Raw genomic sequence first — 66,728 nt, forward strand, 5'->3', positions numbered from 1 at the left:
GAAAAAGTTGCCCCTCAGGTCCCTTTTAAATCTTTCCCCTCCCACCTTAACCTATGCTCTTCTGCCTTAAACCTTTGCAGTGGACAATACTCTTAGGGCTGAGTACATCAAAGAGTATGGGTGTGACGAAAGCAGGAACTGCACTCCGTTTTTAGTTATTTGAAAAGCCTTTTGTTGCGGATTTGGTTGCACTTCAAGCGCAAGCTCCTGATCTTCGGCCACTTGCTGCAGGGGCCGGTGGTGTGGGTTAATGGGGGAACCACCTTGTGGGTCTGCTCCTGGGGAATCAGATCTGGGTGGCGCCTTTGAGAGGGGCTATTCTCTGCTGTCTGCCTGCCCCTCTTCCGCAGCTGCACAGCATGGAAACAGACCCTTCGGCCCAGCTCGTTCCGACATCCTAAATTAACCCAGTCCCATTTGGCGCCTATCCCTCTAAACCCCTCCCATTCATACCCCTGCAGCAATTCACCAAAGCACCTTCCAAGTTGTGCCCGGGTGCCCTTGGGGAGGGAGCATGCGGTGCCCATCGATGCTCTCAATGCCTTTGGGTGGAGGTGGGGACCGTGAGGGGGGGGTGGGGGTGGCACAGTCCTTCATTTCCCACCCAACATCTGTTTGTTTTAGGCCCTACCCCCTCTCCCCCACATGTTATGGCTCATATTGACCTTAATTTTCCTTGCATTGTAAATTTCTCATTGGCTGTAGGTGATTACTGGTGGTGGTTAATAATTTAAAGACCAAAGGAAAGATCACAGTGACTTGCCGGTGGGAAAGTCGTTTTCTTTCCCCTTCTTTATTCACTAATGGGATGAGGGCATCACTGGCTAGGGGCAGCATTTACTGCCCCAGAGGGCAGTTCAGAGTCAACCACGTTGCTGTGGGTCTGGAGTCACATGTAGGCTCAGACCAGGTAAGGATGGCAACTTCCTTCCTCAAAGGACATTTGTGAACCAGATGGGGTTTTTCCAACCATTGACAATGGATTCATGGTCACTGTGTTGTTCATTCATTGTGTCATGGTCATTCAGCTGTGTGTGGTAGCACTGCCAGGTGTTGGGACCTTTGTATTACAGGCTCAAGTCAGCCCTGCTGCAGAGAGTAGACCAAGTCTCTGGATAGCATCAAGAAAGAGATAGACAGAGCTCTTAAAGATAGTGGAATCAAGGGTTATGGGGATAAGGCAGGAACAGGATACTGATTGTGGATGATCAGCCATGATCATAATGAATGGTGGTGCTGTCTCGAAGGGCCAAATGGCCTACTCCAGCACCTATTGTCTATTGACTAGGAACTATCTACGTGTTCTCAGTCACTGGAAAATGATGTAGAGATGTTGGGGTGGACAAGGTCAGAAGTCACACGACACCAGGTTATGGTTCAGCAGGATTATTTGAAAGCACAAGCTTTCGGAGTCTCGCTCCTTCTTCAGGTGTTAGTGAGAGAGGTGGCTTCGGACGCAGAATTAAAAATTAAAAGATTAAAGGGCCACATTACTTTTGAGGATGTACTAGACAAACCTAAAATGCTGTTAAATCTTTAATCAGTTGGAAGATTTTAATTTATTAATATCTATACATAAATCCCCAAATTCCTTTGAAGTCACTGCCCTGAGAGAATTAAAGGTTTTATCAGTGTAAAGAAGTGACATTTTAGGTCAGACATTAGGTATGAGGCCTTGTTTAGAATTTGTTTGTGTTTTGGTTTGGAGTCAGACTGGTTTTATTTCTAAAGTAGGAATTGATAAAACATCACATTGCCAGACTGTCTATAAATTGTGCGCTCTTGGAACAAAATAGAAAGTATCTGCAAATACAAATTCACCCCATAGATTCACATATGTCTGTGTGTGCAGGCAAGTGTGTGTGTGTGCGGGTGTGTGTGTGTGCACGCCGCGAGCACACACTCTCTCTCTCAATCTTTCACTAACATCTGAAACAGAGGCTGAGGTTCCGAGAGCTTGTTTTCGAATAAACCTGTTGGACTGTAACCTTGGTGTGCTGTGATGTTCTGAACTGGAAAATGAGGTCAGTTTATTAGCAAACACAGACTATCATAGGGCCTGTAAGGTGCTTAAAGAAAGGCAGAGTAAACAAGGGGAGACAGAAGAGATAGTTCTCTAAATCTCACAGTGGGAAGGAGTTAGTCCCTTTACATAAAGCAGATACAATTACAAATGGCATTAGTAACAGGGGAGACATTTGAAACTGATGCATTGAACATTCTCGTGACTAAAGGGAGCAAAGTGTATGGGGGGGGAGAAAGTAGGAACAGAAAGACCGGGTTGGATGATCAGCAATGATCCTATTGAATGGCAGAGCAGGCTAGAAGGGCCGAATGGCCTAGTGATGCTCCTATTTTCTCTGTTAGGTTCGGGAGAACAGAATACTGCAAGCTCAGAGATGGAGAGGTTTTAAAAAATCTTCTCAAATCAACATGTTCCGGAATGTCATGGTACACCTCTGGACCAGGGGGCAGGGGTGTGGGCACTTGAACCTGGGACTCCTGGCTCAGAGGAAGGGTCGCTACCACTGGTGTCAGGCTGATTGGAGAGCACCAGAGAAACTGAGACAAGCAACGCGATCGTGTTCTCAGTGGCAAGGTCTAGAGAGAGCACGAGGAATCCTGAAGGTTGGAAATGGGTCACCCTATTGTCAAAGTGAGGGCCCCTGCTCCAAGGCGTAGGTTCAAAGGCACTGGGAGATAATACCCCCATTTGTGGCAACAGAAGGCTTGGAGCTGAGGCCTTCGCTGACTGTGACATGAGGACAGTCAGAGAGAGCCTGTTGTCCTTGGAGAGTGAACTCACTGGCAGTGTCTTGGTCAATCAGACAATCCTAATATTCCGATCAAGAGCCCCAGAACACGCAGGTTAAATTACAGTTGGGTGACACTTCGTTCATTGTGACAAAGGGTCAGGTGCGATTCAGTAGTTCCAGGTTTTTTAAAAAAATCATCCATGAGTTGTGGGAATCACTGATCTTGTTACTCATCCTGTCTTGCCTGTGGTGCAGGTAACAGTGAGTCACTGTCTTGAACCAATGCTATCCCATCTGGTGTACGCGCTGCTGAGCCAGGAGTTTGACCCAAGGGACGGGTGATATATTTAGTCGGCTTGGATACCATCGTGCATTCGGCACCCTAAAAATGTGACCCCTGGTCTTGAAATCCCCACACCCTACCTACATTGACCTTACCTACAGCCCTCATCACTTTATTAATCTCTAAAAGGTCACCCGTCAACCTCCTACACTCCAATGACCAAAGTCCAAGCCTATCCAGCCTCTGACTATAAGTCAAACCCTCCGAACCTGACAACATCCTGGTAAATCTCTTCTGAACCCTCTCCAGCTTAATAATATCCTTCCTATAACAGGGCGACCAGAACTGGACACAGTGCTTCAGAAGAGGCCTCACCAACATCCTGTACAACCTCAACACGACGTCCCAACTCCTATAAAAACCGAAAGAACTGCGGATGCTGGGAATCAGGAACAAAAACAGAAGTTGCTGGAAAAGCTCAGCAGGCCTGGCAGTTCTGAGGAAGGGTCACTTGACCCGAAACGTTAACTCTGATTTCTCTGCACAGACGCTGCCAGACCCGCTTAGATTTTCCAGCAACCGTGAAGGGAAAAAACAGAGTTAATGTTTCGGGCCCGGTGACCCTTCCTCAGAACTCAGTTTATATGCCAGTTCTGAGAAAGGGTCACCAGGCCTAAAACGTTAACTCTTGTTTGTTTTCCTTTCACAGATGCTGCCAGGCCCGCTGAGCTTTTCCAGCAACTTCTGTTTTTGTCCCAACTTCTACACTCACCGGACTGGGCAATGAAGGCAAGTGTGTTAAATGCCATTTCAACCAGCACAATAATTGAGCAGCTGATATTGTTGCAAATAAGGAAGAAACATTCAAACACTACAGATATGCCATGCACAATGGGCTGGATATCCCACCTTGGTGTTGAGAGACACCGAGAGTGCCTGGATATGAAGGGTGTTGGTATGAACCACTGGTTGAGTCCAGCCTCATTCAAAGGGAAAGGGGTAGGGCCATTTGGTCCCTCAAGCAGCTACACCATTCAATACAGTCATCCCAGCTTCCCTGATCAACTTTGACTTCCTTGTCCAACAAGAATCGAACTTCGCAAAAACTAATAAAAAAACTGCAGACGCTGTTAGTCGGAAACAAAGTCAGAAATTGCTGGAAAAGCTCAGCAGGTCTGGCAGCACCTGTGGAGAGAAATCAGAGTTAACATTTCGGGTGGAGTAACCGTTGCTCAGAGCTGCTGGGCTTTCTCAGGAATTTCTGTGTTTGTCTCTGATTGACTGCAACCACAGTTCTTTGGGTTTTTATGAAGATTGAATCCCTTGCCAGACGAGAATCTAAGGCGATCGGGCACAGCTGGGAATGCGAAATGTGAGATCAAAACAAAACCAAAAATTGCTGGAAAATCTAAGCAGGTCTGGCAGCGTCTGTGCAGAGAAATCAGAGTTAACGTTTCGGGTCAAGTGACCCTTCCTCAGAACTGCCAGGCCTGCTGAGTTTTTCCAGCAATTTCACTTTTTATGTTGGTTTCTGAAGAATCTGTCTTTGTCAGTCTGAAAAATATTCAATTGACTCAGCTACTGAAGCAAAGAGTTCCAACATCTCACCTTTCTCAAAGAAAAATATTCTCATCCCCATCTTAAAAAAAGCAACCTTTTTTTTTCAAGCACCCTGAGGAACTGGGCTAACCAACAGGAAAACGTCCCTTTCACATCCACTTTATCAAGACTGGATGTGAACATAGGAGGTTATGGTTAGTAAGTTCGAAGATGACACCAAACTTGATGGTGTAGTGGACAGCAAAGAAGGTAAAATGGACCTTGTTCAGATGGGCTGAGGAATGGCAGATGGAGTTTAATTTAGATAAGTGTGAGGCCATAAGACATAGGAGCAGAATGTAGGCTATTTGGCCCATCGAGTCCATTCTAACATAGAACATTACAGCGTAGCACAGGCCCTTTGGCCCTCGATGTTGCACCCACCTGTGAAACCAATCTGAAGCCCATCTAACTTACACTATTCCATTATCATCCATATGTTTCTGCCATTCAATCATGGCTGGTAAGTTCCTCAACCCCATTCTCCCGCTTTTTCCCTGTAACCCTTGATCCCCTTGACAATCAAGAACGTATCTATCCGTCTTAAATGTACTCAATTATCCGGCCTCCACAGCCTTCTGTGGCAGTGAATTCCATAGATTCACCCCGCTCTGGCTTAAGCTGTTTCTCCTTACCTCCGTTCTAAAAGGTCTTCCCTTTACTCTAAGGCTGTGCCCTCAGGTCCTGGTCTCTCCCACCAATGGAAGCATCTTCCCAACATCCACTCTGTCCATGCCATTCAGTATTCTGTAAATTTCAATTAGATCCCCCCATATCCTTCTAAACTCCAATGAGTATAGTCCCAGAGTCCTCAAACTTGCCTCATATGTTAAGCAAATATATGTTAAACATATGTTCCTGACATGTGATATGCTGCATTTTGGAAAGGCAAATCAGGGCAGGACTTATAGACTTAATAGTAGGAGTGTTGCTAAACAAAGAGACCTTGGAGTGCAGGTTCATAGCTCCTTGAAGGAGGAGTCACAGGTAGACAGGGCAGTGAAGAAGGTGTTTGCTATGCTTGCCTTTATTGGTCAGTGCATCGAGTGCAAGAGTTGGGAAGGTCATGTTGTGGCTGGACAGGACATTGGTTAGGGCCACTTTAGGAATACTGCGTTCAGTTCTGGTCTCCCTGCTATAGGTAGGATACTGTGAAACTTGAAAGGGTTCAGAAAAGATTTACAAGGATGTTGCTTGGTTGGGAGGGTTTGAGCTACAGGGTGAGGCTAAATAGGCTGGGGCTATTTTCCCTGGAGCATCAGAAGCGGAGGGGTGACCTTATAGAGGTTTATAAAATCATGAGGGGCATGGATAGGGTGATTAGCCAAGGTCTTTTCCCCAGGGTTGGGGGAGTCCAAAACAAGAGGGGCATAGGGTGAAGGTGAGAGGGGAAAGGTTTAAAAGGGACCTGAGGGTGGTGCGTGTATGGAATGAGCTGCCAGAGGAAGTGGTGGAGGCTGGTACAGTTACAACATTTAAAAGGCACCTGGATGGGGACATGAACAGGAGGGGTTTCGAGGGATATGGGCCAAATGCTGGCAAATGGGACTGGATTAATTTAGGATTTCTAATCAGCATGAATGGCTTGGACTGAAGAGTCTGTTTCTGAGCTGTACATCTCCCTGTGGTCTCACCAACGCCCAGTCTCACTGACACACAATGGTTTCAACAATAATATTCTTCCTCTTGTTAAGAAAGGGGAGCATTCCATTAGCCGTTGCTAACAGGCATTCCTGAAGATTAACATTGTGTAACTACAGGTATTTCTCCTAAAGTGTGATCGTGGTGTTCTTATGTGACCTTGCGCTATAGAATATTGCGTGATAGGGAAATCGTTACACTGTTCAAGAGAAAGCTTGCATTATCCAAACAGCATCCACTATCTATCAATTGCTTTACAGCCAATTTACATTAACAAAACACGCATTACAGCAGAATACCTGTATTGTGTTAGGTCTTCAAAATCTTTCAGAATTCTGCAGTCATTCTTATAAGGTAAAACTCTTTCGTTTATTCTTCCAGTTAAAGTGGTCACATTTTTCCACATTATACTCCAGTCAGTTGCCCACTCAGTCCATCTATCCACCTGTAACCACATTCCATCTTTACAACCCCATATCCTATCTTTCTGAAAAGTTTGTAAAGCATATTTGAGTGTTACACACTATGCAGCATGGAATTATGTTAAGTAATTTTGCCTTGGAGAGATAATCTTGTCTCGCAAGCCCTGATAAAACACTATTGTGTAAGTAACACTTTAATGTGATGAGTATGTATTTGGATGGAAAGCCTCTGATTATTAATCCACTTGAAAAGTGTCCTGCAGCGATTGTAACAAGGTCAGCCAGATGGATCTCTCAGAATATGAATTCCCTGATTGGGGCTGTTAACCTGGTCCAATCAGGGAGCCCTGGCTGACAGATATAAGCAGGAGTGCCTGGGGTTCTACTCACTCCTTGAGCTGACTCAGTGCATTGTACAGCACACATGTACATAAAGGGTGACTTGGTGATGGGATACTGGCCTTGGTGGAGTTATTTCAGGTCCCTTAATTAGAAACAGTTTTCTCTCATCCCACTTCATGTGAAATTAACAGTTGCTCCACTTTCTACAAGTAAAGCCACAAGATATAGTTAATTTCACAGCACAGACAGTGAATTCAAACTACACTCATTTCACTGAAATGAATACTATCCATCCCTTGGACTTGTCCCACCATATAATGGCTTCTCTGTACCTTAGGATCAGATCAATCTAAATTCCCTGGAGTGAACATACTGGCAGTAATTGCTGCCCCTGGTAAATTTCTTTTTAAGTTCCAGGTATCAGATTGGAGCTAACAGGATGACTGGAACTCATCGGGATGGGTGATCTGTCACTACTGTGTAACTCTAGTTAGCCCCATCATTTCTGAGAGACTGAGTTGCAGAATGGCTGTACAGGCAGTGCCAGAATGTTACCATGGCCCCAAGGCGGCATTCCACCCACCCCCTCCCAAAAAGAAAGACTCCATAACTGCCTCAAGGTTTCTTTGATTCAGTGTGCCAATAAGTTGACTTTGGATGTCAATGCCATTTAAGGTCACTGGAGGTAATGTGCTGAAAAGAAAAATTAGACTAAGTATTGCTCCCAGGGATAAATCAAGAGGATAGGTTGCTTGGTCTGCCTTACGATGGGCTGAATGAGCTCTTTCTGTGCCATACCTGTTCTGTGATTCTAGACTTTATTCCTACCAATAAGACCATTAAAAGATGATCCAATGTTTCTTCGTCGATTCTCAACACCGGATGTGGTCAGCGCTGGAGAAACCCAATCTTTATTGCCCAACCTTACTGACCCTTGAACTGAGGGGTTTGATCGACCCTGTCAGAGGGTAGTTAAACATCAACTCCACTGCAGTGGGTCTGGAGTCACTTAGAGGCCAGGCTGGGTAAGGATGACAGATTTCCTTCTCTAAAGGGTGACCTGGATGGGTTTTTTTTTAAAAACAAAACCAACGATAGATATCAAGGTCACTGTCACTGATTAGAAGTTCTCAATTCCAGATTTTATTCACTGAATTTAAGTTTCACCAGTTCCCATGTTAAAATTTGAAATCACATCCACGGGGTATGAGCCTACGCCCCTTGAGTCCAGCAACATTGCTACTATGACACTGTACCCTGCGACATTGAGATGTTTCAAATAAATCAAAAGTTTTGTACAGGTAAATGAAGAGAAATTATTTCTTTTGCTGGGAGCGAGAGGAAACCAAAGAAAGGGAAAGGAGTCTTAAAATCTGAGCTCCAAGCACTTGGATAAATGCAAGCTGATGCACTTTGGTAAAACAAACAAGGACAGAACTTATACAATTTAAAGTAGGGCCTTAGGTGCCACTGTGCTACAACACTACCCAAGGATTCAGGTACATAATCTGCATCACATGTACATGGGGTGATTAAGGCGGCACTTAGCATGCTTACCCAGAGGGCAGTTAAGCGTTAACCACATTGCTGTGTGCCTAGAGTCACATGTTGACCAGACTGGGTAAGAATGGCAGTTTCCTTCTCGAAACGATATCAGCAAACCAGGCAGGGTTAGGGTTTCAGGGTCTTAAATCCAGGTTTTTTAAAAAAAAGTTGCATTTGCCAATTTTTCCACCTGCAGCGATGGCATTCAAATCTGAAACATTTCCTGGGTCTCTGGATTAATAGTGCAGCAATAATGTCAGTAGGCCATTGCCGTCCGAGTACAGACTGACGTGGGAGAACCTGCTCCCACCCGTGAAATCTTTGAGACCAATAGACCACAGGTTGAAAGTAACCAATGTCATAGAATCCCGACAGTGTGGGAGCAGACCATTTGGCCCATCGAGTTTACATTGAGCAGCATATCATCCAGACCTACTCCCCTCCCCTTTCCCTGGAACCCTGCATTTCCCACGGCTAACCCACCCAGCCTATGGGGCAATTTAACATAGCCAATCCATCCTGACCTGCACATCTTTGGGCTGTGGTGGGAGTATTGCATTGGTCCCTGTTGGCCAATGTGTGTAACTTAATTTAAAAAATTTTTCTGATGAAGGGTCTGGGCCCGAAACATCAGCTTTCCTGCTCCTAAGATTAGCCTGCTGTGTTCATCCAGCTCCACACCTTGTTATCTCGGATTCTCCAGCATCTGCAGTTCCTACTATCTCTGGAGATGAAAACCCTTTTTTCACAGGCTGGGTGGTTCGGGCTTTGGGGTACACCACCTGAGAATATGGTGGAAGCAGGGTTCAATTGAGGGATTCTTAAAAGAATTAGACAACAATTCGAGAAGGAACTATTGCAGTGGGCTACAGGGAGACAGGCACGAACTGAAATGGTCCCACTTTGGAAACTACTGTAGACACAAGAGGCCCAATGGTCTCCTTTTCATGTTGTGCTACTTTGAGTCAGGAAGTGGAAATCTGGAACGCAGCTCTCCCCAAAATCAAAACTGTTAGGGTTTCAGGCTCAATGGAAACGTCTAAATTGAGTTTGTCCTGTTTTATTTTAGCCAAGGGTATTAAGATGTGGCGTTAAGATGCAGCTCCGAGCTGCCACCTGGTAAATCTGAGGGATGAAATTTACTGAGACTAACAATATATATCATCTCATACAAGTCTTAGCTCCAGGTAATCCTGCATTACCCCTCAACGTTGTGTTCCAGAATCTACCACAGTAAGAGTCATAATGAGCCGTGCACTGGCATCAAATGTGCAGAACATCGTCCTGAAAACTCACACAGTGATAACTCTGGTGTTTTCAAAGCAATTTGTTTGGTATTACATCAAACGTACAGCTCAGAAACAGGCCATTCAGCCCAACTGGATCGCCCTGATGGCTGCTCTTCACCTGAACCTCCATACCTTGTCTCATCCCATTCCCTCAATTCCATAAATCGGTCTGTTGCATCCCTGAATGCATCAATTTCATCGCCAGTTTCATATTTTCACCACTGAAGCAGTTTAAATGGTTTCTCAGCAATTCCCTTTTTATCGCTATGTTCCCAGGTACAAAACTTTTTTTTAAATGAAATTTCGAATTGTCGAGATAAACTCTGGGACTCACTGACAGATTATTTGAGGTCGGTAGTGCTGGATATTAATAAGGGGTTATAATCTCTGCCTCTCCCTCTGAAAAACACACAAGTTTCTACCAACAACCCAATGGCTGGAGGAATGTGCGAGAGCGGGTGTGTGAGTGCGAGGTGGGGGGGGTTGCCCACAGGATCAGACAAGAATTGAAATTTGGATAGCTCAGGTACAAATCAGTAGATAGGTTAAAAATTCACTATTAGTTTGCACATTTCACACAATCACCCTTAGCAACCATTGTGTGGGTGGTGGAAACCAGTGACCACTCCATGCACTGCAAGATCCCACAACAGCAATGAGGTAGACTTTTTGGCCACATTAGAACACAGTACATTGGCTAGTCAAGTGAGGAATTTTACCCAGGACCCCTTAATTCCTTTACTTGTTTGCCTTAGAGCAGATCGGCAGATTTCCTTCCCTAAAAAGGATATCAGTGAACCACATCGGGGATGTTTTCACAGCAATTGATCATAGTTTCACAGTCCTCATTACTGACAGCTTTCAATTCCAAATATTTTGTAAAAGACATTTTAATTGAAGTCTAAATTTCACCAGAAGCTACGATGGGATTTGAACCCAGGGTCGGACAAAATTGCCACGACACCTCCACTTCCTGACAATGGGGAAGGCTGCCCTTTGGGAGTGACATGGTTTGAATCCAATTCGCGTTTGTAACCAGTGTTTCATGTTGCTTCACATCGATTTGCAGAGCTACCATTCCAAGGGTGGCCCTGCCCCACCCCGCTCCCTCACCATCTACCACAGGTGCGGCCTCAACCCATAAACCAGCTGCAAAGAGGGCCAACTTTAATGCCACCTATCGTACCCACAGATATGGAAGAGCTAAGGAAGCTGTGTGAGGCTCCTTGATTGAATCCCGTGTTCTCCCACTCCCTCCGACCTCCTCTCCTCTCTCTCAAACTGGTGTGACTTCAGGCATGGTATGTTTCATATTTTCATGGATATATCCCTCCCACTTTGGGAGAGGGACTGTTGAAAGAGATTGCTGAAGACAGCGAGAGCGAGAGCGACAGACAGACAAGTTGCCAAAAGGAAAATCACATCAGGACAAACAGGAGAGCATCGAATTTCAAACAACCTCCTCAGGAATAAATTGTTTTGCTCATCTAATATTTGGCATTCTGTCCTAATGTGTGACAAGTTGAGGTGATATGTGTGTGTCTCTCTCTCTCACTCTCCCCTGCAACAACTATTGACCTGTTGAACCACATTAGCATGGTTCTGCCGGCAGACAAGAAGTCTGAAACTTGGCCGTTCTGAATCAGGCCCAGCGCTGCTTAAAACCTCCGTGGAGGTCAGGCAGGACTAGATGGAGAGAACTTTGTAACTCTAAAGGGTTAATAACTGCCAGATCGCACCAATGGAGCCCAAGGTGGGGGAAGAGAGAAAGAGAGAGTCACTGGAAGCTGGTGATTTTGTACCCTCAAATGGCGTCCAGGGGAAACCAAGATGGCGGCTGGAAGAACTGGCAAGCAGTTGCTAAGGAAACGCATCAGGGAGCATTTGGATTTTGAGGGGGGGGCTACACGGTGCGGATGAAAGAAGCTGCACGTGTGTTGATCTTAAATTACGCTTCGATATATTTGGATAACAAGGTTGTTTGGGGGGGGGGGGGGAGCAAAAAAAAATTGAGAGGGAAGGAAGAACACAATCTTGATCATGCTCTCGACAATTAATCTCACACCATACGCATGGCGACAGCCCAAACCCCTTCAAAACGAAACAGAAACTAAATATCTCTAGCGCACGAGAAACTGGAATGTTCAGTTGGGAGGGGAGGGCGAGAGTTTTTTTTGTAAAACAGAACGTTCCTCTTCCAAACAAAGGGTGTTTTTTTTTGTTTTACCTCCCCTCCTCCTTCTTTAGTGCGTCGCTAGGCTGCACCCAATTGTTGTCATGGAGGCCAATACAGCACCCAGGGGTGTCCCGGTCTTTCCGCCGGCAGCACATCCAATAGGAGCGTCCGTAAGGCAGGTCGTGGTGATAAGGTTTCGGGTGCCAACGGCACAGGGAGACGTCGCCCCTCTCGTACCGCTTCTTGCACTGCTTGCAGGGGTCGTCGCGGTACAGGGGGTCCCGGTTCCACCGCGAGTCCGTGGCCCGCACCCCGTAGGCCTCAATCACGGCCTTGAAGTGGTGGCAGACGCACTTGAGGGCCGCCAAGGCCCGGGTGGGGAGGTAGCTGAGGATCTTCACCGTCACGTGGTCCGGCAGGAGCAGGAGGTACTGCCGGGGCTCCAGGAGCCGCTGGATTTTGAACCGGATCTCCAGGAAGTCGTGGGAGACGTGGCGGTACAGGCAGTAGAGCGGGGCGTCCTGGGGGTCGGACTCGGGGCTCAGGAGCACGGCCTTCTCCTTGGAGTCCGGGGAAGGCCCCGGGGCCTGGTCGGCCGACGCTTCGACGCTGTCGCCGGTCGCCTGGGGCAGGGACCTGAGGAAGAAGAGCTGGCCAGGAGGGGGGTCCTCGCAAGCCGGGCATTTGGCGTCCTGGCCGGGCCCGCTGACCGTCACGCACACCGTGTCCTCCTTGTCCCCGGCCTGGCCCTCCCGGCCGAAGAAGACCGAGTGGTCCACACCGCCAGTCACCACCACCTCAACGTGGAAACCGTTCAGGCAGTCCCGCGGCGCCCCCTTTTCCGGGGCTGGGGCGGGCGAGGCCCCGCCAGCAGCTTCGGGGGCGCCGTCCTTCCGCGGCTCTTCAGCAACGGGGGCCGTCGCCATCTCCACGTCCGAGCGAGAGCGAGCCAAGCTGCTGTGGTGATGGTGTTTGTGGTTGTTGATGGTGCTGGTGTCGGGGGGGGCTACGGAGGAGGAGGAGGGGCTGACGATGTGGTAGAGGTCGCACGTGATCTTCTCCATCGAAACGCCGCCGCACACCGTGTGGTTACAGCTCATGAAGATGCAGCCAGGTCCCGGACCCGGGGGCTGGGCCTCCCCCTGGGAGCGGGGGTCTCCGCTTGCCACCCGGAAGGCGATGCGCACCTCCCCAGCCGGGCACGGCGCCCTCTCCCCACCTCCGGCTGCGCCCCCCTCCCCCTCCCCGTCGCGCCTGCCGTCCTGGGCCCCTGGACCCCCACGCTGGGCCTTCTCGATCCGGGCGATGGCCTGAGCCACCCTGCGGGTGTCGGCACTCCCCCCGATGGGGCCCAGCTCCTGGGCATCGGCCTGGGCCTCGCTCGGCCCCGGGGGTGGGTGCACAGGCCCCCGCGGGGCGGAGCCCCCGTCGCTGGCAGCCGCCCTCCTCTCCACCTGCGCTACCATCTCCGCCACCGAGAAGGTGGGGTCGGCTGCGGGCTCGGTCTCTGCTGGCCCGGAACAAGGGCACAGCCGGTCGGGGATCCCGGCCCGTTCCCTCGGCCTGGCCGGACACCCCTCCTGGCCTGGCTCACGGGACTTGCGCCTCCTCTTGGGCTTCGTGCCGTCCGTGCTCCAGTTTCCCTTGACCTTGACAGCATTTGTGGTGCGGCCGGTGCTCCCCCCTCCGCACTGGTGAGCCACGAAGAACGCAATCTTCTCCTTGGTGTTGCCTGGCTTGATGACATACCATGTGTCCAGGAGGACCCTCCCCTCCTCCCCCTGCCCGTCCCCAGCACCGCCGCCCCCGGCGGGGCCTAAGGGGGCCTGTGGGGGTGTGTTCTCGGAGCACGAGGCCTCGCCCTCCTTGTGCCTGGCATCGCCCGCGGGGGGGGACTTCTTGACACTGAGGCAGCACGGCTTGTTCTGGGAGTAGCTGCCCAGCGGCCGGGGGCACCACAGCCGGATCCGGGAGAAGGTGTTCGGCTCCATTCTCGGCCAGCGCCGGGCCCCGCCTCACTTCCAGCACCGCTCCCGGGCTCCGCGCTCATTCACGTGGATGGAGGTCCTCCCAGCTGCCCTGCCCGGGGGACACACAGAGAGAGAGAGAGAGACAATTAGCCATGCAAACCCCAAGAAGCCCCTTCTCCCGTGACACCTACACCCCACCACCCCCCCCCCAGCTCAAAGGTGGACTGCATTTACGTGGCACCTCTTCGCTGCTGCTGTCGGCCTTCCCGTTCCAAACCAAAGCAAACGACTCGCTCAGCCTATGGCGGAGGTCGCTCATTCATTACCCACAATGCCCTGGGTCGAGCGAGCCCTCAGGTCAAGAGAGGCTAGACCCTCTGGCGATGCCACCCTCCTCGCCCTGTCCCACGGAGGGAATAAAATAAAAGGAAAGACAACAACACCTGGTGTTTGTTTAGCACCTTCACAGTGCAGTAGAACACTACCCAACCACCACCCCAACAACATAGCCCCTGCACCTCTCCACTCCCACCAAGGACAGAGGTACATCTTAAATACAGCTGCTGCCTCGTGGAAGTGTAGGCCCAGTGTGGGGAGACAGCAACCAGCACACAGAAAGATCCCACAAACAGCACTGTGAGAATTACCACAAGAGGAAGGAGCACCGGTGCTCCACAGGGAAGGTAACAAGTGCACCCCCCCCCCCCCCCCCACCCCCGGGGCTAATTTTGCGCATGACGGGGCAGTCCAAGGAGGAGAAATTGAGCAGACCAGACCAATATGCTCAGGTGTTTGAAAGAAAAAGACGTGATCCCGTTGGAATAAAGGATTTTCAGAGAATAGGATCCCAACAGTGCAGAAGCAAGCTACTCGGCCCATCGAGTATACACTAACCCTGTGAACAGCATCCCACCCCTACCCAAGACAGATGACAGGAACTGCAGATGCTGGAGAATCTGGGATAACAAGGTGTAGCGCTGGATGAACACAGCAAGCCAAGTAGCATCATAGGAGCAGGAAAGCTGACATTTCGGGTCTGGACCCTTCATCAGAAATGGGGAGAGGGGAGATTTTGAAGCTTGTGAAGTCCACATTGATACCATTGGGCTGCAGGGTTCCCAAGCGAAATATGAGGTGCTGTTCCTGCAACTTTCGGATGGCATCGTTGTAGCACTTCAGGAAGCCCAGGATGGTCATGTCGTCCAAGGAGCGGGAGGGGGAGTTGAAGGGGTTCGCGGCTGGGAGGTGTCGCTTGTCACAAACTGAGCGTAGGTCTTCCACAAAGCAGTCTCCAAGCCTCCGCTTGGTTTCCCCGATGTAGAGGAGGCCACAAAGGGACACATCCGCAGGAAGTGCTACACCTGTCCCTACACCTCCACCCCCAATCCCCATCAAGACTTTCCACAAACAGATGGTCAACTGCACATCTGCTCATGTGGTATAGTGTATCCGCTGTACCTGATATGGCCTCCTCTACATTGGGGAAACCAAGCGAAGGCGTGGAGACCAAGATAACAACGTGTGGAGCTGGATCAACACAGCAGGCCAAGCAGCTTTTTCTGATGAATGGTCTAGGCCCGAAACGTCAGCTTTTGTGCTCCTCAGATGCTGCTTGGCCTGCTGTGTTCATCCAGCTTCACACGTTGTTATCTCAGGTTCTCCACCATCTGCAGTTCCCATTATCTCTGAGGCTTGGAGACCGCTTTGTGGAACACCTATGCTCGGTCTGCAACAACCGAAAACAGCTCCCAGTTGTTTCAGTTATAAAGGAAGGCTGGGGCTTTTCTCACTGCAGTGTAGGAGGTTGAGTAGTGACTTTGATAGAGGTTTATAAGATCACATGGGGTACAGATAAGGGGAATGGCAGGTGTCTTTTCCCCAGGGTGGCGTGTTTAAAGACTGGGGGGCAGACATTTAAGGCAAGAGGTGGTAAATTTAAAGAGACATGAGAGATAGTTCTTTTCTTACAGAGGGAGGTTCACATGTAAAATGAATTTCCTGAGGAAGTGGTGCATGTGGGTACAATTACAACATTTAAAATGTGCTTCAACAAGTACGTGAATAGGAAAGGTTTGGAGGGATATGGCCCTCAGCGATGTTATTCGTTGGCCTCATCCTATTAAATGAGTAAAACAAAACTGCAGGGTTCTGACCCATTTCCGCGCACTGCACAGCAACAGTCTGATTGGGTTGACCATAAGGCGCAGCAGCGGAAGCAGGCCGCTCGGCCCATCGGGTCTGCTCTGCCGTTCAATGAGATTGTGGCTCATCTGTTAATCCACCATTTCTCATCTGTGCCTTTACTCCCCACACCACCGCACGCCCCCCCCACCCAACCCCATAGCCCTCGGTTTCCTTCCTGATTAAAAGTCTCTCTTATCTCAGTCTTGAATATACATAATGGCTCACCGGTGGTAAAGAATTCCACTGGTTCACTTCCTCTGAGAGAAGAAGTTCCTCCTCACCTCCATCTTAAATGGGTGACCTCTAACTCTGAGAATATGCCTCTTCCATGGGAGGAATCAACCTCTCCACACGACAACATATCCAAAAATGGGTCAGAAACCGGCATGAGGGCATAGCTGGCCAGAGAGCACTTTGTTGCCCCATCCCTAATTGCCCAAAGGGCAGTTAAGAATCAACCACATTGCTGTGGGTCTGGAGTCACATGTAGGCCCAGACCAGGTAAGGATGGCAGTTTCCTTCCCTAAAGGACATTCGTGAACCAGATAGATTTTTCTGAACAATCGACAATGGATTCACGGTCATCATTAGGTTCTTAATTCCAGATATTTTAACCTCTCCACACGACGACAGATCAGAAATCTGAACACTTATGGACATATTAGACGTTTAATTCCAACAAAGGGGTTTATTTTAAGGAAAAGGAGTACTGACACAACAAAAAGATGGAGGAATGTAAATTCAGCGACTGTCTCACAGATTCCCTTGTGGACCCATGAAATGTCACAGCTATACATAAGGAAGCTTCAAACACAAAGGCAAAAGGACATAATGGGAGGCTGACTACAAAGCCACCCTCGCGGCAGGGAGCGACATCTCTCGCCGTCATGTTTGTGTGCGATCCTTCCTCGGAACTCGGTGAAGTGAAACCCTGGTCTGGGTGTGTTGGCAGAATAACATGCTGGTGCATGGACTCAATGCACCAAACTGAGAACTGTCATTTAACACCCCTGCACTGCAGGTAAAGAAGGGAGAAAAATAGAAGACTTTCTCACTCTAAATCAGTCACTGAAAGGAGCCAGGATGAAAGAATTTCAGTTAACCTGTGAACTCAAGAACCTCAAAAGCAACCACCTATAATCAATGTTATCTGTACAATTCCATGGAAAGCATGCAAATGTTCTACCCTATATTCTTCACAAAAAAACTCAAGAAATTGATCTGTACGTCTTTTTAATAACTCTTATCTTGTTTTTGGACTCACTTCTTATTTCTAATACGTGCTTGCACATTGAATGATTATCTCTTCCTGGTTAGGAACTAGTTAACTTGCTCTTTCGTTCACTTAAGGAAGCCCAAACCTAACACCAGGTTACATCGGCTCCTTGGAAAGCATGCATTAATTTGGTCTGGGGGCTGAAAAGGATACCCACAGCGGAAGGGCTGCTTTCTAAATTAACCTTGTCACGACCGACAGAGGGGGCAGGTGAATTAAAACTAGAATGAGGGGCCACTTTATCTCTCCTCTCCTCTCCCAGGAACTTAACAACCTCTCCCTCCTACAAGCCTGCTTCAAGAAGACCACCATCATCCGTGTGCCCAAGAAAACACATGCAGCGTGTCTTCATGGCTACCACCCAGTGGCTCTGACCTCAATAATCATGAAGTGCTTCGAGAGGCCGGTCATGGCCCACATCAACTCCAGTCTCCCAGCTCGCCTCGACCCCCCACAGCTTGTCCACTGACCTAACAGGTCCGCAGAGGATGCCATATCCCAAGCCCTGCGCCCATTCTTGGAGCATCTGGATGACAAAGACACCTATGTAAGATTCCTGCTTGCGAGTACAGCTTCCCCCCTTCAACACCTTTATCCCCTCCAGGATGATCTCAAAACTCCAAGACTTTGGTCTCTGCTCCACCCTCTGCAACTGGATCCTCAGTTTTCTGACCCACAATCAGTGAGGATAGGTAACTGCACCTCTTCTACAATAACACTCAACAGTGTAGACCCACCCCCAACTCCCAAGATGCGTCCTCAGGCCCCGACAGTACTCCCTTTCCCCCCCACCCCCAAGTATGTGTTGCCAAATTCCAAATGAATGCCCTCTACAAGTTCGCTGACGACACCACCGTAGTGGGACGGATATCTAACACTGACAAGTCAAACTGCAGTAGGAAGATAGAGGGCTTGGTGACGTGGTGCAATGAGAACACTCTGTCTCCCAAAGTCAGCAAAATACAGAACTGATTATCGACTTCAGAAAGAAAGCAGGAGAATGCAGTTCTGGTCACCCCATTACAGGAAGGGTGTGGAAGCATTGGAAAAGGTGCAGAGGAGATTTATCAGGATGTTGCCTGGTCTGGAGTGCAGACCCCATGAGGAAAGGCTGAGGGACGTGGGTCTGTTCTCATTGGAGAGAAGGAGGCTAAGAGGGGATTTAATAGCGACATACAAGACGATCAGAGGATCAGATAGGGTGGGCAGTGAGAGTCTTTTTCCGAGGATGATGACGTCAGCTTGTACGAGGGGGCACAGCTACAAATTGAGGGGTGATAGATTTCAGACAGATGTCAGAGGCAGGTTCTTTACTCAGAGTGATAAGGGCGTGGAATGCCCTGCCTGCCAATGTAGTTAACTCAGCCACATTAGGGGCATTTAAACAGTCCTTGAATAAGCATATGGATAATGATGGGATAGTGTAGGGGGAGGGGCTTAGATTAGTTCACAGGTCGGCGCAACATCAAGGGCCGAAGGGCCTGTTCTGCGCTGTATTGTTCTACGTTCTTTGTCAAACACGCCCCCATCTATACCAACGGAGCTGAGGTTGAGAGAGTGAAGAGCATCAAGTTCCTCAGAGTGCCGATAATCAACGATCCATCCTGGACTTCCCTCGTAGATGCGACAGTCAAGGAGGCACAAAAATGCCTCTTCTCCCTCAGGCGGCTTGGGAAACCTGGCATGTCCATAACGCTCTTCACCAACCTCTACAGATGCACCACTGAAAGCATACTGTCTGGGTGTATAACGGCCTGGTACGGCAACTGCTCTGCCCAGGAGTGTAAGAAACAACAGAAAGTGGTGTGCACAGCCCAGAGCATCTCAGAAGCCGACCTTTCATCCATGGACTCCACTTACATGGCTCGCTGCTGCAGTAAGGCCGCCAATATCATCAAAGACCCATCGCAACATCATCAAAGACCCATCGGACCCTGATAATGATCTCCTATAATCTCTTCCGTCAGGCAGAATATACTGAAAACTGAACACACGCACAAGCACGTTCAGGAACAGTTCCTTTCCAGCCGTTATCAGACCAATGAATGGATTCTGGCCTCAAATAATGTAACCTGTGAACCTCTAAGCCTTTTTGACCTGTACATCCTTTGTTTGCTGTGATCTGCCTGTATAGCTCGTAAACAAAGCTTTTCACTGTATTTTGGTCCACGTGACAGTAAAATCAATCAACATGAAGTATCCATCTCACATCATAACAGTATGCTCGGGGACTGGTTATAAAACCTACTCCTGGGGATTAAACATCTTATCGAAGCTGACAGTCCAATGCAATACTGTATTTCAGATGAGATGTTAAGTTGTGGCCCTGGCCTCCCTCTCAGCTTGCTGTGCTCAAACAGGCTATTGCATTTCCTACATTACAAGACTGACCTTCATTGATTGCAAAGTGTTTTGGGGAAGCCCTGAGATCAAACGGCGCTACATACATGCAAGTCCTTACTGCTTTACATGGAAGAAGCCAAAAGGTCATTAGACAGATGCTGTTCTCCCAAGTCAAGGAACAAAAAAGTTGGCAGTGTTACACCATCCATGTCTGGCTGGTAACTGGGCTGTGTTTATTGTGTATGTTACAGGTGACCTATGGTGTTTATAAAGCATAGATGGGGCTATGCTTGGGGTTTTGTGCTCGCTGTCCTTGTATCTCTTTACATGGCTCAGTCGCAAACTCTGTCTGACCGTGGTCCTGAGCGAAATCTTACAACATTGACAATGCTGCCCGAATGCAAGTTGCTGTTGGTGCCCTGCATGTGTTCATGCGGCGTATAGGGGAAAAAAAATCCCAAATGAGTGATGACCATGAATTGTCAATTGCTGGAAAACCCCTGGTTCACTAATGTCATTTAGGGAAGGAAACGGCCGTCCTTACCTGGTCTGGGACTACATGTGACTCCAGACCCACAGCAATGTGGTTGACTCTTAACAGCCTTCTGGGCAATTAGGGATGGGCTATAAATGCTGCAAAGCCCTCAATGCATTAAAAAAAAACAAACGTATATGGAGAATATGGATCTGAAACTGGTGGACCTTGGGCTTAGCTTGTTCACTGTCTGACCATCAAGCCTAATGACACTTTGCGTAACTGTTGCGCTGCACTGAGTAACTGCAACAGTTACAGCACAGAAGTTGTAACCATCAAACTTGGCAACAGTTTTTAAACTTTGGAGGTGCAGCCAACATTCCTGCTTCAGCCAATGCCACAAGAACAGAATGGGCGGCCATAATACCCCATGCAACAAGCAAGTTAGCTGCAACTTTCATCAAGGCATCGAAATTAAATTGTCTGAAGCAGGAACGTCAGTCGGGAACCTATCAGCACTGCCCATCGTTTAATATCAAGACAGCAATCTGTACAGGCCACTGCGAGCACTGGGAATGGCTAGATATGACCTCGGCCCAGTGGCTGATGGGAAGGGCAGAGCAGCATGCCCTGAGTACTCAGCGGTCAACCCCAGTGGGTTAGTGCTGCAGCCTCACAGCGCCAGGGACCCGGGTTCAACCCCACCCTCGGGCAACTATCCGTGTGGAGTTTGCACGTTCTGTCCGTGTCTGCATAGGGTTTCCTCCGGGTACTCCGGTTTCCTCCCACAGTCCAAACAATGACGTGGAGGGGCTGGGGCGGACAAAGTCAGAAATCTCACGACACCAGGTTACGGACCAACAGGTTTATCTGATAACACAAGCTTTCGGAGGGCCGCTCGTTCACCTGATGAAGGGGCAGGGGTCCGAAAGTTTGAGACTTCAAACAAACCTGTTGGACTGTAACCAGGTGCCTTCTGAATCGGACCAAAGATGTGCAGGTTAGGGGCGGATTGGCCAGGGTAAACTACCCATAATGCCCCAGGACATGCAGGCAAGGTGGGAAAGGCAGGGTTTGGAGATAGAGCAGGGGCTGGGGTTTGGGTGGGAGGGTTGGTGCAGACCCAATGGGCCAAATGGCCTCTTCCCACACTGCAGCGATTCTATACTGCACCAGAGGTGCTAGGTGCGAGATCATGGCCTTGTCTTAGAGACAGCTTTAATGTCCCACACTGTCGAGAGGCGAATGTACTACTGGCTGGCGAAGCCTATGAGGAGGGCCTTTGAGGTGGAGTGATAGTGACCCTAGTCTCTGGTCCTCAGTTCAACACCCTCCTGTTCCAGAGTGTGCCAGAACACGTTGATTAAAAGTATCTATGGTGAGCAGGTGTTATAAACTGCCTGAATCTTTGTCACCTGTTGTACACTGATCCACTCTCAAAGGCAATGAGATAAATATCAGGGCACCAACAACCTGCATTCACATAGCCCCTCTAACTTGGTGAAACACCACAAGACAGTATGTGGGACCACAAATCAAACAAAAATATGACTACAAGCCATACGTTTTAAAAATATATTTGGGCAGGTGACTAAAAGCTCATTCAAATGGGTAGGTTTTTGAGGGGCATCTTGAAAGGGATTGGAAGAGGCAGAGAGGTTTGAGGGGGGGGAATTCCAGAAGTTAGGCATGGCAGCGGAGCAGCGAGGAGTAGGGACACGCGAAAGGTCAGAATTGGAGTGCAGAGATCTCGCGAGGTTACAAGAGAGAGGGAGGTGCAAAACCACGCTGGGATTTGTCGACAAAGGAAGGGAGTTTTAGAGTGGAGACATCGCTACAAGCAAACATAAGAAATGGGAGCAGGACTCAGGCACAACGGCTGTGCTCCTGTTCCACCATTCAATAAGATCACAGCCATTCCTTCGTGTATACTCCACTTTCCCACCCTCTCCCCTTATCCTGTAACTGCATTCAACCACAGACCAGAGGGAGACAACTCCAACCGAGAATCTAGAATCCCTACAGTGTAGAATCAGGCCACTCAGCCCATCGAGTCCACGCTGACCACCCTCCGAAAAGCAGCTCAGCGCCCAGAACCCCTTCCCTCCCACCCTATCCATGCCACCCTACATTTCCCATGGCCAATCTACCCTGACCTACACATCTTTGGACTGTGGTAGGAAACCGGAGCACCCAGAGGAAACCCACACAGACATGGGGAGAATGTCTGTGCGGAGTTTGCACAGTCACCCGAGGCTGGAATCGAAACCGGGTCCCTGGTGCTGAGAGGCTGCAGTGCTAACCACTGAGCCACTGCACCGCCCCATGGTGCGTGCACATGTTGTGTATATGTTATCTTTATCAGGTGAGGATAAAGGAGAAAAGAAACTCCATGTCCACAAGGACTCTTCCTAATTTTCATAGATGCACCACAGAAAGCATCTCATCCAGATGCATCCTAGCATGGCTCGGCTTTTCCCAAGACCAAAAGAAACTGCAGGGATTCGTGAACATAACCCAGTCCATCACACAAGCCAAATTCCCATCCATTGGCTGCATCTACACCTCCCACTGCCTCGGGAAAACAGCTAACATCAATGACCCCTCCCTAACCCGGTTACACTCTCCTCCGCCCTCTTCTATCGGGCAGAAGATGCAAAAGTTTGTTTACACCTATGGATAGATTCATGTGCAGCTGCTTTCCTGCTGTTATTAGATTTCTCAATGAAACTCTCAAATTTTAATTTTAAATGTTGATTTTTCTCAGTGTGCACCTTCTCTGTAGCTGAAACATTGCATTCGTCACTCTGTTCTATTACCCCAATGCACTTTGTACTGTATTAGCTGCCTGTACTGCATGCAAAGCAAAACTTTTTTACTGCAGCCAGGTACATGTGACAATAATAAATCAAATCAAAAGCTGGTCTGCATTCCTTGCGGTCCTAACTGCTTGTAAAGAATAGTCACTAGAGGGCCCCAAACATTAATGCCATTTTCTCTCTCCACAGATGCCACCAGACCTGCTGAGTTCCTCCAGCGATTTCCATTCTTGTTTCAGATTCCCAGAATCTGCAGTTCCTTGTTTTTTGCTGGTAAAGCTCATTTGCTGAAGCTCAGTGAATGATCGCCCCTGACAGAAACTGGGCTCTGCCCCACAAGAGGTAGTAGGAGAGACGTGGGGGTAACATTGTTGATCGATGGGGTGGAAAGGGAACAATATATTTCCAACTCGGGATGGTGAGTGGCTTAGAGGGGAATCAGGAGTGGGTGGGTTTCCCATGTATCCGCTGCCCCTGTCCTTCTAGATGGTAGAGTTCATAGTGACAGAGAGTGGTGGTGGAGTGTTGCTTTTTGGACTGTAGGCCTCTCACCAGTGGTGTTCCACCGGATCGGATCTGGATCCTCATTTGTAGAAATGATTTGGATCCACACCAAGCAACATCCTGGTAAATCTCTTCTGGACTCTCTCTAGCTTAATAATATCCTTCCTAAAATCAGGTGACCAGAACTGGACACAGTGCTCCAGAAGTGTCATCAACATCCTGTACAACCTTAACAATGGCGTCCCAACTCCTACACTCAAAAGGTCTGAGCAATGAAGGTAAGCGTGCTCAACACCTTCTCAATGACCCTGTCTACCCGTGACACCAACTTGAAAGAATTATGTACCTGAACCCCTCAGTGTCTGTTCTACAACACAACCCAAGGCCCTACTTTTAATTATATAACTCCTGCCCCTGTTTGTTGTATCAAAATGCAATACTTCTCATTTATCCAGACCGGAGCGTAGGATATTGAGAGGTGACCTTATTGAGGTTTATAAATTCATGAGGGGTACAGCCAGGGTTAACAGTAGATGTCTTTTTCCTAGAATTTCAAGACTGGGATCATATTTTTAAGGTGAGGGGAGAGAGGTTTTAAAAAAAGACATGAGGGACAATTTTTTTTTAAAAACACAGAGGGTGGTTCACTCATGGAATGGATTTTCTGAGGAAGTGGTCAATCAGGTAGTTACAATGTTTAAACAGCACTTCAATAAGTACATGAATAGGGAAGATTTGGAGGGATACAGGTGGGACTAGTTTAGTTTGGGATTATGGTCAGCATGGACTGGTTGGGCTGAAGGGTCTGTTTCTGACTCTGTGGAAGGTGCTGTTGAAGAAGTTTTGAGGACTTACTGCAGCACATTGTGAAGATGGTTCACAGTGCAGCTAATAGGCATTGATAGGAGCAAACAATGACAGTGGGGACTGGGGACTGATTAAGTTGGAGAGGGTGGGGAGGAGGAGGATCATTGAAGGGATGTATGCACGAATGCTGTGAGCTCAAAACATGATGGCTGCAAGTTAAACCTACATTTTATTGTCTCCCTGTAACTGTCTGTGCCCAGACACAGAACGGCCAACAAGATGTTTGATTTGATTTATTATTGTCACATGTCCCTAGGTACAGTGAAAAGTTTTGTTTGTGTGTGCAGCACAGGCAGATCGTAACATACCCTAATGCATTTTGTATCAGGTCAGAGTGAGGAATACAAATGTTACAGCTGCAGAGAAGGAGCACAAAGTGCGGGATCAAAATCTGACAGGTCCATTCAGAAGCCTGATAACAGTGGGGAAGAGAGATAAAGTGCAGAGCTTCATGAACACAGCAGGCCAAGCAGCATCAGGGAATCAGGAAAGCTTGATGTTTCGGGCCTGTTCTTCTTCAGAAAATCTCCAGCATCTGCAGTTCCTACTATCGCTGATACAATTTTAACTCCACTGTGAAATCTCTTCTAAGGATGCCTACCCTGAAGAACTTACCTTCACTCCAGCAGCTGCAGTTCCTACTATCTCTAACAGCAAGGAAGAAGCTGTTCTTGAATCTGTTGGTACGTGTATTTATGCTTTTGTATCTTCTGCCTGACAGAAGAGATTGGAAGAGGTCATAACCGAGAGTGGGAGGGATCTTTGATGATGTTAGCTGCTTTTCCAAGGCAACGGGAAGTACAGCTGGAGTCCACGGATGGAAGGTTGGCTTGCGTGATGGTCTGGGCAGTGTTCACAACTCTCTGTAGTTTGTTATAGTCCCGGGCAGAGCAGTTGCCATACCAAGCTGTGATACAGCTGGATAGGGTGCTTTCTACGGTGTGTCTATAAAAATTGGTCACAACCTTTGCTGACATGCTGAATTTCCTTAGCCTCCTGAGGAAGAACAGCAGGTATAGAAAGGGAGGTGGGTGCCTAGTGAACCGTACCACGTACAGTCCAATGCCTGGTAAATGCACCCCAAGTGAAATCAGGCTCCAATGGGAATCCAATAATCCAATGGGAATCAACACATGGGAAACTCTTGCTGATTCAAAACTTGGGGATGGACAATGGTCAAGAAAAAGTTAAGTTTTTGGTTTCACAGTCTAAGGTGAACGATAGTGGCATAAGTTGAGGTTGTACAAGACATTGATGAGGCCATTTTCTGGAGTACTGTGTGCAGTTCTGGTTACCCAGTTATAGGAAGGCTACTATTAAACTGGAGAGGGTTCAGAAAAGCTTTATTAGGCCATGGCCTGGAATGGAGGGTTTAAGCCATAGGGAGAGGCTGGAGCACGTGGCGCTGAGAGGTGACCGTACAGACGGTCAGACTGTGCATGAGGGCCATAGATATGTTGAATGGTAAAGGTCTTTTCCCTAGGGAAGGGGGTGTTCCAAACCAGGCGGCATATCTTTATGGTGAAAGGAGGAAGATTCCTCAGGAAGGTTTAAACTAATTCAGCAGGGGGATGGACACCAAAATTGTAGTTCGACTATCGAAAAGGTTGAGAGTAGGGTGGTCCGAAATAAAGATTCAGGGAAGCAAGATGGCACCGGCAAGCAAGAAGTTGGATTGAAGTGTGTCTACTTCAATGCCAGGAGCATCCGGAATAAGGTGGATGAACGTGCAGCATGGGTTAGTACCTGGGACTTCGATGTGGTGGCCATTTCGGAGACATGGATAGAGCAGGGACAGGAATGGTTGTTGCAGGTTCCGGGATTTAGATGTTTCAGTAAGAACAGAGAAGATGGTAAAAGGGGCGGAGGTGTGGCATTGTTGGTCCAGGACAGTATTACAGTTGCAGAAAGGATGTTTGGGGACTCGTCAACTGAGGTAGTATGGGCTGAGGTTAGAAACAGGAAAGGAGAGGTCACCCTGTTGGGAGTTTTCTATAGGCCTCTGAATAGTTCCAGAGATGTAGAGGAAAGGATAGCAAAGATGATTCTCGATAGGAGTGAGAGAGACAGGGTAGTTGTCATGGGGGACTTCAACTTTCCAGATATTGACTGGGAACACTATAGTTCGAGTACTATAGATGGGTCAGTTTTTGTCCAGGGTGTGCAGGAGGGCTTCCTGACACAGTATGTAGATAGGCCAACAAGGGGCGAAGCCACATTAGATTTGGTACTGGGTAATGAGCCCGGCCAGGTGTTAGATTTGGAAGTAGGTGAGCACTTTGGTGATAGCAATCACAATTCTGTTATGTTTACTTTAGTGATGGAAAGGGATAGGTGTATACCACTGGGCAAGAGTTATAGCTGGGGGAAAGGCAATTACGATGAGATTAGGCAAGATTTAGGGAGCATAGGATGGGGAAGGAAACTGCAGGGGATGGGCACGTTAGAAATGTGGAGCTTATTCAAGGAAAAACTCCTGTGTGTCCTAGATAAATATGTACCTGTCAGGCAGGGAGGAAGCTGTAGAGTGTGGGAGCCGCAGTTTACGAAGGAGGTGGAATCTCTGGTCAAGAGGAAGAAGAAGGCTTATGTTAGGATGAGATGTGAAGGCTCAGTTAGGGCACTTGAGGGCTACGAGGTAGCCAGGAAAGACCTAAAGAGAGATCTCAGAAGAGCCAGGAGGAGACATGAGAAGTTGTTGGCGGATAGGATCAGGGTAAACCCTAAGGCTTTCTATAGGTATTTAAGGAATAAAAGAATGACAAAAGTAAGATTAGGCCCAATCAAGGATAGTAGTGTAAGTTGTGCGTGGAGTCAGATGAGATATGGGAAGCGCTAAATGAATACTTTTCAACAGTATTCACTCTAGAAAACGACAATGTTGTCAAAGAGAATACTGAGATACAGGCTACTAGACTAGGTGGGATTGAGGTTCACACGGAAGAGGTATTAGAAATCCTTCAGAAGGTGAAGATAGATAAGTCCCCTGGGCTGGATGGGATTTATCCTTGGATCCTCTGGGAAGCCAGGGAGGAGATTGCCAAGCCTTTGGCATTGATCTTTAACTCGTCATTGTCTACAGGAATAGTGCCAGATGACTGGAGGATAGCAAATGTGGTTCCCTTGTTCAAGAAGGGGAGTAGAGACAACCCTGGTAATTATAGACCTGTGAGCCTTACCTCAGTTGTTGGTAAAGTGTTGGAAATGGTCATAAGGGATAGGATTTACAATCATCTAGAAAAGAATAAATTGATTAGGGATAGTCAGCACGGTTTTGTGAAGGGAAGGTCGTGCCTCTCAAACCTTATTGAGTTCTTTGAGAAGGTGACCAAACAGGTAGATGAGAGTAAACCGGTTGATGTGGTGTATATGGATTTCAGTAAGGCGTTCGATAAGGTTCCCCACAATAGACTACTGTACAAAATGCGGAGGAATGGAATTGTGGGAGATATAGCAGTTTGGATCGGAAATTGGCTTGCTGAAAGAAGACAGAGGGTGGTAGTTGATGGGAAACGTTCATCCTGGAGACCAGTTACTAATGGTGTACCGCAAGGGTCGGTGTTGGGTCCACTGCTGTTTGTCATTTTTATAAATGACCTGGATGAGGGCGTAGAAGGATGGGTTAGTAAATTTGCAGATGACACTAAGGTCGGTGAAGTTGTGAATAGTGACGAAGGATGCTGTAGGTTGCAGAGAGACATAGATAAGTTGCAGAGCTGGGCTGAGAGGTGGCAAATGGAGTTTAATGCAGACAAGTGTGAGGTGATGCACTTTGGTATGAGTAACCAGAAGGCAAAGTACAGGGCTAATGATAAGATTTTTAGTAGTGTAGATGAGCAGAGAGATCTCGGTGTCCATGTACACAGATCCTTGAAAGTTGCCGCCAGGTTGACAGGGCTGTTAAGAAGGCATACAGTGTTTTAGCTTTTATTAATAGAGGGATCGAGTTCCGGAACCAAGAGGTTATGGTGAAGCTGTACAAAACTCTGGTGCGGCCGCACTTGGAGTATTGTGTACAGTTCTGGTCACCGCATTATAAGAAGGATGTGGAAGCTTTGGAAAGGGTGCAGAGGAGATTTACGAGGATGTTGCCTGGTATGGAGGGAAGGTCTTACGAGGAAAGGCTGAGGGACTTGAGGCTGTTTTCATTAGAGAGAAGAAGGTTGAGAGGTGACTTAATTGAGACATATAAAATAATCAGAGGGTTAGAGAGGGTGGATAGGGAGACCCTTTTTCCTAGGATGGCGACGGCGAGCACGAGGGGGCACAGCTTTAAACTGAGGGGTGAAAGATATAGGACAGATGTCAGAGGTAGTTTCTTAAGGAATGGAACGCTTTGCCTGCAATGGTAGTAGATTCGCCAACTTTAGATACATTTAAGGTGTCATTGGATAATCATATGGACGTACATGGAATAGTGTAGGTTAGATGGGCTTGAGATCGGCATGACAGGTCGGCAGAACATCGAGGGCCGAAGGGCCTGTACTGTGCCGTCATGTTCTATGTTCAGAAAGGACCTGAAGAGTAATTTTTTCACAGAGGGAAAGTTGTATTTGGAATGAACTGCCAGAGGAAGTGGTAGATGCAGGTACAACTTTTAAACAATATTTGGACAGGTTCATGAATAGGAAAGATGCTAAATGCAGGCAAGTGGGATCAGTTCAGTTTGGGAAACTTGGTCAGCGTGGACGAGTTGGGCCAAAGGGTCTGTTTGCAGTTGTATGACTATATCTCATCCGAGATGTCTTCAATCTGAAAGACAGCACCTCTGACAGTGCAGCACTCCCTCACTACCGTGCTGGAATGTCAGTGGAGATTTCTGCCAGGCCCTGGAGGGGGCCTCAAACCCGAACCGAAACATTCAGGGGTGGGCGTACTGCCTACTGAGCCACGGCTAACACCTAATCCATAGTCCCCCTGATCCCTCTACCCCAGAAGCTCAAAAGGAATCAGGCATCAGTTGTAATGCCTTTCCACAGTCAAACAGTTCAGTATTCCCCATCCAAATCTGCACATGGAGGCTGCTGACTTGGGTTAGGTATCAGCTATTGCCTGAGGAGCACGGAAACTAGGAGGCAGGAGGCTGCCATTCGGCCCCTTAAGCCAGCTCCACCATTTAATATGATCATGTCTGATCATCCAATTCAGTCTCCTGCTTCCATTTTCACTCCATACCCTTTGATCCCTTTAGAACAAAGACACATAACAGTACAGGCCTTTTGACCCACAATATTGTGCTGGCCCATTATCCGATTCTAAGATCGGACTACTCTGCATGCCCTAGATTTTACTATCCCCCATGTGCCTATCCAAGAGTCACTTAAATGTCCCTAAAGTATCTGACTCCACTTCCACTGCCAGCAGCACATTCACGCACCCACCACTCTCTGTGTGAAGAACCTACCTCTGGCATCTCCTTCTACCTTCCTGCAATCGCCTTAAAATTATGGTCCCTCATAATAGTCATGTCCATCCTGGGAAAAAGTCTGTGGCTAGCCACTCTATTCTATTCCACTCAACATCTTGATGACCTAAGAACAATATTCAATTCCTTCTTGGAAACATTTCAATGTTTTGGCCTCATCCCTTTTCAGTGGCAGAGAATTCCACAGATTCCCCACTCTCCGGGTGAAGACATTTCTCCTCCTGTCAGCCCTGTATCCATAGACTGTGACCCCCTGGGTCTGCTCTCCCCAGTCATCAGGAACATTCTTCTTGCATTTACCTGTGTCGTCCGGTTAGAATTTCATAGGTTTCTATGAGATTCTCTTTCATTCTTCTAAATGCCTGGTGAATATAATCCTAACTGATCCAGTCTGGCATAGGGCGACTGTGTCAGTAATGATTAAAACTGGTAAAAGGAGGGCCTGGAGTTGGTCTTAGCTGGTTCTACTGGGTGGCTGCATCATCCTTCAACCGAAACGCATCTGCCTACATCGCAACTCCACATCTGGTGTTTGCACAGGAAGAGGGCATTGCTAGCTAGGCCAGCATTTATTGCCCCATCCCTGATCACCCAGAGGGCAGTTAAGAGTCAACCATGTTGTCGTGGGTCTGGAGTCACACTTGGGCCCAGACCAGGTAAGGATGGCAGATTCCTTCCCTAAGGGGCATTAGTGAACCAGGTGGGTTTTTCCTGACAATCAGGGTCATCATTAGATTCCTAGCCAGATGTTTATTGAATTCGAACTCCACCATCTGTTGTGGTGGGGTTCAAACGCAGCTCCCCAGAATACTATCTGGCTCTCTGGGTTAACAGCCCAGCGATAATACCACTAGGCCATTACCTCCCTCCAAAAAAAAAAATACGGCCCCTAGTTTGGAACTTAACACTGTAGCCGAGTCAAGAGTGGTTGAAAATCCTGGACCAGTACTCAATGGAATTTAGAAGGATGAAGGGGAGAATCTGTTTGAAACTTTCAGAATACCAAGCGGCCTGGGTGGAGTGAACGTGGAGATGATGTTTCCACCAGTGGGTGAGACCAGGACCAGAGGGCACAGGCTCAGAGCGAAGCACGGCCCTTTAGAACGGAGATGAGGAGTTATTTCTTCAGCCAGAGGGTGGGGGAATCTGTCCAACTCATTGCCGCAGAGGACCAAGTTAGTGAGTGTATTTAAGACAGAGATAAATTCTTGATCAGTAAAGGGATCAAAGGTTAGGGGGAGAAGACAGGAGGACGGGGTTCAGAATATCAGTCAAAGTGGAGCAGACGTGATGGGCCGAACGGCCTGCTTCTGCCCCTATGTGGTCTTATTGCCACACCGCTCAGTCTGATAGTTTGCTGTGCCCATCTGGCAATGACAATAGTGACTTCACTTCAAAACCGTTTAATTGGTTATAAGGTGCTTTCAGGTGGCTGGAAGTCGCTATGTAAATGTAATGCATCACTTTTTAAGGGAAAAAAGAAGAGGTAACCTAGCACTGACGTTCTTAGCCATCTCCTCTGACTCAGCACAGAGCTGGGACCAGACTGAGTTCGTTTCTACAATGGGGGCTGGTGGGCCTGCATGTGAGAGGGTAAGGCTGTGAGAGGGTGAGGCAGCGCGAGGGTGAGAGCACGCGAGATGGAGGGCTAGCATACGTGGAATGGGCTGGTTGTTCCTGCTGATCACCATCCGCAAGCATAATCTCTCCAGCAGTGAGAACAAGGATGATGCAAATCAGTACAACAGTGCCTCAGAGACAGCAACATTGAAGTCTTTTCACAAGGCAAGAGAGCAAAATAAAATCCGAAAGGGGGCACGCTCCTCTTCTCCAACCCACCTGCCCACCCCCCCTCAGTCTGAGCCACTAATCCCAGTCACTAGTATTGATCCCAATTCAGGCCACAATGATGAGGCCATCTTGCTGACTTCAGCCTTAGGCACACAGACACACACACACAGACAGGCAGAGAGACACACACACAGACAGGCAGAGACAGACACACACACACACACACACACACAGACAGACAGAAGGCTCACAGAGCTGGACGGCTTGACTGTTGTGATCTTAACGTTCTGCTATACACCAGTCCTCCCCCGCCTCACTCCTGAACCGGTTCCAACGTCGCAATCCAGGACCGTCGCGCTACAACAACGACTCTCCCAGCGCCCCCGCTTCTCTCCTGCAAACTCAAAAACTTGCCACCCGTGTGATCACGGCCTCTACCACTCTCTCTCCCCTAGGCTTGCCCAACAACCCCCACCCCCTTCACCCCGCAGAGGCATTGGGAGAGATCAAGCCTCTCATTTCGACACCAGCGAGGGGGAAAATAAATAAAGGGATAGTGAGGTGGAAGCAAATAATTACCATCTGTCTGCCTTATCTTCCAACTGAGTGCTGAGGCAGCTTTGCTAGTGGACCGAGCAGAGATGGGGTTACACAATAATCTCTTTGGTTTGAAAAGGGAAAGTGTGTTGCGGTCTCTACGCTGTTTGGAATTCCTCGCAGGGATCTCACAAACATGACCAGACCCTGGCGCACACTCTACGGGCAGGAACTGGGGCCAGAGGGAAGAGATAGGGCTTGGGGGGGGGGGTGGAGTTTTAAAAGAAAAATACAAGGAACGAGACCCAACGTGAAGAAGCCCAGGCTGGGGAAAAGTGGGGGTGGGGGGAACTGACTCAGATGTACATAGTTACCGAGGGGGCATAAGCAGGAAGCAGATATAGAGAGACTTTCCCCCTTAGCTGGGGGTCAATGGGGGAAGAGTTTTAACGTGAGAAGCAAGAGGTTTAGAAAGGATTTGAGGCAAATCAATCTTAGATCGTAGAGCTGTAGAGCAGAGGAACAGGCCCTTTGGCCCACAATGTTGTGCTGCACATGACTCCAAATTAAACGAAATCTTTCTGCCTGCCCTTGGTCCCCAGCCCTCCATTCCTTGCAAATCCAGGTGCCTATCTTTTAAAAACAAGTCCCCTAATTGCCACAGAGGATGGTGAGGATCTGCAACTCAGTACCCGAAGGAGACAGGGACCCTCCAGATGTGTTGAGGTGATCACTTGACACCCCATTGCTGGGAAAAGAGAGTTTAGTAAAGAGAAGATAATGGACAGGGACACAATGGGCCAGAGAGCTGTTAAAACACACACACACACACACACACACCTCTCAAGTGGCATTTTTCTTTCTGAATCGGGGAATATCTCTGAGTGCAGAGAAATATATTGAGGGTAGGCAAAGACTCACATACACACAGGCAAGAGGGAATCTATTTTTAAGAAGAAAATAGGACTCCAGTCTCCCCTATAAGAGGCAGCAGCAACAGTGTATTAATCCCACTCTAGCCTCACACAAACACAAATAAAAATGCAAACAGAGCCGTTCCCTCTTCCCCGATTGCGACTCGACAAGAGCTCAATTCCCCTTACCTTCATCACAAAGAGAGCGTGGTGCCTCCTGTCCAGGATTGCTGCTAATCTAGTCCCCTGCTCTGCCATCTGCTGCAGGCCAGAAGTGGGAAGGTCTTGCAATAGACACAGAGAGGGACTGAAATGCTGCAGCACTCTGCGTGCTCCGAGAGCTTTCTGCGCTGCCTCCTTTCACTCTGTGTCTCTCTCTCTCTCACACACTCACTCACTCACTCACTCACTCACTCTCTCTCTCTCTCTCTCTCTCTCTCTCTCACACACACACACACACAGTCTCTAGGTGAAGGTGAAGAGAGTGACCAGGGGCCAAGAGCAATGCAGCAGCTTCTCCGCTAAAACCCTCTCTGCAAAACCAGCGGGACAGAGGCCATTTGTTGACAGAGACTTGCGAAGCGCCCGGAGCCTATCAGCGGGCAGCATTCAGGGCATGTCTATATATGGCAGGCAGAGGGAGAGAGGGAGGGAGCTAGGAGAGAGGGAGAAGGGAGGGATGGATGAGGGAGGGAGGGAGGGAGGGAGGGAGGGATGGATGAGGGAGGGAGGGAGGGATGAGGGAGGGAGGGAGGGAGGGATGGATGAGGGAGGGAGGGAGGGATGGATGAGGGAGGGAGGGATGGATGAGGGAGGGATGGATGAGGGAGGAATGGATGAGGAATGGATGGATGAGGGTGGGAGGGATGGATGAGCGAAGGAGGGATGAGGGAGGGAGGGATGGATGGATGAGGGAGGGTGCGATGGATGAGGGAGGGAGGGATGCATTAGTGAGTGACGGATGAGGGAGGGAGGGAGGGTGGAATGGATGAGGGAGGGATGGATGAGAGAGGGATGGAAGGATGAGGGAGGGAGGGATGGATGGATGAGGGAAGGAGGGAGAGTTGGATGAGGGAGGGAGGGATAGAGGGATGGATGAGAGAGGGATGGAAGGATGAGGGAGGGATGGATGGATGAGGGAAGGAGGGAGAGTTGGATGAGAGAGGGATGGAAGGATGAGGGAGGGATGGATGGATGAGGGAAGGAGGGAGAGTTGGATGAGGGAGGGAGGGATAGAGGGATGGATGAGGGAGGGACGAATGGGGGCAGGAGGGAGGGAGGGATGGAGGACGGATGGAGAGGGAGCGATGAGGAAGGAGGGATGGGGAGAGAGGGATGAGGAGAGCTGGAGCTGGGATGGAGGAAGATAAGGCTGGAGGAGGGAGGGAAGGTAGGAGGGAGGGGGCAGCTGGACTAGGCAGGGAGATAGGTGGAGAGGAGTGCTGGACCAGGCAGGGAGGTAGGGGGAGAGGAATGCTGGACCAGGCAGGGAGGTAGGAGGAGGGGAGTGCTGGACCAGGCAGTGAGGTAGGGGGAGAGGAATGCTGGACCAGGCAGGGAGGTAGGGGGAGAGGAGTGCTGGACCAGGCAGTGAGGTGGGGGAGAGGAATGCTGGACCAGGCAGGGAGGTAGGGGGAGGGGAGTGCTGGACCAGGCAGTGAGGTAGGGGGAGAGGAATGCTGGACCAGGCAGGGAGGTAGGAGGAGGGGAGTGCTGGACCAGGCAGTGAGGTAGGGGGAGAGGAGTGCTGGACCAGGCAGGGAGGTAGGTGGAGAGGAATGCTGGACCAGGCAGGGAGGTAGGGGGAGAGGAGTGCTGGACCAGGCAGGGAGGTAGGAGGAGGGGAGTGCTGGACCAGGCAGGGAGGTAGGGGGAGAGGAGTGCTGGACCAGGCAGGGAGGTAGGTGGAGAGGAATGCTGGACCAGGCAGGGAGGTAGGAGGAGGGGAGTGCTGGACCAGGCAGGGAGGTAGGGGGAGAGGAATGCTGGACCAGGCAGGGAGGTAGGGGGAGGGGAGTGCTGGACCAGGCAGGGAGGTAGGGGGAGAGGAGTGCTGGACCAGGCAGTGAGGTAGGGGGAGGGGAGTGCTGGACCAGGTAGGGAGGTAGGGGGAGGGGAGTGCTGGACCAGGTAGGGAGGTAGGGGGAGGGGAGTGCTGGAAAAGTTAGTGGTGGCGGGTGGGGTTTATAGATTATAAAATCAAGGTTATAAGATGGAGCATTTCAGCTTCCCATAAATGCACCACCCTCTGTGTGAAAACGTAGCCCCTTAGGTCCCAAGGTCAACACCTCTGAAGTACAACATGATTCTGTAACCTCTTCTATCCATTTATGGCATGAGGGTATCATACAGTCACAGAGCTGTACAGCACAGAAACAGACCCTTCGGTCCATCTTGTCCATGCCAACCAGATATCCTAAATTAATCCAGTCTCATTTGCCAGCATTTGGCCCATATCCCTCCTAACCCCTCCTATTCATGTCCCCATCCAGATGCCTTTTAAATGCTGTAACTGTACCAGCCTCCACCACTTCCTCTGGCAGCTCGTTCCATACACGCACCACCCTCTGTGTGAAAATGTTGTCCCTCAGGCCCCTTTTAAATCTTTCCCCTCTCACCTTAAACCTATGCCCCTCTAATTTTGGAATCCCCCACCCTGTGGAAAAGACCTTGGCTATTCACCCTATCGATGCCCCTAATGATTTTATAAACCTCTATAAGGTCACCCCTCAGCCTCCGATGCTCCAGGGAAAATAGCCCCAGCCTATTCAGCCTCTCCTTGTAGCTCAAACCCTCCAAACCTGGCAACATGCGTGCAAATCTTTTCTGAACCCTTTCAAGTTTCACAGTATCCTACCTATAGCAGGGAGACCAGGACTGATCACAGTTTTCCAAAAGTGGCCCTAACCAATGTCCTGTCCAGCCACAACATGACCCTCCCAACTCCTACACTCAATGCACTGACCAATAAAGGCAAGCGTAGCAAACACGTTCTTCACTGCCCTGTCTACCTGTGGCTCCTCCTTCAAGGAGCTATGAACCTGCATCCTAAGGTCTCTGTTCAACAACTCTCTATTCGTGAAGACATCAAATATAAGAGGACAGAGGTTATGATGAAGCTGTATACAACACTGGCTAGGCCACAGCTGGAGTACTGTCTGCAGTTGTGGTTGGCATACTATGGGATGGATGTGATTGGTTGTGACTGGTGAGGACATGATGGGCAGAAGGGCTTCTTTCTGCACTGTTTAAAAGAAAATCCTTATGACAGAGTGACATTAATAACCAGCATCCTCCAGTCCTAAACTACTGGACTTGAAACATTAACTCTGTTTCTCTCTTTCTCTCTCTCTCTTTGCACAGATGCTGCCCCGACCCGCTGAGTTTCTCCAGCAATTTCTGTTTTTATTTCAGATTTCCAGCATCTATTGCAACCACACAGAGCAGACTGCACGGTGTGTAAGGAGTACATAAACAGGAGGACAGCCTTATTCCTCACCTGATGCCCCTGAGCCTTTTCCTGACATTTACAGAGTAGTCACAGCAGATTGGGCAAGGGTGGGGGGGGCATTTAGGAAAGGGCAATAAAATGGGTCAATGGGTTGAGGAGTAGCAGATGGGGTTTAATTTGTAAAATGTAAAGTATTGCATTTTGGTAAAACAAACAAGAACAGGATTTGTACTATTAAAACTAGGGCTTTGGGTAGTGTTGTAGAACAGAGTAACCTAGGGGCTCAGGTACATAATCCTTTGAAATTTGCATCACATGTAGACAGGGTGGTTAACAAGGCAGTTAGCACACTTGCCTTCATTGCTCAGACCTCTACATATAGGGACTTGGGATGTCATGTTGATGTTGTATGGGACATTTGTGAGGCCTCTTCTGGAGCACTGTGTCCAGCTCTGGTCGCCCTGTTATAAGAGGATATTATTAAGTTGGAGAGGGTTCAGAGAAGATTTTCCAGGATGTTGCTGGGAATGGAGGGTTTGAGCTACATGGACAGGCTGGGATTTTTCTCACTGGACTGTTAGAGGCTGAGGGGGCGACCTTATAAAGGTTTATAAAATCATGAGGGGTATGGATAGGGTTAATAGCAAAAGTCATTTCCCCAGACCAAGGCAGTCCAAAACTAGAGGGGCATAGGTTTAAGGTGAGAAGGGAAAGGTTTAAAAGGGACAACGTTTTCACACAGAGGGTGGTGCGTATGGAATGAGCTGCCAGAGGGAGTGGTGGAGGCTGGTACAGTTACAACATTTAAAAGGCATCTGGATGGGTACATGAGTAGGAAGGGTTTATGGGGACATGAGCCAAATGCTGGCAAATGAGAGTAATTCAGCTTAGAAAACCTGGTAGAAATGGACACATTGGGCCAAATGCCCTGTTTCCATGCTGTAAGACTCTATGACAATGACAAAGACAGTGACCCTGTGTAGAGTTGTCTTCTGGCCACCGTTTTCTATCCTGAGTCAGGAAGGTAGTGGGTTTGACTCCCACTCCAGAGATCCGTGCAAAGAATCTGGGCTGCCATCCAAATGCAGCACTGGGGGATTGCTGTGCTGTTGCAGTTTTGGTTAAACGACCTATCGTGGACATGTCTAATACATTTAAGACTGGGATAGATGGGATTTTGGTCTCTCAGGAAATCAAGGGATTTGAGGAAAAGATGCTGCTAAGGATTGGACTGGAGCAGGCTCAATGGGCCAAATGGCTTCTTATGGGTCCTCTTCCATGCTATCTAACCTCTCAGCTGGGTCTAAACATCCTGCAGCACCAGGGTGAAGAAGAGCAGGGAAACCCAAGCCCCCAAATGCAGCTTCCTGGCTGTAAATCTATCCCTTTATTGATATCACAAAAGTAGATTAAAATAAAACTGAAGAACCGTAGGTGTCAAATGTAGAATAGCATAATAGAATTTTACAATCCAGAAGATCAGAAACACAAATCAGAAAGAGCTGGAGAAACTCAGCAGGTCTGGCAGCATCTGGGGAGACAGAAAGCAGAGTTAACATTTTGAGTCCGCTGACCCTTCTTCAGGTCATAGAGTCACGCAGCACAAAAACAGACCCTTCGGTCCAACAGGTCCATGCCAACCAAGTTCCCAAACTAAATTAGCCTCACCTGCCTGTGTTTGGCCCCTACCCCTCCAAACCTATTTGTGTAGCTGTCCAATGTCTTTTCAATGCTGTAACTGTCCCTACATCCTCTGGGAGTTCATTCCATACACGAACGATTCTCTATGGAAAACAAAAATTGCCTCTCGTGTCTTTTTCAAATCTTTCCCCTCTCAACTTAAACCTATGCCCTCTAGTTTTGAACTCCACTACTAGCAAAATGACGTTTGCCATTCACATTATCCATGCCCTTTATGTTTCAATAAACCTCTATAAGGTCAGCCCTCAACCTCCTACACTCCAGTGAGTGAGGTTCCAGCCTCTCCTTACAATGCAAACCCTCCATTCCTGACAACACCTTGGTAAATCTTTGCTGAACACTCTCCAAGTTAATAACATCCTTCCGATAGCAGGGCAACCCGAACTGCACACTGTACCTCCTTTGAACTCAAAACATTAGCTCTGCTTTCTCTCTACAGACGCTGCCAGTCCTGCTGAGTTCCTCCAGCGATTTCTGCGTTTTTCAGGAAGGTGGATTGTCTAATCATTAACACATATTTGTTTGTGGAAGCTTGCTGTGAGCAATTTGGCTCCTACCAAATTGTTCATGTGACATGCATGTCACTGGCTAGTCCAGTATTATGGCCCGTCCCTAGTTGCCCCTCGAGAAGGTGGTGATGAGTTACCTGCAGATGTGGGTAGATTCACAATACCCTTAGGGAGGGAATTCCAGGATTTTGAACCAGCAACAATGAGGGAACGGCGATATATTTCCAAGGCATGAGGTGCTGCATTTTGGAAAGGTAAATCAGGGCAGGACTTGTACACTTAATGGTAGGGTCTCGTGGGAGTGTTGCCAGACAAAGAGACCGTGGGATGGATATTCATAGCTCCTTAAAAGTAGAGTCACAGATAGACAGGGAATTGAAGAAGGCATTTGGTACACGTCTTTATTGGTCAGTGCATCGAGTGTAGGAGTTGGAAGGTCATGTTGCAGCTGTACAGGACATTGATTAGGCCACTTTTGGAATACTGCGTTCACTTCTGGTCTCCCTGTTATAGGAAAGATGTTGTGAAATTTGAAAGGGTTCAGATAAGATTTACAAGGATGTTGCCAGGGTTGGAGGGTTTGAGCTACAGGGAGAGGCTGAATAGCCTGGGGCTATTTTCCCTGGAGTGTCGAGGCTGAGGGGTGACCTTATAGAGGTTTATAAAATCATGAGGGGCATGGATAGGATAAACAGTTAAGGTCTTTTCCCCAGGGTAGTGGGGTCCAAAACTAGAGGGGCACAGGTTTAAGGTGAGAGGGGAAAGACTTAAGAGGGACCTAAGGGGCAACTTTTTCACACAGAGGGTGGTGCGTGAATGGAATGAGCTGCCAGAGGAAGTGGTGGGGGCTGGTACAGTTACAACATTTAAAAGGCATCTGGATGGGGACATCAATAGGACGGGTTTAGAGGGATATTGCCCGAATGGGCAAACATATCAAGATTAAGTTAGGATATCTGGATGAGGTGGACTGAATGGTCTGTTTCTGTGCTGTACAGCTCTGTGCCCCTATGTCAGAACATTGTGTGGATTTGGGGTGGGGGGGGGGGTGGTGTTGTGGTGTGGGTGGGATGAACGACTTTCAGGCTGTTGTGTTCCATGTGTCTGCTGCCCTTGTCCTTCCAGGGAGGGGAGTTTGCATGTTGTGATGCAGTATGGAACAAGCCTTGGTGAGATGCTGCAAGGCACTTTGTAGATGGTACACATGGCTGCAACTGAGTATTGGTGGCGAAGGTTGTGGATGCTTGTGGATGTGGGGCCAATCGAGCAGGGGCTGCTTTGCCCTGGATGGTGTTGAGCTTCTTAAGTGTTGTTGGAGCTGCCCCCATCCAGGGCAAGTGGGGTGTATCCTATCCCACTCCTGACTTGTGCCTTGTAGATGGTGGGACAGACGTTTGGGGATCTGACAGGGAGGTTTTCATACTTTATGGTAGTGAGTGAACATGAAAAGTAGTTCATTGGCTGTGAAGGGCTTCGGGACATTCCAAGACAATGAAAGGGGCCCTCGGGTAACTGTCTGTGTGGAGTTTGCACATTCTCCCCGTGCCTGCGTGGGTTTCCTCCGGGTGCTCCCATTTCCTCCCACAGTCCAAAGATGTGCAGGTTAGGGTGGATTGGCCATGCTAAATTACCCTGTAGTGTTCAGGGATGTGCAAGTGAGGTGGGTTATAGGGGGAAATAGGTCTGGGTGGGATGCTGTGAGGGTCGGTGTGGACTTGTTGGGCCGAAGGGCCTGTTCCCACACTGTAGGGTTTCTGTGATTCGATGATAGAGGCAGGTTTCTGGTTGTTTTGTTGATTATCGGATACATGGTATTCGTAACAAGGTCAACTCTGAATCTTGCACGTTGGCACTTAAGAGGTTTGTCAGGAAATTGCTGAATCCTCATTTATATCTGGGAATGAACGGCACATCCCAACAGGTCAAGCCGCTTTTTAAATTCCGTACACCAACTTTCTCACAAAGTTCCAGGATTCAAGTATCTCCAGGTGTCCCTTCTTTGTCTCTGGTCCCAGGCACTATGGGTTATTAGATTAGATTAGATTACGGGTTATAAGGCTTTTCCTCTATGGTAGGCATCACAGATGAACCCAATACCGCTGTGACCACCCTACCCGCTCCCCCCACCCCACCCCCCACTCCCCTGTCCAGGGGGATCGTTCCAGCTCCTGGATACTGGAGACAAGCAAGAATCATTCCTGACTAGCTGCACCTCTCTCCCTCCCGTTGAGGGAAAGTAAGATACTCTCTAACCTGTCAATGACCCTTCTGTGTCATCAATTTCACCCTGACCTCCCTAGTTAGATTTATTGCTGTTTGTTATGCTTGATATATATGTGCCAACAATATCCACATCTAAAATTGACCCCCACCACCTTGATTCCATTCCACCAATTCACTCCCAGGTATATGTTATCTTCTATATAAACCACCCAGGATCCTCAGTTAAATTCCAGTTTGGAACTCACTCTTGGGTATCTGTTATTCTATATATAAACACCTCCAAGCCTCTCAATCAGTCCAGATCTTGTTGCATGTGAACATGGACGGCTTCAGTATCTGAGCAGTCACGAATGGTGCTGAACACTGTGCAATCATCGGCGAAGGTCCCCAGTTCTGACCCTAGGATGGAGGGAAGGTCATTGATGAAGCAGCTGAAGATGGTTGGGCCTAGGACACTGCGCTGAGGAGCTCCTGCAGAGATGTCCTGGAGCTGAGTGACTGACCTCCAAAAACCACGACCATCTTCCTGTGTGTCAAGTATGACTCCAACAATCAGAGCATTAGCCCCCGATACCCGTTGATTCCAGTTTTGTTCGGGTTCCTTGATGCCACACTCACTCAAATGCAGTCTTGATGTCAAGGGCTGTCACTCTCACCTCACCTCTGGAATTCAGCTCTTTTGTCCATGTTTGAACCAGGGCTGTAATGAGGTCAGGAACAGAGTGGCCCTGGCAGAACCCAAACTGGGCGTCACTGAGCAGGTTATTGCTGAGTAGGTGTTGCTTGATAGTACTGTTACTGACACCTTCCATCACTTTATTTGTGATCGAGAGGAGACTGATGGGGCAGTAATTGGCCAGGTTGGATTTGTCCTGCTTTTTATCGTACCTGGGTAATTTTCCACTTTGTCGGGAGGATACCAGTGCTGTAACTGTACTGGAACAGCTTGGCTAGGGGAGCGGCAAGTTCTGGAGCATAAGCACTATTGCTGGAATGTTGTCAGGGCCCATAACCTTTGCACTGTACAGCATCTCCAACCGTTTCGACATCATGTGGAGTGAATCGAATTGGCTGAAGATTAGTGTCTGGGGAGGCCAAGATGGATCATCCACTCGGCACTTCTGGCTGAAGGTTGCTGCGAATGCTTCAGCCTTAACTTTTGCAGCGATGTGCTGGGCTCCCCCATCATTGAGGATGGGGATATTTGTGGAGTGTCCTCCTCCAGTCAACTGTTTAATTATCCACCATCATTCACGACTAGATGTGGCAGGACTCAAATCCAATCCAATGGTTGTGGGATCGCTTAGCTCTATCTATCACTTGCTGCTTTCACTATTTGGCATGCGAGTGGTCCTGTTTGGTGGCTTCACCAGGTTGGTACCTTGTCTTCAGGTATGCCTGGTGCTGCTCCTGGCATGCCCTCCTGCATTCTACATTGAGCCAGGGTTGATTCCCTGGCTTGATGGTAATGGTTGAGTGGGAGATATGCCAGGCCATGGTGAGATGGAGTACAATTCTGCTGCTGTTGATGGCCTACAGCGCCTCATGGATGCCCAGACTTGAGTTGCTAGATCTGCTCAAAGTCTGACCCATTTAGCGCAGTGATAGTGCCACACAACATGATGTATGTCTGAATTTACCCAAGTATTCTCATTCCCGCTCCATCTTTCTGTTTCTTCAGCACCTTCTTCATGTTCATTCTGTTGCTGGGAATGGAAACCTTGGATTCAGACTTGAGAGGTCTCTCCTTGAGGAAACAAAGGCTGAGAGGAGGAACTCCAGACCATAAAGGGCCTGGACAGAGCAGACAGGGAGAGAACGTTCCCAGTGATGGAAGAAGGTGAATTGATTTCAGGCGAAATGAGGAAAAATTCTGAGAGTGGTTCGGATCTGAAACGCGCTGCCTGGGATTGATGGAGGAGGCCAGACAGGATTGAGGCTTTCAAATGAGATTTGGATAATTATGAGGAGGGGGTACTCGTAAGGGCTGCAGAAACAGTCGGGGGAGTGGCACTAGCTAAACTGGAAAGAACTGGCACCTCGACCACAGGGTGTAAGGCTTTTCTGTGCCATTATGATTCCATATAACAACTATCACTGCTTTAGGAGGGTCCACATACCTTGGAGGCTTGTCACTGTTGTACTGTAGGAAATGCCTCAGTCACATTGTACGCAGCAAGTTCTTAAAACACCAATGCAACGATGATAAACAAAGTGTGGAGCTGGATGAACACAGCAGGCCAAGCAACATCTTCGGAGCACAAAAGCTGACGTTTCGGGCCTAAACCCTTCATGAGAGAGGGTCTCTGATGAAGGGTCTAGGCCCGAAACGTCAGCTTTTGTGCTCCTGAGATGCTGCTTGGCCTGCTGTGTTCATCCAGCTCCACACTTTGTTATCTCGGATTCTCCAGCATCTGCAGTTCCCACTATCAATGAATGCAATGGTGATGATCACTTGCTCTGAGAAAGAGTCATATCAGGTTCTAAGTGGTAATTCTGATTCTCTCTCTCTCTCCCTCGAGGCTACCAGACCTGCTGGGTTTCTGCAGCACTTTTGGGATTTTATGTTATGATCAAACAGGAGGCTGCAGTCGACATTAGCCGAAACGTTGACTGCTCCTTTCCTCCAGATGCTGCCTGGCTTGCGATTTTCCAGATTCCTGTTCGTCCACCTTGGATTCCAGCTGCTGCAGTTCTTTTGTCTCTAGCCTTTTATTTATGATCACTTTCGCGATGTGGACTCAGCGACAGGAAGAACTCATCAACTTCGAACAGGGGTCATTTACAGACAGGGTCTCTGTCTAACTCCTCAGATGAAAGATGGCTTCAGTACACCCTCAGTGCAGCATTGAGTGTATCAGCCCACATCACATCAACAGATCAACAAAGTGGAGTCACAGGCAGACAGGGCAGTGAGGGATGCGTTTGCTACGCTTGCTTTTATTGGTCAGTGCATTGAGTGTAGGAGTTGGGAGGTCACGTTGCGGCTGTACAGGACATTGGTTAGGGCCACTTTTGGAATACTGCGTTCAATTCTGGTCTTCTTCCTATAGGAAAGATGTTGAAACTTGAAAGGATGCAAAAAACATTTACAAAGATGTTGCCAGGTCTGGAGGGTTTGAGCTACAGGGAGAGGCTGAATAGGCTGGGGCTATTTTCCCTGAGACATCGAAGGCTGAGGGGTGACCTTATAGGGGTCTATAAAATCATAAGGGGTACAGATAGGGTGAATAGCCAAGGTCTTTTCCCCAGGGTGGGGGAGTCCAAAACTAGAGGGGCATAGGTTTAAGGTGAGAGGGGAAAGATTTAAAAGGGACATGAGGGGCAACTTTTTCACACAGAGGGTGGTGTGTGTATGGAATGAGCTGCCAGAGGAAGTGGTGGAGGCTGGTACAGTTACAACATTTAAAAGGCATCTTGAAGGGTATATGAATAGGAAGAGTTTGGACGGATAGGGGTCAAATGCTGGAAAATGGGACTAGATTTATTTAGGATATCTGGTTGGCTTGGGCAAGTTGGACTGAAGGATCTGTTTCCATGTAGTAGATCTCAATGACTCTAAGTCTCTGGAGTTGCGATTTGAACCTACAGCCTCATGCCTTAGGGGTTGGAATGCTACACACTGAATCACAGCTGACCCCTCATGTCGAACTCCCACTGTACTGCAGGGACATCAGAACCTTTTGAGCTCTTAGGCATTGCTCTGAAATGATCTACTGTCCTCAAAGATCTTCGCTGAGTCACTAAATTCCCTGCACTCTCCCCGTAGCCCTTGATTCCTTGTGAGATCAAGAATTAGTCAATCTCTGCCTTGAAGGCATCTAACGTCCCGGCCTCCACTGCACTCTGCGGCAATGAATTCCACAGGCCCACCACTCTCTGGCTGAAGAAATGTCGTCTCATTTCCGTTTCAAATTTACCCCCTCTAATTTTAAGGCTTTGCCCACGGGTCCTAATCTCCCCGCTAACGGAAACAGCCTTACCCATTTGTCTTAGGTTATTCTCCCATTGGATGTGGGCTTTGCTGGTAAGGTCAGCATTGGTTGCCAGTGTCTAAGTCCCCATTGACTGAGTGGCCTGCCTGGGCAATGGAATATCGGAACAGGAGTAGGCCATTCAGCCCCTCGAGCCTGTCCTGCCATTCGCTGAGATCATGATCGATCCGTGGCCCAACTCCATACACCTGCCTTCGTTCCGTATCCCTTAACACCTTTGCTTTATAAAGGAGGCAGTAGCAGAACTCCTCCTGGCGATCTGAGGCAGGCGTCTCAGCAAAAGACTACAGGCCTCAGCTAGGTCTGGAGCCTAAGCATTCGTGCACATTCATCGAAATGGGTTTTTAAGATCTGTACATTCTTCTTTCTTTTAGGTCTGGACATTTTTCTTTCCTTTTGCCTGTGTTTGTTTTATTTCTGCTGTTGTTGTTTTATTTTAAAATTCTGGTTTTGTGTCCAAGATGGGGAGAGAGAATGGCATCTTCGTCTGCTTCTCACTGTATTCTTGCATTCCTATACTTAAGTCTAAAATCTAATTTTAAATTCTAAAACGATCCGCCTCAAATGTTAAAATTAACAACTGATCCAGCTATTAGCAGAAGAGAGTTCCAAACCTCTCTCACCCGTTTGTGTGTCAAAGTTCCTTCCTAACATCTCCCCTGAACAGAGATCGCAAGAACTGCAGATACTGGAGCTGGAGGAACACAGCATCAGAGGAGCAAGAAAGTTGACATTTCGGGTCGGGACCCTTCCTCTCTCCTGGACAGTCTGGCCCTAATTCTCAGACTATGCCCCCGCTAGTTCTAGAATCCCTAACCAGTGGAAATAGTTTATCTTTACCTCCCCTGTCTTTTCCTGTTAATATCTCGGGAGACTTTGATCAGATCACCATGGTAAGGACAGCAGATTTCCTCCCTTTAAAAGACATTACACATGAGGTTTCTGCATGTTTGATGGTTACCATGACTAGCTAACAATTCCAGATTTTGGTCAGCAAATTGAAATTCCACCACCTCAGGAAGGACATACTAGCCCTGGAGTGTGTCCAGCGGAGATTCACACAGATGATCCCTGGAATGGTAGTTTTAATGTACGATGAACAGCTAAGGATCCTGGGATTGTACTCATTAGAGTTTAGAAGGTTGAGGGGAGATCTAATAGAAACTTACAAGATAATGTATGGCTTAGAAAGGGTGGACGCTAGGAAGTTGTTTCCGTTAGGTGGGGAGACTAGGACCCGTGGGCACAGCCTTAAAATTAGAGGGGGTGAATTTAAAACTAAAATGAGACGACATTTCTTCAGCCAGAGAGTGGTGGGCCTGTGGAATTCATTGCCACAGAGTGCAGTGGAGGCCAGTACGTTAGATGCCTTCAAGACAGAGATCGACAAATTCTTGATCTCACAAGGAATCAAGGGCTATGGGGAGAGTGCAGTGAAGTGGAGTTGAAATGCCCATCAGCCATGATTTAAATAGCAGAGTGGATTTGATGGGCCGAATGGCCTTACCTCCACCCCTATGTCTTATGGTCTTATAGCTGCCTATGGCGGGATTTGAACCTGCGTCCCTGGATCATTAGTTTGAGCAACTGGATTACCAGTCTCTGGGATTATGTTAGTGTGTACAGCAGAGGCCCCAGGGCTGCGTCGATACTGACAGACGTATGTCAGAACTCCTCAGACGTCTATCAGTATTGAGACGGCCAAGTGTCAGCATGTGCAGGCTTCCTGCTCAGCTGGTAAGGTCCCTACCTCTGAGGCAGGTGGGCTGGAGTCAAACGCTGCCTGATGCAGTGGAGGTGATAATATTCCTGAACAGGTTAGCTTGAAAATACCTATGCAGGGTCCCTGTTAGCGTTCGAATAGCAGTCACTAACAGTGAGAGCTTTTGTGTAACATGAAGGATGGCATCAATACACCTTCTGTGCAACACTGAGTATGTGATCCTCGACATGCCGAGGAACGGATCTGACCCCTTGACTGTATTTTGAACTGCAAAAGGGGTAGAATACTCTCCTTGGTGACACGGTGACTCAGCGGTTAGCACTGCGGTCTCACAGGGACCTGGGTTCAATTCCACCCTCGGGCGACTGTCTGTGTCGAGTTTGCACATTCTCCCCGTGTCTGCGTGGGTTTCCTCCGGGTGCTCCAGCTCCCACAGTCCAAAGATGTGCAGGCTACGATGGACTGGCCATGGGAAATTGTAGTGACCAGGGATGTGCAGGCTAGTTACAGGGTTACTGGGATAGAGAAGGGTATGGGTCTGGGTGGGATGCTCCTCGGAGAGTAAATGTAGACTCCCCACAGTCTGGGCTGACAACAATGAACTCTTCACCAAAACTTCTCAAGCTGGTCTTTAGCTCCTTGGTAATTGCAGGTGCTTGATTTATGCCAATTGAGTACTGCATCTCCTAAATTACAGCAGCAGTTCCGACAATATTTAAATTGGCTGTAAGGTCCCAAGATCTGTACGAAAAGAAAGCTGTTTGGAAACACTGTCTGGTCAATGCAACAAGTCACGGATGCACAGCCCAGAAGCAGAGCTCAGGCCTGACTACATCTGGTGCTGAGACACGGATACAAGAATAACCCGCAGGCCATTTAGCTCCTTGAGCCTGGTCCACCATTCAACAACATCATTGCGGCCTCAACTACACTTTCCTGTCTGATCAGTCTCCTAACACACACACACACACACACACACAATAAAAAACAGACAATAACTCAGCCAATGCAATATTCAAAGACTCAACCTCCTCTGCTCTCTGGACAGAGATTACACAGACTCACATCCATCCATCCAGTAAAAAAAATTCTCCCCGTCTCAGCTTTAAATGGGGACCATTTTATTTTACTACGTTGTCCCCTACTTCTGGACTCTCCAGCAATATTCACAGGAGGCAGGGGTGTTGTGCTAATGTCACTGGTGTAATAATTCAGAAACCCTCTTTAATGATGTAGGGAGACGAGGTCAAATCTGAAGGAAACCCTGTATTCTGCATTCAAATTTGACCTTCCAAAATGAATCACTTCACACTTTTCTGGGTTGAGTTCCATCCGCCACTTCTTTACCCAGCTCTGCATCCTGTCAATTTCCCATTGCAAACTACAGTCGCCCTCCACGCTGTCCACAGCCCCACCAACCTTTGTGTCATCAGCAAACTTAGGAACCCACCCCTCCACTTCCTCATCCAAGTCATTTATAAAGATCACAAAGAGCAGAGGCCCCAGAACAGATCCCTGCAGAACACCACTGGTCACAGAGCTCCAGGCTGAATACTTTCCATCTACTACCACTGGTGTACAGAGATATGAAGGGCCAAATGATTATGGAGCGTAGGATGGTTTGGATGGGCATAGGGTGTATGTCGGTGGTTGAGTAGTAGGAGAATATTTTATCCTCAGTTTTCAACTTTGATCTCAGTGCTGGACTTAGGCTTTCTACCCATCCTGGCTCAGGATTTAGCAGCCAGTTTGGCTCTTACTAGGTTTCTTGATCCAACTCCCAATGTAACTTTATGTGCTGAAAATTTTGTCAAACATTAAGATTGACAAGTCGCCAGGCCCGGACCAGATTTGTCCTCGGCTGCTTTGGGAAGCGAGAAATGCAATTGCTTCGCCACTTGCGAGGATCTTTGCATCCTCGCTCTCCACTGGAGTTGTACCTGAGGACTGGAGAGAGGCAAATGTAATTCCTCTCTTCAAGAAAGGAAATAGGGAAATCCCCGGCAATTACAGACCAGTAAGCCTCACGTCTGTCGTCTGCAAGGTGTTAGAAAGGATTCTGAGGCATAGGATTTATGACCATCTGGAAGAGCATGGCTTGATCAAATGCAGTCAACACGGCTTTGTGAGGGGCAGGTCATGCCTCACAAACCTTAGAGTTCTTTAAGGATGTGACTAGAAAAGTTGATGAGAGTCGAGCTGTGGATGTGGTGTATATGGACTTCAGTAAGGCATTTGATAAGGTTCCCCATGGTAGGCTCATTCAGAAGGTCAGGAGGAATGGGATACAGGGGAACTTAGCTGTCTGGATACAGAATTGGCTGGCCAACAGAAGGCAGCGAGTGGTAGTAGAAGGAAAATATTCTGCCTGGAAGTCAGTGGTGAGTGGTGTTCCACAGGGCTCTGTCCTTGGGCCTCTACTGTTTGTAATTTTTATTAATGACTTGGATGAGGGGATTGAAGGATGGGTCAGCAAGTTTGCAGACGACACAAAGGTTGGAGGTGTCGTTGACAGTATAGAGGGCTGTTGTAGGCTGCAGCGGGACATTGACAGGATGCAGAGATGGGCTGAGAGATGGCAGATAGAGTTCAACCTGGATAAATGCGAGGTGATGCATTTTGGAAGGTCGAATTTGAAAGCTGAGTACAGGATTAAGGATAGGATTCTTGGCAGTGTGGAGGAACAGAGGGATCTTGGTGTGCAGATACACAGATCCCTTAAAATGGCCACCCAAGTGGACAGGGTCGTTAAGAAAGCATATGGTGTTTTGGCTTTCATTAACAGGGGGATTGAGTTTAAGAGTCGTGAGATCTTGTTGCAGCTCTATAAAACTTTGGTTAGACCGCACTTGGAATACTGCGTCCAGTTCTGGTCGCCCTACTACAGGAAAGATGTGGATGCTTTGGAGAGGGATCAGAGGAGGTTTACCAGGATGCTGCCTGGACTGGAGGGCTTATCTTATGAAGAGAGGTTGACTGAGCTCGGACTTTTTTCATTGGAGAAAAGGAGGAGGCGAGGGGACCTAATTGAGATATACAAGATAATGAGAGGCATAGATAGAGTTGATAGCCAGAGACTATTTCCCAGGGCAGAAATGGCTAACACGAGGGGTCATAGTTTTAAACTGGTTGGAGGAAAGTATAGAGGGGATGTCAGAGGCGGGTTCTTTACACAGAGAGTTGTGAGAGCATGGAATGCGTTGCCAGCAGCAGTTGTGGAAGCAAGGTCATTGGGGTCATTTCAGAGACTGCTGGACATGCATATGGTCACAGAAATTTGAGGGTGCATACATGAGGATCAATGGTCGGCATAACATCGTGGGCTGAAGGGCCTGTTCTGTGCTGTACTGTTCTATGTTCTATGTTCTATGTTCTATGAAACCTGGCCGGCATGATTGAGTTGGACCGAAGGGCCTGTTTCCATGCTGCATTATTCTTTGGCGGACAGTGAATTTTGAATTCAATAAAAATCTGGAATGAAAAATTACCCTAATCGGGGCCTTGTAGCCAATGCCAATTGTTATAAAAATCGTTTGATCGGAGCCACTAGTAAGAACAATGTGGTTGGCTTCAAATTGCTCTCTGGACTCTTAGGGATGGACAGTAAATCCTGGCCTGGCCAGTGCCATCCACATCTTGTGAATTAATAAAAGATAAAAGTCAGCTTAGGTAATCATCAAGCCTACCAGGGCGTGTTAGTCAATGCAGAAGAGTTTAAAACAACAAAAAAGAAACAGAAATAGCTGGAGAAACTCAGCAGGTCTGGCTGCATCAGTGGGGAGAGAAACGGAGTTAACGTTTTGAATCTGATGTGACTTTTTCAGAATAAGAACCAAAAGAACTGCCAATGCTGTAAATTCAGAACTATGTTCTAACAAAGGGCCAACGAACCCGAAATGTTAACTGCGTTCCCCTCTCCACAGATGCTGCCTGACCTGCTGGGCTTCTCTAACCATTTCTGTAGGGTTTGTTTTGGTTGTTTTAGACCTCCAGTATCCGCAGTTGTTTTTTTGTTAAACAGAATTTTTACAAAAATGCTTCCCCTACCAAGGCATCCGTCAAATCACGGGCTAATTGGCAACAAGTCCAATTGTGAAAGTCATCATGCACTTAAGACTCTAATTTGACAATATCAACTTTCCCCTTAATTATCATTTAATCTTCTTGCAGTGATATTTCCTTAATGGTTCTGTTAAGAGAAGGCCCAGTTTTGTAACAGTCTCTCTCATATCCCAGTGCCTAGGTACAACAGGTGAACTGTTTACCTGATCTTCCGGAGCTCCTTGTCCTCTTCCATTCAGAAACACTTCCGGCTTCAATGAGGGCTGGAAGCTCTCCTTTGTGTTGGCTTCTGGGAACTGTAGTCCACTTCTCCATGGCTCCCAGAAATTGTAGTCCCCTTCCCAGTGATCTCTGGGAATTGTAGTTCCCTTCCCAGTGACTTCTGGGAATTCTGGCAACTCCTCATAGCTAAGAGATAATGGGAACTGCAGATGCTGGAGAATCCGAGATAACAAAGTGTGGAGCTGGATGAACACAGCAGGCCAAGCAGCATCTCAGGAGCACAAAAGCTGACGTTTCGGGCCTATGATGAAGGGTCTAGGCCCGAAACATCAGCTTTTGTGCTCCTGAGATGCTGCTTGGCCTGCTGTGTTCATCCAGCTTCACACTTTGTTATCTTAACTCCTTATAGCTTCTGGGAATTGTAGTCCACCTTTCACCAAATAGTCACAGAGATATACAGCATGGAAACAGACCCTTCAGTCCATGCCGACCAGACATCCTAAATTCAAAATAAAAACCGAAAGAACTGAGCTCGCTGTAAATCAGGAACAAAAACATAAGTTGCTGGAAAAGCTCAGCAGGTCTGGCAGCATCTGTGGAGGAACATAGAACATAGAAAAGTACAGCACAGTACAGGCCCTTTGGCCCACGATGGAATAATCCTAATCTAAAAATAAAATAACCTAAACTACATTCCCCTCAATTCACGGAGGTAACGTTTCGGGTCTGGTGACCCTTCCTCAGAACTGATGGTGGCTGGGAAAATGTCAATTTACATGCATAAAATAGGGAGGTGGGTTAGGATAAACGATAGGATAGAGCCCGAAGAGAGAGAGAGAGACACAGTTGGACAGACAAAAGAGGTGACAAGGTGCTGGAGGAACACAGCAGGCCAGGCAGTATCAGAGGAGTAAAAAACCTGTTTTGGGTCTGGACCCTTCTTCAGAGGGTCATACAGCCTTCCGGACTCAATATTGAGCTCAATAATTTTAGAGGCTAAACTCTTCCTTGTTCCAGCCCCCTACCCCACACACCAGGCCTTGTTATCATATAGCCTGCCATTACACACCCCCTGTTGTTACTCACTAACAGTTCCCATTGACAACTATTCACCCTCCCAGAGATAGTAGGAACTGCAGGTGCTGGAAAATCTGAGATAACAAGGTGTAGGGCTGGATGAACACAGCAGGCCAAGCAACATCAGAGGAGCAGGAAAGCTGACGTGAGAGATAGTAGGAACTGCAGGTGCTGGAGAATCAGAGATAACAAGGTGTAGAGCTGGATGGACACAGCAGGCCAAGCAGCATCAGAGGAGCAGGGAGGCCAACGTTTTGGGCCCAGACCCTTCTTCAGAAATGGTAATGATTTCTGATGAAGGGTCTGGGCCCGAAATGTCAGCCTTCCTGCTCCTCTGATGCTGCCTGGTCTGCTGTGTTCATCCAGCTCTACACCTTGTTATCTCCTGAACTGTGTGGCTTGGTAGGGCTATTTCAGATGGCAATGAAGACTCAACCACTCAGATAAGGATGGCAGACTTCCCTCTTTGAAGGATATTAATGAACAGAGATGCATTTTTAACATCAACTGGCAGAGTCATCACTCGGTTAGCGTTTAATTACCATTTATTTAAAAATCAAATTTCACCAACTGTCCTGGTATGATTCAGGCCAGCGCCTCTCGCTGAGATCCTGGAAGACTAACTCAGCGGCATTACAATCATGCTTTAAACAGTCCTTGGATAAGCATATGGATAATGATGGGATAGTGTAGGGGGAGGGGCTTAGATTAGTTCACATGTCGGCGCAACATCGAGGGCCGAAGGGCCTGTTCTGCGCTGTATTGTTCTATGTTCTATGTACTCTCTCAGACAATACTTGACCAACAAGTCAAATCAAAAGATGCAAAAATTGGCCGAAGATGAGCTGGACAGGGTTCAGAAGAGATTTACCAGGATGTTGCTGAGAACGGAGGGTTTCAGTTGTAGGGAAAGGCTGGATAGGCTGGGAATTTTTCCACTGGAGCGTAGGAGGTTGAGGGGTGACCTTATAGAGGCTTATAAAAAATGAGGGGTAAAATGAATGGCAGGTGACTTTTCCGTCGGGCGGGGGATTTCAAGTCCAGGGGGCATGAGATAAGATTTTAAAAATACAGGAGTGGCAATTATTGTACACAAGAGACTGGTTCGTGTGTGGAATGAACATCCTGAGGAAGTGGTGGATGTGGGTACAGTTACAATGTTTAAAAGACATTTGGGTAAGGACATGAGCAGGAAAGGTTTGGAGGGATATGGACCAGGAGCAGGCAGGTGGGACTAGTTTAGTTTGGGATTATGGCCGGCATGGACTGGTTGGACCGAAGGGTCTGTTTCTGTGCTGCGTGACTCCATGATTCTTACCCACGGCAACCCAGTGTTACTTATTATCATTGAATATTTTAAGACAGGGGAAGGATATTCAGCCCACCTGTGCCAACTTTTTGCAAGAGCAATTGCTCTCATGCTGTTTGCTTTGTGTTTTGCCCAGTGCCCAGCAATTTGTTCATCCTCAGATAAGGATCCAAACCTCTTTCGAAATAAAACAGAGAACTGCGGATGCTGGAAATCTGAAACTAAAACAGAAATTGCTGGAGAAATTCAGCAGGTCTGTGGGGAGAGAAACAACACTGATATTTCAAATCCCTTCTTTGGAATGGCAAAGAGTTTTGAGGAAGAGTATAACATAAAGATCATTGAATTAAAACCGCATGTCTGATCCTATCGAGAGGAAGTGATGGAGGCTGCTACAATTACAACATTTAAAGACATTTGGACAGGTACATAAATGGGAAATGTTTAGAGGGATATGGATCAAACGGGAAATGTTTAGAGGGATTTGGGTCAAACGCAGGCAAATTGGGAAATCAGGTCAGCCCGGATGAGTTGGGTCGAAGGGCCTGTTTCTGTGCTATATGACTCTATCAGTAAGAAATTCACACTTGTGTCATTTGGATCTGGAAGGTTCTGAGGAAGGGTCACTTAACCCCAAACGTTAATTCTCGTTTCTGTCCACACGCCTGCTGAGGTTTTCCAGCAATTTCTGTTTCTGTTTCTGGAAAGTTCTGGAAAGAATGTTGCAACCTGAAGAATCATTTGAGAAACAGTTTGGACATTGGTTCAGCCACTTTTGGAGTACCGTGTTCAGTTCTGGTCTCCCTGCTATAGGAAGGATGTTGTGAAACTTGAAAGGGTTCAGGAAAGATTTACGAGGATGTTGCCAGGGTTGGAGGGTTTGAGCTACAGTGAGAGGCTGAATAGGCTGGGGCTATTTTCCCTGGAGCGTCAGAGGCTGAGGGGTGACCTTATAGAGGTTTATAAAATCATGAGGGGCATGGATAGGGTGAATAGACAAGGTCCTTTCCCCAGGGTGGGGGAGTCCAAAACTAGAGGGGCATAAGTTTAAGGTGAGAGGGGACAGATTTAAAAGGGATGTAAGGAGCAACTATTTCACACAGAGGGTGGTGCGTGTATGGAATGAGCTGCCAGAGGAAGTGTTGGAGGCTGGTACAATTACAGCATTTAAAAGGCACCTCGATGGGTACATGAATAGGACGGGTTGAGAGGGATATGGGCCAAATGCTGGCAAATGGGAATAAATTTAAATGGGATATCCGATCGGCATGGACAAGTTGGACCAAAGGGTCTGTTTCTGTGCTGTTCATCTGTATGACTCTATAAGATCCATGAAACTGATGGCTAAAGGGATCGAGTTGATGTTGGGTAGAAGCAGGAATGGGGCACTGAGTTGGACAATCAGCTATGATCAATATCGAATAGTGGAGCAGGCTCGAAGGGCCGAATGGCCTACTCCTTCAATTTTCTCCAAAACACCAACTCTGCTTCTGATGTTGCCCCACCTGCTGGGCTTTTCCAGCACCTTTCTGTGTGTTTTCTTCTTTAATTTCAGATCTTCAACATCCGCAGCGTTTTGCTTTTATTTCATGCAAAATAACATTCGTTTTTGGGGATTTTTCTGGCCCCAGGAGAGGAGGCACTGAGTATGAGCTGGGTTATGACTGAATTCCTTACTAGTATCTGCATTACCAAGCCGGAATAAAATGTAACAACACAACGAGGCAGATCTTGCAAAAAATATAACTTGATATTTGCAAAGCCTTGTGCAACATTACATTTTAAAGTCACAGTGTGTCTTTTTCTCCCTGTGTGCTTACTTGGCAAGAAAGACTCCAGATATCAGTGAGGCTTAGGTAATGGTGACGTATTCATTTCCAAGATTAAATACTGTGAAACACCATGTTCATTTATCAGAGATAATGAGAAAGTGTGACCACGGCTAATCCACATTAATGCAGAAACTGCAGGATGCACACATCAAAAGAGACAGGATTTTTTGAGCAGAGGAAAGACTTGTATCATGACATTTGCCGTGGTTAACGCTCTCGCTTGCTGTTTCTGGGATACTGGTCAAACTAGCAATTTTTTTCCCCATCTACAATTGCCCCATAAGAAAGTGGTGGTGAGCTGCCTTTTTGCCCCCCCACACCCCCCTCTGCAGTCCATGTGGTGTAACGACACTCACTATGCCCTGGCCGTCGCAGAAACAGACCCTTCGGCCCAAACGGTCCATGCCGAATGTAATCCCAAACTAAACTAGTCCCACCTGCCCGCATTTAGCTCATATCCCTCCAGTTATCCAAATGGCTTCTGGAAGTTGTAACCATACCTGCACCCACCATTTCCTGTGGAAGGTAGGAGGCTCAATGGTTAGCACTGCAGCCTCACAGCGCCAGGGAACCGGGTTCAATCCCACTCTTGAGCGACCGTGCGGAGTTTGCACGTTCTCGCCGTGTCTGCGTGGGTTCCCTCCGGGTGCTCCGGTTTCCTCCCACAGTCCAAAGATTTGCAGGTTAGGTGGATTGGCCGTGGAAAATTGCCTGTAGTGTTCAGGGATGTGCAGATTAGGTGGATTATAGGGGGATCTGAGGGTCGGTGTGGGCTTTTTGGGCCGAAGGGCCTGTTCCCACATAGTAGGGATTCTATGATGTTAGGGTGGATTGGCCATGCTAAACTGCCCCATATAGTGTCCACAGATGTGCAAGCTAGGTGGGTTAGCCATAGGAAATACAGGGTTGTGGGGATAGGAGCATGGCCCTGGATGGGATGCTCTTCAGAGGGTTGATGTGGACCTGATGGGCTGAATGGCCTGCTCCCACGCTGTATGGATTCTATGATGCTCATTTGGAAAGGGCATTTCAGGGTTTAGACTGGTTACATTTCCAAGGCAGGCTGGTGTGTGAATTGGAGGGGAACTTGCAGGGGGCGGTGTTTACCAGGTATCTTCTGGCCTTGGGGTGATAGTGGCTGCAAGTTTGAAAGATGCTTTCTGAGCAGCCCTTGGCGAGTTGCTTTTGTTTTGTTTTTACTTATTCCTGAGACATTGTCATCACTTGCCGGCCCAGCATTTATTGCCCATCCCTAGTTGCCCAGAGGGCAGTTAATAATGAACCATATTGCTATGGGTCTGGAGTCACATGTAGGCCCAGACCAGGTAAGGATGGCAGTTTCCATCCCTAAAGGACATTAGTGAATCAGATGGGTTTGTCAGACAATCAGCAATGTATTCATGGTAACCATTAGACTCTCGTAAAACAGATCTTTTAAAAAAAATTAAATTAAAATTTCACCCTCTGCCAAAGTAAATTCAAACCCAGGTCCCCAGAACAGTAAAAACCGAAAGAACTGTAGATGCTGTGAATCAGGAACAAAAACAGAAATTGCTGGAAAAGAGACAATGGGAACTGCAGATGCTGGAGAATCCAAGATAACCAAGTGTGAAGCTGGATGAACACAGCAGGCCAAGCAGCATCTCAGGAGCACAAAAGCTGACGTTTCAGGCCTAGACCCTTCATCGGAGAGGGGGGTGGGGAGAGGGTTCTAGAATAAATAGTGAGGGGGGGAGGCGGACCGAAGATGGAGAGAAAAGAAGATAGGTGGAGAGAAGAGTATAGGTGGGGAGGTAGGGAGGGGATAGGTCAGTCCGGGGAGGACGGACAGGTCAAGGGGCTGGATGAGGTTGGTAGGTAGGTGATGGGGATGGGGCTTGAGGTGCGAGGAGGGGATAGGTGGGAGGAAGAACAGGTTAGGGAGGCGGGAACGAGCTGGGCTGGTTTTGGGATGCAGTGGGTGGAGGGGAGATTTTGAAGCTGGTGAAATCCACATGGGAACCCTGCAGCCCAATGGTATCAATGTGGATTTCACCAGCTTCAAAATCTCCCCTCCCCCCACTGCATCCCAAAACCAGCCCAGCTCATCCCCTCCTTCTCCTGCATCCCAAAACCAGCCCAGCTCGTTCCTGCCTCCCTAACCTGTTCTTCCTCCCACCTACCCCCTCCTCCCACCTCAAGCCGCACCTCCATTTCCTACCTACTAACCTCACCCCGCCCCCTCGACCTGTCCGTCCTCCCCGGACTGACCAATCCCCTCCTCACCTATACTCTCCTCTCCACCTATCTTCTCCTCTATCCGTCTTCAGTCCGCCTCCCCCTCTCTCCCTATTTATTCCAGAACCCTCTCCCCATCCCCCTCTCTGATGAAGGGTCTAGGCCCGAAACGTCAGCTTTCGTGCTCCTGAGATGCTGCTTGACCTGCTGTGTTCATCCAGCTCCACACTTTGTTATCTTGGATTCTCCAGCATCTGCAGTTCCCATTATCTCTGATCACAAATCTCTAATCTTCACATTTCCATTTTAACCTTTTATTTCTACATTTCGCATGGAAACACCCATGTGACCTGCTGAAGTTATAGTTCCAACCTCCTACCCAACTGCAGTGTGACAAAAAATTAACACATGCATTTGTATAGCACCTTTCACAACCTCAGAAGGTCCCAAAGCACTCAACGCTCACAGCCGATCAAGTACTTTCTAAAAAAAAAGGTTCCTATTTCACTGCAAAATTTTTGGGCATTTCAGATGTGTCTTAACAGATAGGATGATTACTTCAAAAACTTACAGGTTAAAGTCCTACTCCAGCAACACAATCTACTCAGATCCTCCAGTCTAGTATGGAAGGAGAGCTGTGCTGCTGGAGGTAGAGTGGCTAACTCGTAAATATATTCCTGGAGGTTTCCTGCCATGACTTGATCCCTGCAATTCAGCCATTGGTTAGATAACATGCCCATCCTTGTGACACATTGTCTTCCTACACCAATAGGAAAGCTACAAGACTCATTCCTCCATTGGATGGGACATGCTACTGAGCCACACAGCCTTCTTGTCACTCCCTGTTCAATACTTTTCATAATAATGAGAGAAACCTCTTCTTTGAGTGAAGACCCTGTGACTTTTCTCCAGGGTTGTACACTGGTTGTGGTCTGGAGGTTGATCTCCAATTCCTGGAAACATCAGGCCAATTAAGGGTGGCACAGTGGCTCAGTAGTGACCGCCTCTAACTCACAGCGCGAGGGACCTGGGTTTGATCCGACCCTCGGTTGACTGTCTGTGTGAAGTTTGCACATTCTCCCCGTGTCTGCGTGGGTTTCCTCCAGGTGCTCTGGCTTCCTCCCACAGTCCAAAGGTGTGCAGGTTAGAGAGGATTAGCCGTGCTAAATTACCCATAGTGCCCAGGGATGTGCAGGTTAGGGTGGATTGGCCGTGCTAAATTACCCATAGTGCCCAGGGATGTGCAGGTTAGGGTGGGTTGGCCGTGCTAAATTACCCATAGTGTCCAGGGATGTGCAGGTTAGGGTGGGTTGGCCGTGCTAAATTACCCATAGTGCCCAGGGATGTGCAGGCTAGCCGGGTTAGCCATGGGGAGTGTGTGGCTGTGGGGAGAGGTTGCCTCTGGGTGGGATTCTTTTTCAGAGGGCTGGTGCAGACTTGAGGGGCCAAATAGCCTCTTTCTACACTGTAGGGGTCCTGTGAAATCTGAACAGTTGGCAAACCCAACTGAGGAGCCACCTCTCTGATGAGAAATGATGGTGAGGTTTACCTACACTCTTGGCCAGATGCTGAGGCTTTGTTGGTACTATTTTCAGAAGGAGCCGGTGAGTGTCAGTTTTTATCACTGAAACAGACTACCCTTCCATGCAAATGACTATCTTTATAAACGTGGATCCCTGGAATGGACGGACTGTCTTATGAAGAAGGTTTGAGGCTCTTCCCATTGAAATTTAGGAACATGAGAAGTGACTTCCGATCCAAGATGGCGGCAGAGTGGGATTCTGATGTGAAAGCTCTGACTGCTTTTGTTTTTCTTTTTTATTCCATTTCTTTTCCTCTTTCTTTGACCTACTGACCTTGTCCTGAGCTGGAATGGCATTTGCAGTGGTGAGAATCCAGGGTGTGGTTCTCACGGCAGTGAAGTGGTGCCAGACAGTGCCACTGTCGTTGAGGTGATGTGCCACCTCAGGACCTCTCTTCAAGATCTACCATTCCTTTTCCTCCCTAACCTTAAATTATTCAAAAATGATGCCATTTCATATCGACAAATGAACGCGTCTCAAGCTGTTTTGTTCTGGCCGGAAAATAGACGGACCAATATAGCCCATAATTTCACTGTGTGAGATACAATTGCTGTGGGAGGCAGGATCCTTGGGTACTGTTAAGGCTGAGACGGTAGATTCGTGATCAGAGACAGCAGGAACTGCAGATGCCGGAGGTCTAGGCCTGAAACGTCAGCCTTCCTGCTCCTCTGATGCTGCTTGGCCTGCTGTGTTCATCCAGCTCTACACCTAGACTCGTGATCAATCGGGGAATCACAGGTTATTGGGCAGGTGCAGGAAAGTGGGCGCGAGGAATCTTGAATCAGCCACAATCTTATTGAACGGCAGGGCAGGATTAAGGGGCCAAATGGCCTACTTCTGTTCCTGTTTCTTACGATCTTATTAAACGAGGAGGCATTTGCAATGAAGCCCAGGGCCTACGCTCAGTTGGCGAGTCCTTTGTCTGTTCACTCCCTCCTCCAATATGTCCTCCTTCCTCCAAAGGCACTCTTTTCATCCAGAGATGGTCCATTCTGTTCCAGTTTCCTTCCCCCTCACCTTCGCCCCCTGCTGGTGCCAGTCCCTGCGCAACTGCTCGAGCTCCCTGTTTGGTGCCCTCTCTCACCTTCACCCCCTGCTGGCTCCAGTCCCTGTGCAACTGCTCAAGATCCCCTGTTTGGTGCCCTCTCTCACCTTTGCCCCCTGCTGGTGCCAGTCACTGTGCAACTGCTCGAGCTCCCTGTTTGGTGCCCTCTCTCACCTTCACCCCCTGCTGGTGCCAGTCACTGTGCAACTGCTCGAGCTCCCTGTTTGGTGCCCTCTCTCACCTTCACCCCCTGCTGGTGCCAGTCACTGTGCAACTGCTCGAGCTCCCCTGTTTGGTGCCCTCTCTCACCTTCGCCCCCTGCTGGTGCCAGTCCCTGCGCAACTGCTCGAGCTCCCTGTTTGGTGCCCTCTCTCACCTTCGCCCCCTGCTGGTGCCAGTCACTGTGCAACTGCTCGAGCTCCCTGTTTGGTGCCCTCTCTCACCTTCACCCCCTGCTGGTGCCAGTCACTGTGCAACTGCTCGAGCTCCCCTGTTTGGTGCCCTCTCTCACCTTCGCCCCCTGCTGGTGCCAGTCCCTGCGCAACTGCTCGAGCTCCCTGTTTGGTGCCCTCTCTCACCTTCGCCCCCTGCTGGTGCCAGTCCCTGCGCAACTGCTCGAGCTCCCTGTTTGGTGCCCTCTCTCACCTTCGCCCCCTGCTGGTGCCAGTCACTGTGGAACTGCTCGAGCTCCCCTGTTTGGTGCCCTCTCTCACCTTCGCCCCCTGCTGGTGCCAGTCCCTGCGCAACTGCTCGAGCTCCCTGTTTGGTGCCCTCTCTCACCTTCGCCCCCTGCTGGTGCCAGTCACTGTGGAACTGCTCGAGCTCCCCTGTTTGGTGCCCTCTCTCACCTTCGCCCCCTGCTGGTGCCAGTCCCTGTGCAACTGCTCGAGCTCCCTGTTTGGTGCCCTCTCTCACCTTCGCCCCCTGCTGGTGCCAGTCCCTGTGCAACTGCTCGGGCTCCTCTGTTTGGTGACCTCTCTCACGTTCGCCCCCTGCTGGCACCAATCACTGCGAAACTGCTCGAGCTGCTCTGTTTGGTTCCCTCTCTCACTGTCACCACAGGCCAAACTCAATATTCTGGGTTTCATTATTAGAGGTACGAGATAATATGAGAGCAAGGAGGCCATGCTGAATTTATAGAGGACTCTGGTTAGGCACTAACAGGAATGCTGTATATAGATCTGGGTGCCACAGTTACCCAGCGACACCCCCCAAAAAGGTGCCGTTTCCCATTTGTTATGGTTCCAGCCAGGAGACTCCAGATCATTAAGCCCCCTAGGAGAGATGAATCGGCTTCTCATCTTAATTGAATCGCTCCCAGGCTGCTCACAATGAGGTCAATAAAAATTCCTTCCCTTGTGGATGCCTTTTCCCTCAGACGCAAATGAACTTATGTTTAAAAAGGAGCCAATTTAACCAGGCTTTTTGTCTGTTATCAAAGAGTGAGTTTATGAAATGTTAAACACGAGACGAATCAGTAATACAACTATCATACGCGGGTCCAAAAAGATCATAAAAAAGACAGATGTACAGATCAGTCTTTCAATCGTTCACACAGGATGGACAAGTTGAACATGACTGATGCTGCACTGGAAGTTAGCAGTAACATTAATGGTCCTGATAAAGGGTCTTGCTCCTCTGATGCTGCCTGACCTGCTGCGTTCCTCCAGCTCCACACTGTATCAACATTAGCTATGTAGTTGTACAATTGATTCCACAATCCTCAGTCTTGAAGATTGGTTGAGATTCTGTAATTCAGACTGTAACCAAATTCCAGCATTCAGTGTGAGAGAAAGTCCTTTGTTGTCCAGTTTTCTGCTGTATGGATGACCTCTGGAACTCCGAGTGAGGGAGAGAGAGAGAAATCCCATACCTCCAACATAGCGGTGACCAGGGGCAGCTTTTTGGTGACTTTCACGGCATGCTAACATTTGAATCCAGTCTGTTAGACACCAGTACTGTCAGTTCCACCAGCACCCTCCAGTACAGTTGAAACTTTAATCCCTGTTGCTCTAGTCTTCAGAGGGAGAAACACAAGATGTGTGCGTAGTTGGGGATATAAACAGCAGGGGGTGATCAGTCTTTCAATATCCTGGTAGTCACAAGAGATCCAATCTACTCTGACTTGCCTCACCTTAACCTCAGCCACCTCAAAAAGATGTTGTTTGAGCATCCCTTCCCATCTGCACGTGTGATCTTTCTCTCTAAGCAAACACTCAATTTACATCCACTGCCATTTTTTTGGCTGTATCAATCCTCTCCTGAGACACACTGTTTGGAATTGCAAGTGAAAAATGCCCACTGTGTTCTGACCTTGGGTCATAGAATCCCCCTATAGTGTGGGAGTAGGCTATTCAGCCCATCAAGTCCACACTGACCCTCTGAGGAAGAGCATCCGCCTAACCCTGCACTTCCTCATGGCTAATCCACCTAGGATGAACACTATGGGGCAATTTAGCATGGCCAACCCACCTTTGGGCTGTGGGAGGAAACGCACGCAGACACAGGGAGAATGTGGTTACACACACAGACAGTCGCCTGAGGGTGGAATTGAACCCGGATCCCTGGCGCTATCAGGCAGCAGTGCTAACCACTGAGCCACCCATTTCCAGAACTTCAGTGAGAAGAAAAGATCGAAGAAGCTGGGACTGTTCTCCATGGAGATGAGAAAGCTGAGGGGTGATTTTGTCGAGGTTTTCAAAATTCAGAGAGGCTTGGATGGAACAAATGAAGAGAAACTATATCGGCTTGTAAAAAGACCAAGAGCTAGAGGACCATAGCCTCAAAATAATGGGGAGCAGGTTTAGGACTGAGCTGAGGAGTTTCTTCACTCAAAGGGTTGTGAATCTGTGGAATTCCCTGCCCAGGGAAGCAGTTGAGGCTCCCTTGCTAAATGTTCTTAAGGCAAACATGGATTTTTGAACAGTAAAGGGATGAAGAGTTATGGTGAGGGGGCGGGTAAGTGGAGTGGAGTCCATGAAAAGATCAGCCAAGATCTAAATGAATGGCACAGCAGGCTCAAGAGGCCAGAGGGGGCCTACTCCTGCTCCTATTCCTTATGTTCTTATCTCACCAGAGGGCACAGTTTTAAAGAGTTTTGCAAAAGAAGCCAAAGCAAGATGAGGAAAAATCTTTTTTACTCAGCCAGTAGGGTTAGGGTGTGGAATGTACTGCCTGGATATAAGTGAAGGCAAGTTGTGTTAAGGTGTTAAAGAGAACTGTGGAGGGCTGTTTAAACATAAACAAAGTTCAGGGTTATGGGGAAAGGATGGAAAATTGGTACTAAGTCAAATAGACAGCTAGGGCAAACAAGATGGGCTGAATGGTCTCCTTTTGCACCGTCACAATTCTGAAACAGAAGCAAACTACTTCAAATATTGGAGATCCAAAATTAAAAAATACAAAAGGCAGGAGAAATGTACATAGGACTGTATGGCACAGAAACAGGCCCTCCCCCATTTCTGAAGAAGGATCTAGACCCGAAACATCAGCCTTCCTGTTGCTTGGCCTGCTGTGTTCATCCAGCTCCACACCTTGTCATAACAGGCCCTTCGGCCCACAATGCTGGGCTGAACATGATGCCAGATTAAACCAATCCCTTCTGCCTGCCCTTGTCCCTCCATTCCTTGCATATCCATGTGCCTATCTAAAAGACTCTTAAACGCCTCTACTACATCTATCTTCACCACCACCCCCAACAGAGCATTCCAAACTCCTTTCTCTCCCTGTGTAAAAAATCTTGCCCCTCACATCTCCTTTGAACTTACCCCCTCTCACCGTGAACGCATGCCCCCTAGTTTTAGACATTTCAACTCTGGAAAAAAGATCCTTACTACCAACCCTATCTGTGCAACACCTGTACACGTGAAAATCAAATCAAAACCAAATGAAACTCAGCAGATCTGCGGACCGAAAAACAGTATTAATGCCTCAAGTCCAATATAACGAGTACAGCACTTCACCTCATTTCTCTCTCAAATTTCAACTCTGGCACACCTAAGATCAAACTGTCTGCTTCTTTTCAGTTGAAACCTCAAGTGACCTAAGTAACTCCCAAGTTTAATTAAATTGTTGGAAAATTGAAAGGTAGCTGGTGCAAAATGGAAGGGGAAAGGGGCTTTTCTCCCCTATAACCATGCGGTGTTTGCATGCAAAGAAACAATGTATAACAATCTTCTCCGGGCACAAAGCAATGTGGAGACACTCTGTCTGCAAACTTTATTACTGACCTTGCCTAAATCAGGGCCAGGACTCTGATCAACACCACTGTATACAATCTAACCTTTGTGTGAACTGCTCTCCACTCATCTAGAACGGAAACCTTAAAGGGCTCACACCTACGCGTTTACAGGACCCTTCATTGGCCATTAGAAGGAAACTTTGAGCCGGTGGGTCCGTGCATAGCATTGTCTCCTCTGGTCCACAGGTTACCCCTGAAGTTACAGAGATTTTACAGCACACAGAAGAAAAGACCCTTGAGCCCACAGATGCCAGACTGTTCTGAATAAAAGAACTGCGGATGCTGTAAATCAGGAACAAGAGCAAAGTTGCTGGAAAAGCTCAGCAGGTCTGGCAGCAGCTGTGCAGGAGAAAGCGGAGTTAACGTTTCGGGTCTGGTTCTGAGGAAGGGTCATCGGGCCCAAAACGTTAACTCCGTTTTCTCCTTCACAGATGCTGCCAGACCTGCTGAGCTTTTCCAGCAACTTTGTTTTTGTTCAGACTGTTCTGATCCCAGTTTCCAGCTTTTGCTCCAGCATGCTCTGGTGCTTCAGGTATAAGCTGACCTTGATCAAGGGACCTTGATCAAATGGGTCAATGGGGTGAAAAATGGCAGATGGAGTTCAATCTGGAAAAACGCAAGTGTTGCATTTTGGTACAACAGACAAGGATAGGGCTTATACAGTTCTATGGAAGGGCCTCGGGATGTGTTGTAGAACAGAGAGACCGAGGGGCGCAGGAATATAATTCTTTGATGTTTGTATCACATATAGACAGGGCAGGTAAAAAGGTGTTGAGCACACTTGCCTTTATTGGTCAGATCTTTGAGTCTAGGAGTTGGGACGTCATATTGATGTTGTACAGGATGTTGGTGAGGCCTCTTCTGGAGCACTGTATCCACTTCTGATCTGCCTGTTATAGGAAGGATATTATTAAGCTAGAGAGTCCAGAGAAGTTTTCATCTCATAGATTCATACAGCTTGAAACAGACCCTTCAGTCCAGCCAGGCCACGCCAACCAAAATCCCAAACTAAACTAGTCCCAGATAACAAGGTGTAGAGCTGGATGAACACAGCAGGCCAAGCAGCATCAGAGGAGCAGGAAGGCTGACGTTTCGGGCCCAGACCCTTCTTCAGAAAGGTCTTTTCTGAAGAAGGGTCCAGACCTGAAACGTCAGCTTTCCTGCTCCTCTGATGCTGCTTGGCCTGCTGTGTTCATCCAGCTGTACACCTTGTTATCTCAGATTCTTCAGCATTGGCAGTTCCTACTATCTCCTAAACTAGTCCCACCTGCCTGCTCCTGGCCCATATCCCTCCAAACCTTTCCTATTCATGTACATATCCAAATGTCTTTTAAACATTGTAACTGTACCTTCATCCAATACTTCCCCAGGAACTTCATTCCGCACATGAACCACTCTCTGTGTAAAATATTTGCTCTCCCCTGTCTTTTTTAAATTTCCCTACTCTCACCTTGAAAATATGTCCCCTAGTCTTGGAATTCCCTATCCTAGGGAGAACACAACTACAGGTATTTGCCACTATAACGTGTGTTTTGTTGTTGCAATTTGGCTGATTGATGAATAGTGGACACTGTTTGGGTAATGGGAACTTTCAGCTGTACAGGGATGGCGACTCTCTCCAGCGATTTCCCTATAATGCGAATTACATTAGCACAAGGTCACAGGGGAAAACAGCTGTTGCATTATAGGAGAACTCCTGTATCGTCAGCCCTATCTATAGCTCATTTATTTTGTAAACCTCTATAAGATCACCTCTCAACAGCCTATGCTCCAGTGATAAAAGTCCCAGCCTGTCCAGCCTCTCTTATAACTCAAACCTTCCATACCCTGCAACATCCTGGTAAATCTCTTCTGAACCCTCTCTAGCTTAATAATATCCTTCCTATAACAGGGCGACCAAGACTGGGCGCAGTGCTCCAGAAGAGGCCTCACAAATGTCCTGTACAACCTCAACATAATGTCCCAACTCCTACACTCAATGGACTGAGCAATGAAGGCAAGTGTGCTAAACGCCTTTTTAACCACCTGTGATCGTATAATATAGAGCCTGCAGGGTAGTTTGATCTTAGTAGGATAACAACATTGTGGGCCAAAGGGCCTGTACTGCACCTTTTTTTCTGTAGAAGGGTCCAGACTCGAAACGTCAGCTTTCCTGCTCCTCTGATGCTGCTTGGCCTGCTGTGTTCATCCAGCTCTACACCTTGTTGTCTCAGATTCTCCAGCATCGGCATTCCTACTACCTCTGTGCTGTACTGTTCTATGTTCTATATGTGATGCATGCCTCAAAGAATGATGTACCTGGACATGTAGGTCCTTCTGTTCCAACCCTACTTTTCATTGTATAAGTCCTGTCCATGTTTGTTTTACTAAAATGCAACACC

General features: G+C 48.2%; 1 protein-coding gene across 3 annotated transcripts; it reads right to left on the reverse strand.

Annotated features, from left to right (window-relative positions):
- Positions 1-11,874: 11,874 nt before the first annotated feature.
- Positions 11,875-51,162, reverse strand: fbxo46 (F-box protein 46). Of its 3 annotated transcripts, none has more exons than XM_048522579.2 (2): positions 51,026-51,162; positions 11,875-14,132 (listed from the first exon to the last, which is right to left on the reverse strand). In XM_048522579.2, exon 2 carries the CDS (start codon positions 14,042-14,044, stop codon positions 12,101-12,103), a length of 1,944 nt encoding a protein of 647 aa, XP_048378536.1. In that variant the 5' UTR covers positions 14,045-14,132; positions 51,026-51,162; the 3' UTR covers positions 11,875-12,100. The 3 variants fall into 3 exon arrangements, with proteins under 3 accessions (XP_048378536.1, XP_048378535.1, XP_048378537.1); XM_048522578.2 differs by lacking the exon at positions 51,026-51,162 and adding an exon at positions 33,348-33,722; XM_048522580.2 differs by lacking the exon at positions 51,026-51,162 and adding an exon at positions 31,959-32,024.
- Positions 51,163-66,728: the final 15,566 nt, after the last annotated feature.

This window comes from Stegostoma tigrinum, chromosome 39 (genome assembly GCF_030684315.1).
Source record: "Stegostoma tigrinum isolate sSteTig4 chromosome 39, sSteTig4.hap1, whole genome shotgun sequence".
Lineage (NCBI taxonomy): Eukaryota > Metazoa > Chordata > Chondrichthyes > Orectolobiformes > Stegostomatidae > Stegostoma > Stegostoma tigrinum.

What these genes read in the sequence shown, in the direction of transcription:
- fbxo46 (XM_048522579.2), bottom strand. Translation starts at nt 14,044, where the DNA reads ATGGAGCCGAACACCTTCTCCCGGATCCGGCTGTGGTGCCCCCGGCCG.